The 72089-nt window shown below is 39.0% G+C and overlaps 1 protein-coding gene across 3 annotated transcripts; it reads left to right on the forward strand.

Moving 5' to 3' along the window:
- Positions 1–4171: 4171 nt before the first annotated feature.
- flrt2 (fibronectin leucine rich transmembrane protein 2) lies at positions 4172–44433 on the forward strand. Of its 3 annotated transcripts, none has more exons than XM_068343389.1 (2): positions 4172–4460; positions 39834–44433. In XM_068343389.1, the coding sequence occupies exon 2, from the start codon at positions 40298–40300 to the stop codon at positions 42278–42280; it is 1983 nt and encodes a 660-aa protein (XP_068199490.1). In that variant the 5' UTR covers positions 4172–4460; positions 39834–40297; the 3' UTR covers positions 42281–44433. The 3 variants fall into 3 exon arrangements, with proteins under 3 accessions (XP_068199490.1, XP_068199491.1, XP_068199489.1); XM_068343390.1 differs by lacking the exon at positions 4172–4460 and adding an exon at positions 36840–36864; XM_068343388.1 differs by lacking the exon at positions 4172–4460 and adding an exon at positions 36935–37449.
- Positions 44434–72089: the final 27656 nt, after the last annotated feature.

Raw genomic sequence — 72089 nt, forward strand, 5'->3', positions numbered from 1 at the left:
TTTTCCTGTTTTTGTAGTGTGTAATTCCCTCTGAAATACAAAAAGGTCAAAGCCAGCTTGTCTGACGGCCAAGTGTGTGGAGACGTGTGTAACATTAAGCCCAAGTCATTTGACTAAAACGGATCTCTTGAACCACATGGGAGTTGTGAACCCCCCAGAACAAGTTCAGCCTGTCAACTCGTGGCATGCGTGGAGTGAGTTCTGAAACATAAACTCCATTTGATCAACATTGCCCAGTGATACTGTAGGTGAAAGATGTTGAATTCCACTGAAACTTTGTACCCAAATAATTAATCGAGGCTTCACAAAAGACAGGAGAAAGTCAAAGGGAAAACATTTTTTCTCACATAAGACCTACCTGGCAGCATTTTTGCATATCAGACCTCCCAAGTGCCTGTCAGTAATCCAGCACTGGCAACATTGCCAGAAAACACAAAAACAAGCTGTTCGCTATCACTGCCGTTCCCATGGGAACATGCCGGCAGAGGGTGTGCCAGCTCCGAAATTCATCTGTACAAACAGAATCCAAGCGTACTCCCCAGCATTCTACAAAATCCTTAAGGGGTGGTTGGGGGTGGGGGGATTTGGGGGTAGTGGGAGAGCCCTGCACAGTTTCCACCAACACTTTCTCCAAGAAATGGGCCCTCTTACAGGACCCTGCTATCAGTGTAAGCGATTAGCAGGCCCCGCTTGTGAAAAGTGCCACAAAGGGCAAAAGGATCAAGATTCCTGAGATGCTGGGCCTGCGGTGTTCATTCGTACACTTCCTCTGCTTAATAAAGACCACACATCCCCTGTGGCTGGAGCAGAAGTGGACCGCCAGAGCTGCACTTCAAAGCTAACCGGAGATGCAGACGAGAGGGAGAGAAGTAAACAGCAGAACGTTGACTGGCCAAACAATAAACAAATAGATGCCAGACCACTTCAATTAGCTTCAATTACTGTTACGCTAAGGGAACGTCTGTTTGACCATCTTTAAAGGCATCATTATGTGTTTTTTGCTTTTTTTTTATTATTGGCTTGTGTTGTCAAGTTAGTGTTCAGTGGGAATGAGGGGCTCCTCCTCACCTCTCCTGCTCTGCTACAGGTGGCACAAACACAATATAATTAGTTCGGTGTGTGCCTCCAGTACTTTTTTGTCTAATGCTTTACCAGAGCTTATCCAGCCACACTGCAGAGCAGGTATCAGTGGGAGGCAACATTTATGTATTTGTATCAAGCTGCAGGTGTTAAAAGTTTGGTCAAAAGGTAATGCAAAGGATGTGTTGGCTTAAGAGCAGTTTTTACATCCCGCTTCAAAGCGGTGATGTATTATGATTGTCAGTGTTCATCCGTTTATCCGTCCATTAGTCCACCAACTATCTTCACAACTATTGCAGATAAAAAAATTAAACAAAAATTACATTACTCGGGCGGAAGAAGGGGAAGAAAATGAGAGGATGACCTTGACCTTGAGACAACTAGATCAAGGTCAAATTTCAACTTTTGTACACTCAGGAACCAGATAACATAGAAAGACAAGGGAGAAGGCCAGTGTGAGTAAAGCACTAGTTTTGATCTATGGTCTGACCTACTTTCATAGATCAGGGTAAAAATTTTGAATTTAGGGGTGTCATGGGATGTTGCAGTCTCTGACTGCCTTGGCTCTAGTTCGTTTTGTTTATACACAAATGCATAAAGAATGAAGACAGCAGCCTGGGAATATAACACCCACACCATGAAAAATATACTTTTTACAGCATCTACTTTTGAGGAAAGGTCTGTAAGTTTGCCATCACGCTCCTGTTAAGGTCTGAAGAATTAGATACCTTCAAATTTGGGTTTATACCTTTGCCTTTTTTGGTAATTATTATACAATATTATAACATGTTTGTTCATTGAGATACAGTGTGGTTGAAGTTAGGAGAAACTGGGAAGGTGTGATATATAGCTCTGTGTGTGTGTGTGTGTGTGTGTGTGTGTGTGTGTGTGTGTGTGTGTGTGTGTGTGTGTGTGTGTGTGTGTGTGTGTGTGTGTGTGTGTGTGTGTGTGTCAGTGTTGTAGGAAACACCACCCCAAACACGTCTTCTGCAAAGTTTGTTGTGACTACCTTCATGTCCTCTTTCACTACATCCATAAACCTCCTCTTTGGTCTTCCTCTAGGCCTCCTGTCTGGCAGTTCAAAACTCAGCAGCCTTCTACTAATATATTCACTATCTTTCCCTCTGTACATATTCAAACTATCTCATCTCAGTCTTGCCTCTCTGACTCAGTTGATAGACTCCTGTAATTCAAAAATTCTCACACTAGTTAAATCTGTATTGAAAGTTGTAGTCAAACAGGTGGCATCTCTGCCACTATTTGCATAGTGGCAGAGAGAGGTACGAAAGATGCCTTTAAGCAGCCCAGGAAATAGAAGAGCACTGAGAGTTTTGACCTCCAGGACTCTGCATTGTGCCATCAATCTGTTTGTCTGTCTGTCTGCCAGAAAACAATTCTGCTTCTGTTAGTGTATAGAAGTGGGTAAGCTATGGAATGCAAAATATGCACTTATACACTGTATGCTGACACTTAATGCCATGCGCATACTCGAGACATTGATCTGTCACGGTTCGGCGTGGCAGTGCTGGTGTGTGGCAGGGGGAGGCCAAGCTTGTGGGTGGAGCCACGGCTCCACACCTGTTGGTCCTCTCCACACCTGAGACTCAGCCACACACCCGTTCTGATCGTCACACCTGAGCTTGTTTTGGTGCTAATGACCATAAGGCTTTTTAAGCCTGGCTCCATGAGAGCTCGGTGCTGGTTTGTTGCTCATGTTTGGTTCCTGGTAATCTGTCTTGATTTTTAGTCTGTCTGTCTGGAGAATTTTTACGTTTGTTAATAAATCATGGAGGGAAGATTTGCTTTTTGTGTCCTGCACTTGGGTCCATATTCCGCCTCACGTGACATGATCAAATGGTAGGTTATACTGATGCAGCTGATAGACCCAAAAGACACCGATGGCAGAATCAGTATCTCATAAGATTTTGTGAAAAACATTTAAAAGTGTAGAATCGGTACTGTGAGGGTCTCTGAAACCTGACTACACCTTAAGAATGCCATAATGTTTCTAAAAAAGGTTTCAGTCAAAGGAGAGTAAAATTTATTTTTGTTTTGTTTTTTTAACAATTTACAAATTGGTCTAAAAATGGAGTGGACTGAGTTGTCCGGTTGGGATTTTTAGATCAAGGATTGCAAAACTTTGCATTGTGAAGGTAAAACCTGAAGTAAGACTGCTGTTCATGATTTCAGTGTTAGAATCGTATGTCTCTGCACAAAAAAATCCTATGATCAATAATAACCTTTAGAAAAGAAAGAGACACACATTATTAAACTGGTAAGAAAAAAAGTGAGTGGTACTGATAGATGGCTGAGATGTGTTCTCTATTATCCTATCAAAAGTGAAAAATCTCTTCCTATTCTGTGATCCTTTGGGGAGTTGTACTCTCATCCTTGCTCCAAGAACAAACCAATCTGTTTAAATTATTAATTCAGTTTCATTTGAATTGTAACACCAACGTGTTATCTGTGATTGAGGTAACTCTCATTAGTCATGTTTATGCCTGAACTATAAATTTCATGTCTCACCCAAGACTGCTCAAACATGGAAACAGCAACTCCTTAAAGAAAAAAGAAAAAAAAAAAACTCTCCCCAAGGAGAACACCCCGCTCTCTAAGTGAGCAATAAATCTAGCACTTTAGAAGAGGCTGACCGTGTAAATGTACTCAGTTTTCTCAAGTCCTTCTCCTCCAGAGCTGTCAAATGTTGCCTGGCCCCACAACTTCCGTAACCCGTGACCCCTTTAACTTCTGTTTTGTTCCCGGCACTCCAGGCCCCTCAGATATCTCCTCCACTGGAACTCCCCCAGATGACACTTCTATCCTCTATGTTCCTACACACTACCCCCGTAGCCTTTGACCTGGCCAGCACCTCAGCCTCTCTGAGCGACTGCCCTTGCATTCCAGTAAAGCTGATGAAACCTGAGAGCCCAGTGAGCTCATCGCCGGGCCATGGAATCAGGAGTTAAATGATACCAAAAAACAGGGGAGAGAAAACAGAGAGACGGGGGAGAGGCAGCCGTTGGTGGAGGACGGGTCTGTAACTGGTTCTGTGCGTCTGTGCTTACCGGCGCTCTTTGTGGGTTAAGTTACAGCAGGGAGAGCGAGAAAGGAAGAGGAAGAGAAACTGCTGGCATCTTTGAATCCTCTCTACTTTTGTCTTTCTGGTCTTTGCTTCTCGCTGTCTCTCAGCGGCCTGACTGGCTGGTGCCTGCACTTTCCTCTTGACACACTCCACGCTTTCAAGTTAATGAGCCCCGTTGGCCTCGTCTTCGTTTCTAGGAGCTGGGATATGACTGTAATGCTGTGAGGTCGCACTCTACACTCTGTATGCGCCTCTGTTCTTCTCTGACCCTGCGATGATCACCAAGAGCCCCAAGACGGTAAGACTCTTCAAATTGCCTTCCAATTTCCGCTGCATTCAGTGTTAGGCTTGTGTGGCTTTATCTGCGCATTACAAAATCAATAGAATAAGAAAAAAAAGTGTCTCAGAATCTCAGAATCATTGTGATGCATGTCTCATATTATGATGACTACCATTAATTATTTCAAACATGATTAAGCCAATCAATGTTTCTCTCAAGCTGTGTTATGAGCTGTAAAATGAGAAAAAGCAGTTTTTAGCCAATAGCATCTTTGACTGAAAGCAAAATATGATCTTTTACAAGTTTTAGAGTGATAAACCTTTCAGCCATGCATTATTCATGGCCACTATGTTCCTCTCCAGATCGCTGCCTGTTGGTCACTTTGTCTCCGTCTGACCTTGTGCACTTGTCTCGTCAACCTTTCAGCTGACGATTTCCTAAATGTTTTTTTAATGCGTAATCTGCCGGGAACTGTAAATAAAAAATTTATAACATATTTTTCAAACACAAAGTACCAGAGTAAGGAGTAGATTCACATCCTCAGAGGTTGTTTAAAAAATCTGAACATAACCTGAATTGGCCGCTTACTCTTTTCTATGCAGCAAAAAGCAATTTAAAATAATTGTGAGTGTTTCGAGCAATAAATATAGAAAAGTCTGAGGTGAAACAGCAACGATTACCTTCAGCATCTTCTGCTGTGGTCTCACTATTTAAATGGATGTAAAATTCTCCTCTGCTCCTCTCACAAACACACTGCCTCTGGGGAAATAATGACATCCCTGTGATCAAAAGAACTGATTTTTTTTTTTTTTTAGCCTTTTTTGCCAGGCAATGCTACCTTGAATGCACATAATTACCAAAGCCGCTTTGTTCACACACTTTATTTAACACGCTTTCTGCATGCCAAATCCAAGGCCATGACTGCCAATGGACATGATTAATGAGTAAACCTTACAACGTATAAAGAAAAACAACACACATCTCACCAGCATTTACATATAACCTCTAACATTTAGTGCTCTCAGAAAGCAAGCAATGTTGAAGGTGTTTTTTGTCTGTTTGTTTTTTTTAAATAGCTCCTTTGTTACATAGCTACTTCCAAAAATTATAATTACTGTGGGTGCAACTCCTCTAACTCTATTGGTACTAATAAACTGTTGTATCATTGCACACAGTGTATACAGTAACTCTTACTGTATAATGTTGTATAATGTTGCCATAATGATATTGCTCTAATCAGTAGTTTATGCAGAACACCAATAGTATTATTTACAATATATTCTGTTTTTTCACAAGCAGGTTTCACAGTTACATAAAACCCTTTCAAATTAATCCTAATCTGAATAATTTCAGGGTCTGATTGCCTGTAGTGCCATGTCCTTACCCCTCTGTGATGCTAGACTGACCTAATACATGTCGGTCCTTTGAAATATTTAGATTTACTTGCATGTGATGATGGAACAACATGAGTCTTCCATGCCAGGGTATTTTATTTATTTATTTGATCTGGCAAGTATTTCTAAGTTATTAGCAATATAATGAAAATGGTCTTGTGTTGAAGAAAATTAGAACCTGCACCTGTACCTCTATCATCCTCCAACTTGACTCAAATCTTTTAAACAATAAGACAGAGAGGGAGGCAAATATGGCTGATTGGATCACGTAATGATCAGTCCAATGGGACTTGAATGTGTGAACATCCAGTAGGAGTCAAGTCAAGTGCCAAATCTGTAGTTCATTGAAAGAATCAATGCTCCCGTGTCAGTGTCAGATTAGGCTTAGCCAATGCACAGCAACCTTCTCAAGTCTCAATTTTCCTGACGGAAGATGTTTCAATGATTCCTCCTTTATTTTTATATGATTTTTTCCAACTGCAGGCACAATTTTTGTTGCCAGATATACAGTATGTGGCCATTAATTTTATAAGCTATTTTGACAGTTGAAAGTAATACAGATAGAATATGGATGAAAATGTCAAGTGTAATTGGAAAGGTTGCTAGAGATAAGTATCATCATCTTTACAGATTCAGAGAATCAAAAATAAAACCTAAATTAAATTGTATTATAATATTAAAATGAAATTGAAATTGAGATATATATGTTCTTGGAAACAACAACAACATGTAATGATTTGTTCTGTGTGTGTGTGTGTGTGTGTGTGTGTGTGTGTGTGTGTGTGTGTGTGTGTGTGTGTGTGTGTGTGTGTGTGTGTGTGTGTGTGTGTTGTTGTTGTTTTTTCCAGGAACATTGAACATGAACATGTTTCCTTGACTCAACTTGCTTTTATTGGCAAAACCACAGACCTGAGTCTGGACTTGAACTGTGGTTTCTGCTGTCTTTGTATTCTATCAACCTGAACCACATTGTTTTGGGACATATGTGATTTTTAGATTCATTCAACTGGATTTTATATCAAACAAAAATTAACATCTACCTGCAGATTTTTTTTTCATGTATCCCAGAATTTCAAATGTCTAAAAGAGAAAAAATTATCAGCTCCATTTTTAAAATATCACCTTATATTTTGTATGTAGAAACACATCTATAAAGTATAGCTTAGCTTATGCTGCCAAACACATTCAGTAGGGTTTAAAACATGACCTTAAATGAGGAAACATTTCAAAATCCCTCAGAATAACTGAATATTTAACATGTCATCGCTTGTGCACCAGCCCCAAAGCTACAGTGTGTCACTAAGGGGTCAGTGTGGGCGACGGGTCAACATCCATCTTTTGTGAGCTAAAGGTTTGAAATGCTGAAAAAGAGATCCTTTGTCTGTGACTATGTTGGGTTAAAGGCAGGTAGTTGGAAATGGTTTTATACAGAAATACATGAATGAGCACATTTGAGCAGTAATTTATTTTTATATGACACAGGGGGGACAATGAGGTTCATTTTGTTTGAGACATTTTGTCACCACAGTTTAACAGTGAGTAATTCTGATTATATCAAATACATCATAAAGACAATAACGTAGGATACCATTAGATAACAACAATAATTTGAAGCCTTTAATTTTTTTATGCAGTTTCTCATTTGGGCACACCTACATAACACTTAATCAATCAGCTGCCCGGCAGGACAGTGAATGAATCCCTCAACAAGCTCCATCCTGTAGTACTATTGAGTCAGCTGACCACAGGAGTGATCTGCAGGCATGAATCAGACGTTGTCTGGAGCTTGACATCGCCTGAGGGCAGAGCTCAGATATGTGGCAAGGGAGCAGGAGAGGGCTAAAAAGGAGCATGAGGAGAGCATTGGGAAGGATTTGAGGGGGGAGCCGGAGAGGGAGAGTAGACCCATGACTGACGGATCCAGCACAAGGAGATGCTTGTTCTTACGGTGCCTCACCATTCTCTAGGCACATGAACCTCCCTCGGATGAAAGAAAAATAGACTCAAATACCAGAGGATAATGTGATTATAGGCAAATAGGAGAACGAAGGTTAATTGGAGTTAAGTGTCTATAAAAAATGACCGTGTATATACATCTGCAAGTCACCCTACATTCTGCCAACAGGGCTTCAATTCTTACGGACTCTTTAAAATAAACATATAATTCAATACTTCAGAAAGAATGTTACAAATGTATATCTTCTGAAGATAATACATGGACATTTAGCGTCTAGTCATTAGGTTATAGGAGAAGGCTTCAGCATATGAGTAGAATAACATGAGGACTAATGTAAAAAATATGATATAGGAATAGCTACAATGTCTGAAGGTCGAACAGAGCAGTTCAGCAACACCGTGTTAAATCCCAGCAGTAGCTTTTTCAACAAAACCTCATAATCTCCCACTTGCAACCGCTCAAACTGTGTTTATGTTTGACCTGTCTGTCAGAAAGACAGACGAAGGTAATATCCTCCACCAATATACCACCATCGTTGACCTCTAAAGATGACCAGAGCTAAACACAGGGGGAAAAAATTGAGTTATTTTTTCCATACATCACCTTCCAAGATGCTTTATTGTTTGTTTTTTACTCAGAACATTGACATTCACGGTAAATGCATTTGTTGTCCCTCATCTCATCCAGTGGCACCTTTGATTGGTCTTTGCAGAACAATATAAAAGGAAAATCACAGCTTTGATTGCAGCTCTAACAGTTTTGTGAAAATGCTCTGCAATTCAAACCACTTAAGGATAAAGAAAGCCCATAATCGTTAAACAACCATTTATACCTGACTTGTATTACCTGCGGTATGGTAAAAACCCAGCAACTGCCACATTAAATAACAAATTACCATCTTAGACTGGGACATAATTGAGCTGGCTTCAAATTTGTTATTTCAATGTGCGATGGAGAAGACTTGACAGCAGCAGCACCAGTGTCTTTATGATATTTAAATACAATCTTCCTCACGTCAAGGATCTTAGGACAGAGGTTATAAACAGCATTATATTAATACGTTAACTTTATCTCAGCAACAAATCTTTTTTTTTTGTTGCAGGTGTGAATGTGAATTCTAAAAATATTCAAAAATACAGGGATGATGTCAGTGACTTGCAAAGTTGTACATCTTGCAAAATAAGTGAACCAGGAAATTTGTCACTTTCCAAGCAGTTGACACTAGTTGACTTCTTCTTTTACGAGTCATATATGAATAATCAGTGCTGAGTTTCACTCGCTTCAGTTAGAAATGTTGAGTCTTGAGTTGTCCACCATCACCATATATGGTGTCATAGATGAATAGCTACAAACCCTCTTCTCAGTAATATTAGATCAGCATAGTGCTACATGCCCAGTTGCATGAAGCCTGACCAACAAGTTCACCCTTTCTAAAGATAGATGGTTCACCTCGCTTGCTACCTTCCATCTAAATGACTTAAAGTGATGTTATTCAACTATTTTATTTTGAAAAAACTGATTCAAAATAATCTTGATAGGACAGAGATTTGTAATTAAAAGAAAGGTTCATCTTTCAGTTCCACTCCCTACATAACATCAGGGAGTCAGCTAACAGGAGCAACAGCTGCATGGTTAAGTGAGCTACCGTATTTAGTGAAAAAATACACTATTACCTGACCTTAGCAAAGATTGAAGATATTAAAAACTCCTTAAATCCCTGAGAGCTGGGGCCGAACAGCAGGACAACAATAAAGAGAAATCCATAAAACGTGTTCTGTCTATTAAACACATAAACGAGATCAGGGTCCCATGGATCACCTGGTGGGATCGAGGATTGAGTATGAGTTCCTGTCAAGTTTTAAAAAAGTCTACATATTTGGTCAAACAGCTTCGACATAGTTGTCATTAAATTTGAATTGGAATAGATAAGTTAAAGTATGCCAAATAGTGAACACTATATGCTTAAAAAAGTACATTTTGCATGACTTTTAGGTTATAAAGATCTATGATGTGCTGCATTAAAAAAATGTGTTAAAAGATGTTCCTACTCATAGCATTATATTATTACTATATTACTAATTTTAAATATATTATTGAAATCTACCTAGTAATCATAATGCCCTTACATTAAAAGCAGGGTTTTGTTCTGCTTTGACATAATTCATGAAATTTCGAAAAGGTTAATTACTTTTGCCACTCAGAACAAAATGTTATTTTGAGAAGTACAGTGCTGAGTATACATGAGTGAGCAGGCTGACAAACAAGGTTTATGGTCTGAAAGGAGGGCCGTTCCTGTTTGCTTTGGGTCCCACTGAAAGCACCCAAAAAAACAATGGTGAATGCCAGACAGAGCAGCTGCCAGCAGGAGTACAGCACACAACACAGAACCCCGCTTTTATCCTCTAACCACACTGAACTTTCAGAAGGTCTCATGCTGTTGAAGCATCCAGGATCCTGCCAAACACACCTCAACCCCCCCCCCATCTTAAATTTTATGTTCGCACCCCCAACAACCTTTCTGTCCTTTACAGCGAAGATGCATTTTGTGATGACGCATTGTAAAGTTGTAAAGTTCATGTGTTATAACATGATTTACATGTCTGTTGAAAATAAGTATGCATTTTTTAACATATACAGACATCATAATTTTGTGTATATTATATTTTATGTATATTATATACAATGCGCCCTCGTGCATTCCCGCAATAACGCCCGCAACTTCGCCTCATCACTGATTTTTGGTAGTCAGTCACGTGATATTGTACGCGCATTCTATTGGCTGACGGCACCCGGAGTGTGCTATGTTCCATGAGTCTCGGACTTATGTGGGACACAAAAGTGCTTTAAACAGTTGATAAGAGTGTGGGAAAAGGTAATACAGATAGAAGGTGGTTTAATATCAGTATGGGAAGGGTTTGTAAACGTTTAACATTTATGACTACTTTCCTCCTCTGCATCATGTCAACCAACTCTCTACCTTTTCTTGTAATAGTTCAAACATTTTACATCCCTACTCTCAGTCCTATACTCTTGGCGTTCCTCTTCTCTCTCTTCCTACAAACACTTTCTTCCTCTCCTTCTTCGACCAACAGTAGTCCAATTTCCCCCGGCACCCTATAGGTGAACAGCACTGATGGCGGTCATTGTTAACCCAGGCCTCAACCAATCCGGTCTGGTAAAAGTTTCAGATGCCCTTCTTGACACAACCCTCTGTATTTATCCGGGCTTGGGACCCTCACAAGAAGACACTGGCTTGTGCCCTCTTGCAGCTTCATTCTGATATATCTTGCATATAAAAACATAAAAAGGATTTAAGTGCTTGTTTTGTTTTGGGGTTTTTTTAAACTTAAGGATCAAGGTTGTGTCGCTGTCTTGTCAAGATGTGAAGTCATCATCATATGTTCTGTGTTACAGTTTGCGAGTGACGTATGGGGCAATTTGAAATCTGATTTGAGTGGCTTGACTAAACCATTTAAAATTAGATTTGAGATGGATTTCAAACCACCTTCAGCATGACTTCTATGTGTTTTTTTGCTCCAAATCTCATTTTGGCTGCCAGTCTGAATGTAACCTTAGTGTGACTTGGACCATAATCTGCATGTCACTTCTCCTTTTTCTATGCCCTCTGTTTTCAACACATCCCTTCACTCCTTTCACTCACTCTCTCACTAGACACAGCCTGTTTTGTTCTTGCAATACCTAAACTCCAACCCCATACAGGTCGGATTAAAGGCCTAAGCAACACAACACACCAGCTACACAGCACAACATATCAGCATTATGCAACTCCCTGGATTTCCTGTTATTGCTCACCTTAAAGTTTTCCTTTATTAAACCTTCTCATATAAAATCTGCTACAAATAATATTACAAAATGAAATAATCCTTCCTTATGGGAGCAAATTTAATCTTTTTTGCTTATATGTACTGCATACCACCTTATCCATGATTTGTATTCAATAAAACAGTTCAGAACATCTCTGTCCAAGTTTGAGGCTTAGCTGTCTGTCTTGTTTTTTCAATCAGACAGGCTCTGTTGGATGCCTGACTTTCACTGCTCTCCTTGGGGAGTCTATATCTGAGCATGTTTAAACACCATATGTGGATGCATGTCTTTGTATTTCTATATGTTGATTTTATCTGCCTACATGCATTTGTTTTTCGCCTTCTACGCAGGGAATGAAGGGGTCTTCTCCTCCAGTACTTTCAACCATTGCTTCCCTACTTTGCATGCACTTGCTGACTGAGCACTCACTGTCAGCTGCCTGTTGAGTGATGCATCTCAAAAGCTTCACAGTAATTGCTGAGTAACTGTTTGTCCAGTAATTTAGCATTCAAACGCCAGATCTTATTATGTCTGTTAAGGTATATCAAAATGATACATCATCAAAAAAATGTAAAAAAAAAAAAGTAAAACCCCACTGATATCTCTGCCTTGTGTCACAAACCAAATTATTCAAATAACCTTGACTGCATGGAAACAGGGAGGAATAATCTCTCCTGGGTGATAAGCAGTCTTCACTGTGTTTAAAGAAAAATAATCTTATGACTATAACAGCCTCTGGCAAGCATCCAGCTCAGCCACATTCCACTTTCACATGACCTTCTCACAGACCTGGCCTGGAGCGAGAGCCACACCGTCCGTCCCTCACCACACCTCTATTTGACTGGCCTAAATATTTCAAGACCTTCTTATCTCTTCTCGTCCTGCATCCTCCCCAGTGTTTACAAGTTTGACTCGACTCCAGATATGCAATTGGATTGTAAATTTTATTTATGTGTACTTACAGATTTCTTTTACAAGGACAAATGCATTCCCTGTCAAAGGCAGAGATTTTGAAGTGCAATGCAGTGCTATGGCTACATCTGTGGTTTTTAGTCTGATATAATTTTGGATACATTTATATCTTATTTTTAATTATCAGATCAAACTACTTAATTTCAGTTAGTTTAAAGTAAGATTTTTATTTTAACATTCAACATATTATTTTAGAAATACTCTAAATTGCTTATCGATGTTTAGCTTTCAAAATCAGGTTCCAGAGTGTAAAACACTACCATTACCATCAACTGTGAATTACTGTTGTGTTTCAGTGTTTGTATGGAACAATATGTATCATCTTTTTATCTTCATGCTAAGCTACGTTAATCAGTTCTATATCTGCAAATTAATCATACAGACATAAGGGTAATAAAAAGTTTCTCAACTAACTCAGCGTGAAACAGACTGAAAAATATTTAAAACAAAAACGTGAAAATATCCACTCCTTCACTCATATCCACTTGTTTGTGGCTTTTCTGTTTTATGTCATTGCAACAAATTGCATAACTGATTGTTATGTACAGATTAATTTAGTACGGTTTAACCCCAACCCTGACGTCAATAGATTACTATATGAAAGCGCTCATTATTGGAAACAATCAGCTCTGACTGCACCAGCAAGCCTCCATTTGTTCGTGAGCTCCTGGACTATGAATGTATTTACTCTCAGAACAACAGGGGAAGGCTGTGAAACTAGCTTCTAAAGCAGGAAATGGAATTGTTTTTTGCAAATGATGGTTTTTTTGTTTGTATTAAGCAGTTGGTGAGACGGAGCCGTGCAGCACTTTAATATCTCCAATAACGTTGTAGAGACAGGGCATCTGTTTGAGAATCCCACATCAAAGAAGACGACGTGTCAGCAACGGGTTATGCATATATTTCCCTTGCTCTTCCCATCCAAAAGGAACAGACAGCCATACAGGGAGAGCAGATGACTGGAAGGAGACATGCTTTTGATCAAGGCAAGAAAACAAGGATGGAGGAAACTGATAGACAGGATACAAGTTACCGTGAGATTTAAAACAACAGCAACGGAAACTTGCAAATTAATTAGCTTATCAAGGTTCTCCGTCCTGTTCTTCTTCTGTTACCAATGTTTTGTTCCCTTGTGAAGGCATCTGGAGGAGATTAGGGTCCAACCTGACACTACAGCCCCGTGAAACATGACTCAGAAATGAATGGAAGTTTTAGACCAGTGACTGTATGCCCACACATTGTTCTGCTATTCTTTATTTGTCCATCACCCAATAAAACAGGCATAACGTTATCCGATACCATCTTGCTCACTAAGCAAACAAAGTTCTCTCACTGTTACGCTTTATCTCTTTTTAAAATAAACATATACCATTCACACGCACACACACACACACACACACACACACACACACACACACACACACACACACACACACACACACGTGGCATTTTACCATCAGTGTCTCCAGCTGGCTGGCAGCCATCACAGCATTTTGGATTGTTAAGGTCTAATGATGACACCAACCTATTTTGAAGCAGGATACAATTGCTTTAATGTCACAGAGTTAGATTTGTTTTTATTTCAAAGTTCCAATAGTGATATGTAATTGGAGAGAAGCTATGTTGTGTCAATTGAATAAATAAAACATTCAATCATGATAGTTCTAATTTAGTGTCCTGATAGGTTTTTACCTATTCCACCAATTTATTCTTGGATATTTTAATGATGATCCAAATTATATACAAATAATGTCCGAGCATTCAAAATAAATGCCTATGGTAGGTAGTAATTCTCAGATCTCTTTTGTGTTTTGAAATTTTAACGATCAATGTCAGAAAAAAATATACACACATTTCGGAAAAAGTCGGGCCTCTATTGGTACTTTTTTTTTTTTTTGATCAGGTTATGACATTGTGAATTTTGAAAGCAGTCAAAATGACTGCCTTGGGAATTTTAGTGTTAATCAACATTGTTTAACTCCCTGTGGGGAAAAAAAATGGCAAGAACATTAGGTGTTAAAATAATAAAAAACAAAACAAAACAGTTTGATCATAAAAAAAATTAAAAAGAAAAAGAAAAAAAATTAAAAGTTGTGATTAGTTTGACAATTCTTCATGCATAGTTTGTAGTTCATAATTTCCTATTGCATGCGTTGTATTCATTAATGCATGTATTCATTGACGTTCTAAAAATGCACATCATTAATACACATCATATTCTGAGTTAATAAAAAACTTTACTATTGTGAGTTTTCAGGCTGTTGCGTAAATAGTTTTCAAAATATACAATAAATATCGCAACTTCTGATCAATCCATACCAATTTCAGACTTGAAATAATGTAACATTCTAAGTCCCACCCATTAGCGGTCAAACCACACCCACTTCTGGTCGAAGCCCCACCCATTCCAAGTACAGATACGGATACAGATAATTTAGATGGTTGAACAGATACAGATAGGGGTGTACTCGCTCATCCTTTATACACACACACACACACACACACACACAAGGGCATGAAAGCATGCAGATATATAGTGAGAGGTAGAGTAGTGCATGTCGATGAGCATGGGGATGGTGCCTTGCTCAAGGGCTCTCCCTCCTCAGCAGTGCTCAGGAGGTGAATTTGCACCTCTCCACTGCCAGTTCACCCTTCAATTGTTTTGGTCCACATGGGCCTTAACCAGGCATTTTGATCCACAGATCAAGACAAAAGGACTGAGCTACTGCTGCACCTGTCCATAAAGTCTGTTTTTTCTCTTGTAAACGCCTTGATCGTATTGAACATATTTCGCTTGTCATGACTTAGGGTTGGAGCATTCATAAATTCAGCCTGGATTTCTACTCTCAGCTTAGACAAGGCACTCTGATGACCTTTACCTAGTTACGTGTGGGCTAGTTAGGATTGTCATCTTTGCTCCTCTGTTATGGGGGCAGAGCAATACTAATATGCATCATCGATGGCACCTGCAGTTAGAACAGTGCTGATCGCGACTCAGGTGGGCACCAAAGCAGCAGCAGAAGGAGGGAAGAAGAGCATTAACCTGTGTGACTGCAGTGACAAACCCAGGCCACGTAACCAAAGGATAGACTCTGTAAGCCTATATACAGTATTTCAAATACTGTCATGGCTTCATGTGGTTGTTTGAAGTCACAGCTCCATATCTCTCTTTGAGAGCTGTTTTGTTGCCTCTATAATTGAAGCTGCTGTTGCTGTTGTCAATTGTATTTTTCATTGTGAGATAATATGCAAGCTGAAGCAGTGACTTGACAAGTTAATGTAGTACCATATCTGTGGTCTAAAAACATTTTCTATGGTGTGTGTGTGTATGTGTGTGTGTGTGTGTGTGAGAGAGAGAGAGAGAGAGAGAGAGAGAGAGAGAGAGAGAGAGAGAGAGAGAGAGAGAGAGAGAGAGAGAGAGAGAGACTCAGGGATTGTGCTTTATTTCCATTTCTTCAAGTCAAAGGCGAGACTATGTGGTGTTATTCTGTTTGAGCGCATGCCACTGTCCCTGCATAGGTTTCAATTTCAACCCCCTCAGCACATCAGCATTGCAATTACTTCCTGCTGCAATTTATTACAGGCAAATTGAAAGACCCAAAGATGTGAGTCGGTTTGTGTTGGCTTCGAATGTGCTGGCTGGTTACTTACGCTCCTTCTCTCCATCTCTTTGCATGACCAGAGCCCCATCTGGGTCTGTCAAAGCTGTATTTATTTTAACCTAGTACTCAGGAAAGAGAGAGAGACAGTGAAAGAAAAAAAAAAGATTTGCTTCTTTTCCAAAGCTCGGAGGGAACATGGCAGTGGTCCCATTAGTTGACCCCCAGGCAAGCTCTCTGGAGGCAGATAGACTTACCAGTGTCAAAGCATAAGAATATGCACTAGGCTGCATCAAAGAGTAGCATCAGTGCAGCTGATAGCTTGTGGTGACATTGTGCTTTTCAACAGAGCACTCACCACCATCATTACCACGGATCTCTTGCATTGTCTATTTATAATCAATTTTCCATTTCCAAACATGCTGTGTCTCTGTGTCCCACATGGCGTTGGAGAAAGAAAGAGGACAGAGGAGCAAATGTTGATAGCGCAGGGGGGATATTATACAAGAGGGAATGCTAACATAAATGGACCCAGACATGTAAAAGTAGCAGCGGTTTATGAGGCTGTTTCTTTAAAACTCGGCCAAAAATGAATATCCTACCATTATTATTTTTTTAGTTATGCTTCAAAATGTATTTATTCATGTATTTTAATTCGGTATTGATAAACCTGTTTGATTATTTATAATAAAACCACCTCATTTACAGAATCAAACATCACCAGCTGGTGAGGGAGTGAGCATTGTTCTTCTGCTTCCTCCCTCCATTTATTATCATTGGACTTTTTTTTACACTCTGATTACTCTGAGTGTAGTTTTACACATTTCTTCTTGTGCATTGAGAATTCACTCATGGATGGAATTTGTTTTGCTTTGCTTAAATGTCAAAGGAGCCGCGCTGTCAAAGGAAGCAAGACGTGCACATCTTAGTACGCCCAGATGAAAAACAGAAATGTAGCTGTGTGGGAGTGTGTGTTTTCACTCCCTTCCTGAAAGGATGAGTTGCAGCAGTCTTAATGGAGGTTATGAACCTAGGTTACAATGTGAATCTGTGGAAGCATGCATGTCTGCGTGTCTCTGGAGTGATGTTTTGTCTTTGACACACTGATATGCAGGAGGAAGTGGAGTTCAGCTTTGGCCCATGACTGTGACGAGGAAATATGACCGAACACAAAGACAATATGGGTTAAGTGCTCTCCCTCCTCCACCCTAATGCCTACCACTTATTCAGGGACGCAGAGATGAGGTTCACAGCCTTGCAGTGCCACTCTACACCCACTTCCCCTGTAGCAATGGTAATAGGACTGCAAATGTAACCAGTTTCAGAACTGATGCAGGTTAAATGAAATAAATGGTGGAACTGACCTTTTTGCTAATTTCCCTCATTTTTCTGTTGCTTCAGGTTCACAGACACCATCAAATACATAGACCAAAGTAGTGTCAATGTACCTCCTGAGGCTTGTAGCATTGAATGAATGCGGAAGTAATAATCTGCAACGTTTGCTGTTGATTTTGCTAGTCTGTTCTGAGAAGCATAAGAGCATTTGCTGCATTCAGTGATGGTAACGCTGTATGACAGAAGGATCTAGCTGTGGATAGATGGCTGATGCATGCATCCATTCAGCCATTACACATCCACTTAGAGAAGTCCAATGTGGAAGTGTAATGGCTGAATAATAATAATAACAATAATAATAATAATAATAATAATAATGATAATAATAATAATAAATCCTTTATTGATCCCTGTTGGTAAATTACTTTTTTTCCACTCTGATATCACACTTGTCTATGTGTCTACAAGCCTGTACACCACACACACACACACACACACACACACACACACACACACACACACACACACACACACACACACACACACACACACACACACACACACACACACACACACAAACAGACACACTTGTACAGGGACTGTGCCTTGCACAAAAAAGGCAGTGCTCAGGAGATAAATGTGTGCCTCTCCACTGCCAGTTTGCACTCCAAACATTTTGTACTATACAGGTTTTGAACTGGCCTCCTTTGGGTCCACAGCCCAAGACCTAGAGGACTCAGATGAGAAGTCAAAATTTCATGAGAAAAATATATAGTTTCAAGGAGTTCAAGAAGTTCATAAAGCACCTGATGCTTGTTTTTAGGTTTAGGACAAATACTGGCAATTTGAGTATATTACTTGTGTGAATGACATTTTTTATTTTTAGATTAAAATTCACAAAACAACTTTGTGAATACTGAAATATGACTTCAGTCCTTGTTAACAGTTGTGAAAATTGTTAACTTCAGCACATAACGTACAGTATGTGTATTTGCTGTTCAAACATTTACATTTAAAATATTTGAATTGCTAAAGAAGTTGAAGTCACATGCAAAATGCAGTCACGCAGAGGTTGAAATGACAGAGGTTAAACATCTCATTGTTTTCGACACTTTTACAAAAAGAAGCTCCTCCAAAAATGTAACAATCAAATGAAGAAAAAGTTATGTGAAGATTAAAGTGTTGGATAATGTTAAACATAAGTATTCTAAGGTGGGGTCACCCAAATAGTCACTCCAACCCCCAAAATAGCATTGCCAGATACCTGCGACCTCCATTACACCCAGCAACAATAAAGCGTACAACCATTAAATTTACTACTTTTGTAACTATTATGATAAATACAGACCGGTTCTAATGTTTTAATCTTTTCTCTTAACCCGATCATTAGTGTCTCTGGATGCCCAGCAGGGACTTAGAGAACCCTGGCTCTGAGCCATAGATGGTTCTGAACATCCTGGTAGGGACGTCAGTTTGAAAGTATAACCTGAAGGATTTTGTCTGTAATATTAGATGATGTACTAGCTGTATTAATTTAGTTCTATAAGTTTTGTTTTTATATATTATTTATCTTTGTGTATTAGTTGTTTTAGCTTTCAAGTTATGTGACTTGGGCAAACTTCATATGGTGGAGGGGTTCGAAATGTTTGAATTTTCTTCAATGTATATTCTCCCTGTTTATGTTTGTTCTGTGTGTCTGAATGCTGCTGCAACATGTGAATTTCCCAGTTTGGGATCAATAAGGTATATCTTATGTATAATGTGTGAACATTAAAAGAAAATGAATGCAGCAATAATAACAATAAAAAACAAAACTAATAATAATAGCAAATATTACAATATCTGCTGCTATTGAAGTATCGGTCAATATTTTTGTTTATGTTACGTTCGAATACATTTATGTTTATTTTAATCAAGACTTTGTTTCTGAGGATCATATTCAATAACAGATGAGTAATATAATACACACATTATTCTTCACCAAAGTACTAATTTTCAACATTGTACAGTGAAATTGTTACGTAGCAGTAAGATAAATCCAAGACATTGAAGTGAGCGCATGGAGCAGATTACCTGACCTTACATGCTAGTGTCAGTTATAATAACATCTATTACCTATTGATTAGTGATCATTGACATATTCCAGCATCTAGGATATATATAAAAGAAAAAAGAACAAAACAAAACCTTGTTATTTGGTGAAATTAAATGAAAATGCTTCACACAAAAATCAACATAGCTTTGAAAGGTATACTTCTGGGTAGTTTGGAGAACAAATTTTATCCCAAGGACACTTAAATAATATATGTAAGATGAATCAGTGAAATCAAGTGATAGAATAGATTATTTTGCACCAATAAAACAACAATTTTACATACAGGTGAACATTGTTCACTCAAAAAGAGATTTTGGTTGATTTACTTAAATTGTTTTGTATGTTATCATGACCTCAAAATTTGTGATAACATCTGGATAAAATAATCACATCTGCTAAAAACTGATAATTAAATGATATTTCTAAAGTTTATGATTGGACCTGATAACCTTCAGTTTTACATCGTTTTAAGCCACTTTAATTTTACAGACTGAAAAACAATTAGAAAACCTTGAGTATAGTGAGTACCACACCACTTCTTCAATGCAAATTATGCTCTTAGAGAGGATCATTAATATTTTGACAAGGCACTCATAATTCATAGCATATACTTGCATTAATAATGTTTTTCAAATCTTTTTTTCCCCTCTAAATATTTCCCTCAGGACATCAGATCTTAGTTTTAAATGTGAAATGAAGTACAAGTTTGCTGATAAACTTTCTGATACACAAATGTTTAATAAAGTAAAAATGAGATCTGAGAGGAAAAGGAAATAAATAAGGCATCAGATTATCAGCTGCTGGCACTGTTAAATCTGGGCTTCCTGGACTAGAAGGCCCCCTGCGTGCTGCCTGTGCTCTAGAATTATGAGACTGGTTGATGAGTAGTTGTGTCGAGTTTGAAGGTCCTTGGCGAGAGGCCTTGGGCACCACTGGAAGACTATCAGAGTGCAGAGTCATTAGAAATCCCTCATTCTCACTCCGCTGTGTAAACAGCCTAGCGGCCTCCGGCTGAACGGGCCCGAGGAAGGATCACCTCCGTCTGGCAGAAATTGGATAATGCACAGGATAGGGGGAGCTGTGGGAGCTCAGAGAGGAGGGAATGCTATGTGTTCCTATTTATCGACTCTGCTGCAGAGATTGCTAATCTATTTCAAGGAAAAATAAAAATTAGGGGACTCTTCCCCATGAGTAGTGCGGCCATAAAGGGAGGGATTTCTTTGATGAAAGTTTAGACAGACAATGAAGAAGAAAATTCAATAAATGAAAATTCAATAAATTACGATTAATCAATGACTTTGAATGTGCTCCAAATAATGAAAAATAAGAGCACAAAATTAAATTTTCCTCAAATCATCAAGTTAAAATGTCCATACTAAAATTAAATTTCTATTTTATGTAATTTTATCACTCAATGAATTCACACTTGTCTTAACCCTTTAAATAAATTATATATGCTGACCAGTGATGTGGAAGTTACTTTATAAATCTTAAATAAATCTTACTGGATAATACTATTCTTACTTACTACATTTATTACATTAAAGCATATCAGCATCTCCTAGTACTCAGTACCATTAATGTCAGAACAGAACAGGGGAGGAGGCATTCACTGACTATTTAACATCAAGGAGGCCTGAAGAAGCTCACCAGTGTTTTGTGTTAGCTTCAATGCTAGTAGCAAGCAAACACCATAGAGGGCGATACTCATCCCAGTGTGCTTTGCAGATCGACCAGCGTCCATTTGTATGATACTGTTGATGTTGCAATAAGTGTTAAAAATGTTAAAAGTGTTAAAAGTTGTTTTCAGGGAACCAAGCACACTTTTGGATGCCGTCAGCCAATAAAATGTGCGTACAGTATATCACGTGACTGCCTACCAAAAATCCGTAACAAGGTGAAGTAGCGAGTGTTGATGCGCAAATGCGCGAGGGTGCACTGTACCATCGTCTTCGTACATTAGGCATAAATTCAGTGGTAAAGTCGTAAAACAAAATCACACCACTATATTTCCGCAGTAAAAAAAAAAAAAAACTGTTGGTTTTATTAGCTCCCAGAAACCAGGCCCCCACTCAAAAACTGACATTGTAAAGACGTCTGACTGGATCAATCACTTACAGTATTGCACCCACATCAACCCCGCAACAATAAAACTTGAACTGGAATATGCAGCAACTGCTTGTAATTGCCTCCCACTTATTGTGTCATGTAGCTTGAACACGTTAAGTACTGAAAGGCTGTGTATCATAAAAGTGCTCAGAAATAGCAGAAGTGAAAATAGTCCTCATTAAACACAATAATGAGCTGCGTAATTAGGTCAAATGACAGGAAAGTACAATACCAGAGTTGTTTTCAAGAACGATGGAGTGCATTGGTACATGTAGCCGTATTCTTTAATGGATTTCTCATAACAGAATTCTGTGATTTCTGGGGGGAAAGGATAAAAGCAGGAGAGACAGTTAAAACAGGCTGACTGTGACTGTGACTTTTTCAGCAAGAATGGCAAATTTGGGCTGGTTCATAATATCGCAAACCTGTAGTCCTTGTTAAGGTATTTGAGACGGACAAAAGCAGCACTTGTCCTTGGTAGCAGAGGGTGGAGGCTTTATTTTAATTTTGTACTTAAAGGTATTTGTCCACTGGACATTTCAAACATCATCACAGCATCATGGTAAAACTACAACTCCCTCATATCTTTTAGTGTGGCTACTAAATGAACCCAGAAAATGGCATTTTTAAATTTTACTCTTAAATTAAACTAAATCAAAACCCAAATCTACTTTTCAGATAAAAATAAAACAATTATTAAGCCTAAGAAAACATTTGTGGTAACTTGAATTTGTTTGCTCTGCGATATTCAACTGATTAAATTAGTTTTATTAAATTAACTCACTGTAACAAAACAAATGTGTGTTTCCGTAAGCGATCTATTGCTCAGTCTTGTCTACAAGTGTCCGTTGCATATGTGTGCAAGAAGCTGGAGAACATGCAGCTTTATGAACATTTTTGTTAGCAGGAAAGTATGCATGAGAAGAAAAACGATTATGAATTCCTGGATTAATTCTGTTCATTTTGACTTCAATACTGAGGAGTTACTGGAAACATTTGGATCACACATAAGCCTTCAGCTTCAACGCTCTGGCATTTTCCATAAGCTGAGTCTGTGACACGGCGCTTCTAGAATTGAGTTTGTAGCAACTAAATACGTTCACTAAAACCTTCACCAAATATTTCATTTTGTGTTTTTATGCGTGATTTTTATTCACTTTGGAAAATCCCATAATCTAGAAAGCATTAATAGAATCTTAAATTGGCTGGTTGAACCAACACAGATGAATTATTGCAAACTTTATTACCAAGAGTAGTTTCATTATGCATTGATACTGTTTTCCTGTTGTTAGAGAGACCCTGTGCAATTCCAGGAATACAACGATAACACCAAAGCATAACGTCTTCTGAGGCTGAAAAATTTGGAGAGATAATAAAAACTATCTGTCAAAGGTTAAGGTGTTCTTTAATAAATTCCTTGATCCAGAGTCTATTTCAGATCTCGAAAATTAAACCACCTCTAGAATATTCTAAGGTCCATCTTTGGTCAACATTTAATTTCCATTCGGTTTTTTTTCCTTCTGGCAGAGAGACAGAGTAATTTCTCTTTGATTTTCTCTTTGTGATTTTGTCTTTTACTGATTAGCGTTGTCCATACAGAGGTGAGCTTCACCATCAGTTATTATGATTCAGTGACGCTTAGCACTGACAGGACAGAACAGGACAATTCTTGTGATATACACAAGCGATGGTAGGAAAACCTGAAGGTGTTTACGATGACATCTGTCAAAAATGTCTGTCATATTGGGAGATTAGCAGGACCAGGGAAAAACTGGCACTGTGCTATTTTTGCTCTGGAATAGCCATCAGTTGGCAGGAGCAGCACCCGTGGAGGCGAGAGTGCTTTCCGCTCTTCCTCATCACTCTTATCAACCACTGTGATCAGTGATCTCAGGGTTTCTATTGAATTTTCTCCTTTCTCCTGCATTTGTTTCTCTCATTCACATTACACCCAGTTTGACACTGTATACACATCTGCTGCTCACACATGCTGTTAATCATCCTCTGACTCCAGCTTTGCAGAGTGTTTTACCATCTTCCTGCTCATTGCCTTGGTTTTACAGCCTGTTTTGACCTTCGCGCTAGTATCCATGCACTGCCTCTCCTCAGCGTTATTTCTAGCAACAGCAAAAAGCTCTTTAAACCCCACAATACACTGCCTGCTACTGCTGAATGACAAGCAGATAAGATTAGTAATAATACTAGAGAACAGAGTGAAGTATTTAGCAGCTAGGTACACATCCTTCCATTGTTTCATATTATGTGTTTTTAAATGAATGGGTAAATTCAAAAGCTATGTCTGCACAACCACAAGCCCAGTGTAATATTTTATTAAAGTAGTCTTAGCTCTCAACAACACAAAGAAACCCAAGCATCTCCAGGAGACCATTAGAGATTCAGAAGTCTTCAAACAATTCAGCTGAGTTTTAAGTTGCCCTCACAAGCAAGCCACAATGTTTTCTGTGTATAGTCTGGCCGTATCAATACCTTCAGTATCAATACTGCTGAGATGTTGTTTCAGCGGTGGTAATACTGCTGGGATCAACAGCAATACATGGATTTGTGGGGATTGTTGTGTTGATACAGGCAGTGATTGCCATGAAAAGACAAATAAAAGTGTTAGTTGACTACTAGTCATACATCTTCTGTGTTGCTGAAGTAATTAACAAATGACACAATTGTTGAAATGCTCATTGTTAGGGAAGTATGTGTGAGTTCCACACACAGCTAACAAGACACCATTATTGCACAGCACTCCCATACCTACATAAAGATCGCCAGCATCTCTCCCTCTCCCCCCACCTCCTTGTCTGTTTCACATAATACCTTGTGGTCGAAAGATTCCATTTCCTCTTACTAGAAATAATAAGCATTGTTGGGTGTGTGTGTGTTTGTGTGTGTGAGGTGATCGAATGAGGATCTGGAGAGCATTCCTGATGTCACCACTGCTTTTGTACTTCATGGGCTGTACTTGTTTGTGTGTTTCTACCTAGTCGTGCATCCTTTTATTGGTCTGTGAAAGCGCTTTATGTGTTTGTCTGAGTATCTATTGATCAATGTGTGTCTTCATGTTTGTATTTATGGACATTTGTCTGTGGGTCTATTGGAATTTTCATGCTTGAATTTGTGTCTGTCCCTTGTCTGAGTCTGTTGATGTTTCTGTTGACGTGTGTGTGTGTGTGTGTGTGTGTGTGTGTGTGTGTGTGTGTGTGTGTGTGTGTGTGTGTGTGTGTGTGTGTGTGTGTGTGTGTACAGGGGGAATAAAGCACCCCATTGATAAGAACAAGTTCTTCTTGTTAACATATCAGCAGAGCTGGACCTGAGCCAGTGTTGAAGTCCCAGGGGCGTATTTCTACACAACCCCCGCTCCAGCAGGTACTATTCTGCAACCCCAGACAAACACACACAAAATACACACACACACACACACACACACACACACACACACACACACACACACACACACACACACACACACACAGGTCTGGATAGCCCTGGAACTGAACATGTGTTAACACTCTCCTTCCAGAAGATACATTGAAGGGGACATTGAGCAATGTTTCGTCTTACATCTCTCTAGCGGCCATTGCTCTGCAGTCGTCTAAAATGCTTCCATGTGCAGATTCTGCATTCCAACTACCTTTCTGAGGCATTTGGAGACTTTCCCCTAAGATACCTGACACTCAGGGGAAAGCAGATAGTCATGAGAAATATCTGCTAGCTCTTAGCAGTTTTAAGTAACAGGACGGGGAATTTCTGCCATTCTCTTGCTCTAATTTATTTTTTACACATGTGCCTGCTATTGTTTTCTGCTCTTATACAACAAGAAGATGGAGCCCCGGCTTGTTTATGGCAATCACAATTATCACCCCTGGCAGCTACAAAGGGACATCACGTCAAATCGGTCTTTGTTGGGTGCAGCTCCCTGTCAAATTAAAGTGTCTACAAGAAGGTCGGCAAGAGAACAATGGGGTTCAGTGTGAGGAATAACTACAAACCCAACTGTTCCAACATGTGCAATCCTTTGCCCCTCACCTGTTTGTTTAACCAGAGGAGATGATGGCGAAATCTGAAGAGCCAGACCACCAAACTCCTTCCTTGACAGCAAGGATTATCATTGCAAATCCAGCCAGAACCACATGATTAATCACAACAGTGGGTCGAACAAGTGGATCGGGAAGACAAATTTGTGTGGGTAGTGCGCGCTGGGAGCCGAAACACAGCATTTAGTGTGAGTGTTGCATACATCAATATTGCATTAAATAAAAACAGGTCAGTGCATTCAAAAGTAAGGCTCAGGACGATGCTGCTAACATCTGGCTTTGCATATAGATGCGGAAATGTGAGGGCGTTTGGGGATGAACACAACCACAATGATAGACAAGGGTTTAGTTTACTGCATCTAAATTTAATGTTGTGATCCTCAAGCCATTTGAAGTGCAATCACATAGAACATTTGCATGAGGTGATTCACTGACTCATTCCCTCAACACAGGATGTAACGTGGAAATTCAAGAATGGGGATTTAGGAGCTCCAATGTACTTTTAAAGACAAACTGGTACTTTTATTTTCCAGATGGATTCAATACAGATCATCAGGGTGTCACCACCAAAGCATGCTTTCCATTATTACCATAGTTTAAAAGCTTTACCTCTTTAAGTAAACGTAAAGTGACAATCCAAAAGGGTTCCGACAAAAAAGGGGGAAGACTTTACAAATGTAATTGTCCCCATGGGAAAACCACATAATATCCATATCAAACTTGATACATCTACCACTTCAGTTTCTAACCATGCAATCAGCAGTTCTGCCAAGTTAGTGAATACACCCTGATCAATTTGATGATAAGAGGGGACCAATGGGGCATTGTGGCTTTGTGAAAGGCCATGTTCTCGTTAGCTATCAGACATCTTGAGTTTGTTCAGATATTAACTTAGGCTGCCGCCTTTGTTGCACTGATCCAAAATCTAATTCGACAGGAACAAAGTAATCCCAGAAGTGGTAGAATGTCCCCTCTTCTTTTAATGGTGTTCTCAGCTGTTGGGGCGAGCAAACTTTGAGAACTGATATCTTCATGAAAAGGTGGCTTATGTCCAGGGAGTTATACTGGCAGAAAATTTGTTCCTATTGTGCAGTTTGTACACATATCCTTTTTTGGTGCAGTATGACAAGGCCAGGTTGTTGGCTGGTCCACCACTCCAGTCTGACATGAAATTTGTCAGACAGGTTCATATTCCCCTCAAATTTGCTGGTAAATTTCCCCTGTGCTGTATTCCCTCAAAACTATTCCCATCACCATCAGCTGCACTTTGTCAGCATACTAAGCAAAGATCCATCCGTCAGTTATCTATTAATGCTCATCTTTTGCAAGTTTGGCACATCAGTTATATATGCATGAATTTTTTTTTTAACCACAATGAGTGGTTAAAAATCTTTACATGGAGAGAACTCTTGTTAAGTCAGGACTCCGTCATTATTGTTACGTTTCTCAACATTTATCACCATTTTATATAAATTCCTTCTGAGAGCTAAAACGCCACTGGTGACTGCTCACTGTGTCCTTTTCTTTTAGTGCTCTTATTCTGGGCAGTGGGTCTTATAAATAACTAATAAAGCGCAAAGCTATGATGCATTCATCTTAATAGTAGGTGGCATCAGGGACAGGTGCGCTGCCTTATTCCTACCTTTTGTATGACAGCACAATTAATCTGCTTTTTACTACGTTAAGAGCAAGGGTGGACCGTAGAAAGAGACAAATGAAAAACCAAAAGGGAAAGTCATGAATTTTACAGTGAACTCAAAGCGATAAGCGCCTGACCTTGGCTACCTTTAAACTTTATTCTTCATTCTTTTTTTTTATTCCGTCGAGCTCTACTTTCTCATGAATAAGATGAAATTTGTGAAGTTGTCGTTTCCTGGAATAGAACGAAAAAGAGGGGAGGTGGCATGAGCGCGCCCCAGAGCAGGGGAATGCAGAGGGATATTAGCCATATGTGATTAATTTACAACAGCATGCTTCAATTAATCTGGGCAGGGTGGCAGGCGCCAGGGTTGGGCCCCATGCCACCTGAACGAGAGTGATCTGCTGCTCTGTGAGGGATGAGCGCCATGGAAGAAGATCCTGCAGAATCAATGCGCCTTATATTATTGCTCACACCAAACTCATTCCCTCCACTTTTCTTCTTTCTTGCTCTTTTGCTGACTCTTTTCCTCTGAGTCTCTTTGTTCTTCGTCTTCACGGGACACAGAGACATGGCCAATAAAGGCTGTACAAGGCAAGAGGAGCAGCAATTCTAATGTAGGCGTCCACCAAGAGACACCCTCAGGATGTTTAGTGAAACTGTTCTCAAACTCAGATGGCATGCTGCGGCAGTAAGTGAAAGCAACGGGGAGAACAAACTGGCAAGGGGCAAAAACCACAATGACCAGATGGAACCGCAGATTGTTTTAAAGGGGCTACTGCCTCAGCAAAGCCATATGGAGCAAAAACGCTATTTAGCCAAATCTCATTTATGTTTTTCACGACATGGTGAGCGGCACTGGAGGATCTTGTAAACAAAAGATAAAGTACTAATGCTGTCAGCACGTGATGAAAATGTAGACTAGAAAAACATATCCAGCAGCTTGATGTGCATCTGTATATCTGTGGGGCATTCTGTGGTCAGGAGTCTTATTTCAAGTTGTGAGCAATATTCCAAAATAAGAGCAAATGAACACTTGCCAGCTTTTAAAACCATAAAGCACTGAATTACAGGAAAGCTTTCCAAAGCTAACGTTGTGATTGTTACCAAGGTAGATACCTTGAAAAAAATAATTTGATGATGATGACTTATCTCAAGGAATGAAATGTATATTTGTATCAGATAAGAATATGCAGATGCAATAGAATGGCAAAGGATTAAACTCTGTTGCTTAGTAATGCCTGTCAGTGTAATTATATTTTTAGCTGTTTGCTTTGGAGCTGTTTCACCTGGCTTCTGATGTGATCAGGGTTTTTTCCAAACTCCTGCCTCATGCATCATGGGGATTCTCCAAACTAAAAGACAAGGGGGTGGTTGAAATAGATAATACATCCCTTTAAAACATCCATTTGGATGTATGCTGTCGGACACACTGGGAGCTAAAATGTCTCTCTCGGCTTCCCAGGCAATTAAAACCCTCCATGAGGAATAAAGATTGGCATTGCATTTAATCTAAAAATGAAGACTGGAGTATAGCAGTAAGGAGAACATGAATAACTTCTGTTGCTGTCCCCAGAGTGTCCATGTGTCTGTGCTGGATAACTTCTTTTTTTTAAAACAAAGAAAAGATGATAATAAATATAAGAATGATGGTGATGATGATGATGATGATGATAATGATCTCTTTGTTTAATTGAACAATATTAGAAATGGAGTCTGTCAATACGAAAGTGAATTACGGTAAATTGTGATTAGCACTGGTGAAAATAATAATAAAAATTAAAAAGTGTCTCAGGTCATGTGAGCTTAAATTGTTTTGAGACATTCTCCACTCAGCACTAATTTAAAATCATGCAATAATAAATCAGCTGCAGGGAAAAGCTGTCAGACAGACAAAAAAAAAAAAAGGCTTGGGGGACTGAGGCGTTTTGGATTTTCAAGGCTAAGTTAATTACTTAATAGGAAGTTGAGGATGAACACAGATTTATCATTTACAGGTTGAGCCTTGAAACAGATGTCCACAGATGGAAGGTCCGTATGAAATACAGGTGGCCAGGCCCCACAGAGTTATCACATATTGATCATCTTTTATTACTTTATTTTCCATTTCTTATTTTCATTGTTATGATACTCATTTATCTGTCCCATTAACTCCTCTTTTTCTTCTTCGTGGGACGAGACCTAGTTCATTTTAAATACTCAACCGTGACTAATGAATGAATGGCACAAAACAAACTCTGAAACTTTAATTATATTTAAATATTCTTCAAAACAGTAGGCAAAAATAAATAAATAAATAAAATCGTATTGTTTAAATGTATTAGCATCGAGTGACATTTTAAGGTGTTATTAATTTGAATAAAATGAGAAAACCTACTATTCAATGGTACGCTTAATAAGTTAATTTAGCTATAAAATTTATTTAATAGCAAAAGCAACTTTTCAGAGCACTGAGTTTTCTATTGATTTCAAAAAGATTTTAAACAGCAACCATTTTGTTAACCCCGTTTTTTTGTTTGTATGACTGTGTAACAGTCTAAAGCAGCAACTAGGGAACTACTAGTTTGGCTATAGTGCTGTTCTATCTTTTAATAAGAACAATTTTTATTTTATAAATCTGTTTAGTTCAAGTCATAATAGTTTAGGCATTTTGTATTTGTTTTTGCATTAATGTGTTGTTGGGGTTTTTTCCCAGATAAAATTTCTGAAATTGTGTTTATCATGGTTCCGTGGTTCCTACAGATACAGACACAAATGATGATAACGTCTGCTAGCATTGGTGCATATGATGCGCTATAAACATTTTAGTCTTTCATTGGCAGATATAATTATGATGATGATAGTAATTAAAACCCATTGCGTTGTGGAGCTGATATGGATGAAGGGACGTGGAATGTTTTTATACTTTTTTGAACATTGTGAAACAGGGACAAGTTTTGGACAGTTTTGGCAGTTACACATACACTAGTTGATGAATCACCATGACACTGTGTGGAAGGATGCCATGTGCCAGAGAAGAAATCATCAAATTTTGAAGCTGGATTAGTGAAATGTTGTTTTTGTAGAACAACTATGAAACTTGTAACCATGACTTCTATGGGCAAGTTTTTGATGATTGAGGTCTCATATTATGATAGTTAGACTATCCTTGGACTACTGCAATCATACACAGTGACCTAATGTGGAAACTGAGCTGTTTGCATCCCTGAAAAATTTGCATTACTCAATTTTTCACCAGAAAAACAGGATATATTACAGTAAAGTACAAAATAAATTGAGCTTTGTGTTTTTCTTCTACATTCTTTTCCCAGTCAGAAGAATAATGAGGAGTTTAAACAGCTTGGCTTCTGCACAGTGTTATCATAACCCTTAGTCTGAGGTTAGGTGTAACCATTGTATTTTGAGAATGATAGTGTTAAGTGACCCACACATCATCACCACATATGATGATTTAGACAGGGATGATTAAACTTACCTATTTATCTCTGTCACATGTGTCTCTGAATGACTGATGCTGATAAGACGTCTGTGTCATTCCAGCAGGAATCACAAGTCGACCACGATAAGCACTGAATCAAGCTCTATGTATATTTGTTCACTTACCAGTTTGGTGACTCACGGATCTTCGGTATTTGCACTCCTTAGCCTGGGAGGCAGGAGGTTCCCTCCAATCCCCTCCCACCTACCCACAAGACTTCCTTTTTGCTCAACTCAGGAAGGGAAATTTAGCCCAGATGTGACTTCAAACAAAAGAAAAGATGCTGAGATTGAAGGTGGGATCAGGCCCATCTTTTGCATGACCCTAAGACCCGATCCTTCCTGGCATCTGTCTGTTTTTCTTCCCTTCGGTTCTCTCTCTGACGATCTCTTGTAAGTTGCTGTCCCATGGGTCCTTTTACTTTTACTGCTAAACAGCTGTTTGTGGCAAATCAACGCTCTTCTGTGTAGCTACCCAGCATCGTAAATAAAATAAGGGAAACCTGTGCAACACATTTTTGCCAAATAAGATGAAACTCTAGGGGTTTATGAAGTTTTCAGGGAACAGACACTTAACCATGTTGCTGAGGCTGAAAACAACCACAAACTGCTTCACAGTTTTCAGTTTTGTGTTATGTTCTTTTTTTTTTCTTTTTTTTCATAAATAAGAAACCAAATGCAGACAGGACCATGTTACACCGCTGTTTCCAGGAAACACTTCAGAGTGGATTAAGTGGAAAAATATTTAGCTCTAAATTATCAGTGGGAATTAGCTCTCTTTCAACACTCTTACTTTTTCCTCTAACTCTTGCAGGCTCATAGCACAAAGATCTGGTTCAGACAAACAATCCAAAGGCAGCCTGGGAAAGGGAGCAAACAACACAAAGAAAGTGGAAGTACAGATGTGGAGTAAAAGTATAAATGACAATCTTTTAGCAAGAACCCAGTTTGTGCCTCTGCAGACTCACTGTCAGCATCAAATAAATATAGATCTGACCATCTTTGAAAAGGCCTAGTGTGTAATAAAGTATGTTAATAGCTAACATAATAATGTTTGACTATTATACTTTAATCAGAATGTGTCATATTTTTTCCATTTTAGTATGGAAAGTCCGAGTTTAAAAAAAAAAAGATAAATTGAAATGATAAATTGAAATGTTGGAACAACATTTCAATTTATACATTTTTTATTGATTATTATAATATGTCCTTTGTGAAATATGAATGTTGGCAAAAAATGTATCAAATCAACATCTAGATACTAAATTGGAATATATGTGCCCTCTGACCTTTTGGTGTTGTTACACCAAAGGCCGGCTTTTCAAACTAAGTAGGGTTCACCCTCTGGACACCACTCATTTCATAAATATGTTGTAGCAATGGCAGAAAGATCAGACGCTTCATGGATGAAGAATGTTTTCAAGCAGAAATATAAAAAAAAGTTGTTTTTTTTACATTCATAAGAGCTTTTAATGACTGCAAGAAATTCTGCTAATCTGAAAACAGCATTATCCGTGGGGCTGGGATGGAATTTTATATAACAGTATAACACATAAACGTCATTAATCACCCCTTTGAGCTTTACAGACAGCTGCTGATGACTACGCAACATGGCCCCCGCTTACCTCAATAATTAGAAGTTGCTAAGTAGTTATCTGAGATATTAAATCATAGGAGGACAAGGATGACACAGTCACATCACAAATACCACTAATCCACAATCCCCTCTTCCGGTTCTCCTTTTTTTCAGTTCTATATCTCCCCACCCCCTTCTCTTCTTCTCGCCCCCTTGCCACTCATCATACTCTGCTCCTCTCTCCCTCCCTCAGCAGAACTACAGGGACTTGCTTGTTGTCAAGTCAGTGTTTTTACAGCCTGGCATTAGCACAGGGCAGCATTCAGTCAGAAGACTGCACTCACTTTGCCTCCCCTATAATTCACAGGCTCACGTGAGATCATGCTGTCTTAGCCACTACTCACAAAACGACCGTGATTGAACATCGCTGGCCTTTTGACTGCAGCAGACAATTTGTGGTTATCTGGATAAAGCTATTTCAAACATAAGATATAAATCTTTAAAAAAGTTAAATGGCATATAAAAGGCTCAGATGGGCTGGTGCCATATTGAGATATGTGCTCTGCTGTTATTGTTATTCCATTACAGTCAGGGGTCAATTGTTTCTTTTAACATTGATGGAAGGCAAATATTGTTTCATCTGATGCATAATTGTATTTTAAATTTCATCATTTGGGCCAAACTTAGAACAAAGCATTTTATTTTGTATTAATGTGTGTGTGAACGAGTGCCTGTGTGTGTGTGTGTGTGTGTATGTGTGTGTGTGTGTGTGTGTGTGTGTGTGTGTGTGTGTGTGTGTGTGTGTGTGTGTGTGTGTGTGTGTGTGTGAGCGAGCATTGCATATTGTATTTTATTAGTCTGTCAATCATGATGTGTTTGCACAGAGAGAGAGCAATATAAAAAATTCAAAAGTGGGAAGAAAATATGAATTTTGGTCTACTGGGGCTGAGGAGTCGGTGCAATCCTGCAACTTCCTCACCTCCTCTCTGCTCTTTGAGTATAAAATACAGTGTATTGTTGGCTGACTGGTTTGCTCAGCTGTAATAACAAATGCACTGTCCTCTTCTGGAACCCCTGCTGTGACACGAGATGCACTTAGATTGATAATCAACGGTGTTAAGATTAACCACATTGCCTCAGAAATTAATGAATGCATTGATTGTCGACTCTAAACATTAACCATGCATTTTCCTTTAAGTTACTGTAATATTAAGGGAAGGGCCGGCTTATATCAGCATTTGTCAATATTACTCTGACTTCCCACAGTTTGCTCTTTCAAAGATTTGCCATTACTTGTGGGGAGATTTTCAAACACTCATGTTGTTGGCATCTTTGAAGTGTCCAGATGTAAATTCATGCAGGGAGGAACGTGATAAGCTAATGATGTCTCTGGAGGCTATAGTGAAAATAACCAAGGGATAAACATATCTGCATAAGTGAGTGGACCCCCCCCCCCAACACACACACACACACACACACACACACACATACATACTCACCCTCCACCTCACCACCCTTAAACACTGTTTGGTTTGTGAACAGGAGCATATGGACAGGGCAAGCTTTCATGTACTCTGGGGTCATGTGTATCTGTAGTTTTATCAAGGTACACAAGCTTGCAAAGTAAATATGCCACACCAAACTCTGGGAAGGCCTCTGCTCAAGGCAGAGAAGGGGAATTTCCACTTTTCAAGAGGGTGTAGGCTGAAATAGTTGTCTGGATTGGTGCAAAATAAAGTAGGTGCTTGCCAAACTGAAGAAGGCACAATTTGCTTGGAATGTTTTAATGTTTTAATTTTGCATGTACTGGAGCTTAGAAATAGTCCCATTTACACCCAATTTACTCATTTATAGTCATTTCTGATGTAATATGCAATATATTCAGCCTATTTTACATGTTAGACTTGTTCAGTTATTTTGCTTGACAACTGTGAACAAAGTCAAATTTACATACCGCATAATAGCTCGAGCATATTTGCCTCTTTTCTCTCATTGAAGAATCTGTCATTTCATACCAATTGGCAGGGCTGAAAAGAGACTGCAATAACACTGCACCGACCAGGAACAGAGCGTGTAACTGCAAAACATGTCCATCAAGAGAGAAATAAAAATAGGCTGTTTCCCTCAAATTCACTCAATCAATAATTCATGACATGCACCGAGACTTGATTTATGAAGGAATTAAATGCTGTGGACCGGACCTCATAACAGCCGTCCATCCCAGGGACGTGGCAGATGAAATTAAACATGAATGGCCAACACCAAGAACAACCAAATCATCTCACGAAGACTATAAGAATATTTCAATGGCACACACTGGTTTGAAAGGGATGCACACCATTGGTTCATAATATTTTCATGTGTTCTATACTTTATATCCCCGCATATGTGACTTATACATGTAGTAGTAGGTCACTAGAGGCCAGAGAGTGACACTAATACTATTTGGCAACCAAAGGAAGAGATGAAAAGCAAAAGTGTACCTGCTGACCTGCAGGGATCTTGTGACTCCTGTTTGCCTTTCTGACCCTGACTCTTGCAATAAACTAACATGGAAAATGCAGCAACATGACAGCTTTATTGTGGTTTCAGTCAAACTAAAACCTGACTTTTCTTCTTTGAAAAATAACTTACATTTCCTTTTGTCACTAAAGTATAAATTGCATTGGGGCTTGGTTATTTTCAAAATGTTCCTAAAATACACGGGACGTGTTTGTGCAGGCTAAACAGTTTAAAGCTTTCCTCCTCTGGGTGGGCATTGAAGAAGAAAATAGCACCTCCTCACAGCCAAGGAAACGAGTCAGCCAATAAAATACCGTACATATTACTCAAAGAGTTGAAAGAAGGGACGGATTCAGAGGATTGCACCAATTTTAAGCCCTTGCATAGGATTTTTTATTTTTTTTTAACTTTTGAATTTCTTTCCTATCTGGTGGGGTATGTTACATGTATGGACAGATGTGTAGCATTTGAAAAAGAGATACCATCACTATCGCAATAACACACCTTTAATCCATTCCATTCTTCATTCACAATCAAACTCATTTAAATCAGAATTAATTAATTATTCCCTGTGATATTAAAGAACATATTAAAACAAGTTAAAAAAAAAAAAAGTCCAGATTCCTACCAAAATTTCATTGAAATCCAGCAGTTTGTGTGTAGCTGACAACCCTACTGACAAGCAACCTGACAGAAGTGACATTCTAGTTCCTTGGCAGAGGTCATAAATTAATTAAAAATGTACAGTATTTCCTGTGATTTTGACCAAGTCTGTATACCAACATGGTGGGTTTTTTTTTTTAAAAAAAAAAAGAAAAGTTCTACCTATCACTGAATAGAAACTGCGGTCTGCGTCTAACTTACAGAACGATGGCACGTAGTAAAACCTGGTCAGACAGTGACACAAATCACACAAAGTCAGCAACAAATATGTTGGGCCTACGTTACACAGCTATACGCCTATTTTAAGTTTGTTAACAACACCCACTGTAACCTGATGGTCACTCCAGCCACTGAAGGAATAATAATACCTCAAAATGTAACAAACTATTTAAGGGTGTGTGTCTGCAGTTCACTCCTTTCATTTGTTACATTCAGGTTTTCATTTCTTTTCCCAAACGTTCAATTATAGTCTCTTTAATTTTACTTTAGAAGTTAATTTAGGTTGTGCATGTGTTTCAATGTTGTAATGTGTTTTCCTCTTCCTCCATGTGTGTGTGTGTGTGTGTGTGTGGGAGTGTATACATGGGGTGAGTTTTAACTGTATAAAAGAATGAATACATCGAGATAGTTGAGGCAACTTAGCGCTGAGCAGAATTGCTGTGCTGAATCGGTATTAGCGCTAAGAGGCAATGCAGTGAGTTGGAATGACTATAGCTGTGTCTAAACGCTGGAATCACTATTAGAGACTAGAGGAAGTAAAGATGAAGCTTCAGCTAATTATCCAGCTGCAGGACGCTTAAAAAAAATGATCACGGAAATAACAGAGTTGTGGTGCTCATAAAATCCTACTGAACGCCTACAAATGTTCCGGAACTCCTGTTAAAAGGGCCCATCAGGCTCACCTTGTGACCCCGTGGATAAGTCTCACGTTATCGTCATTAATCCTTGTGTGGTGATTTTTCACCTAGGATGTTACGGCAAATGTCCGGATTTGTGCGATTTAGATGCAAATTAAAGCTCAGACATCGTCCAGGGGTAAGGCAGGGCAGCAAATTGCTTGTAGGAATGAGAGAGACCCAAGTATTTTCTGCAGTGTGAGGGCAGCGCGGGGAGGATCTGTGGCTTAATGCCATCTCGGAGCTGCTGGAGGAGATGCATTCTTTATTGGAGGGGAGGGGAGGAGGGACAGGGGAGAGAGAAAGAGAGGGAGAGGGAGGGTGAGAGAGAGAGGAAGAGGTGAGCAGAGCACACACGTCGCACTATCAACTGAATCCATCTAAGAAAACAACTCGCAGTCCGGGTTTGAGCTGCGTACGCACTGACGGGCAAGTTTTGAGCTCCACGCGAAAGCGCACCGGACGGACGCAGCTGGCCGTCATGGCCCGTAGCGGTTCAGGCGGCGGACACTTCGTTCAACGCGTCCTCATTGTACGGGCAGACTGTGGAATAGAAGTGGGCTCCGATGCCACCCTGCCGCCGGTTGATTCGGCCCCAGCGCGCTGCACACGGTGTTAAGTGAGTTAAAGCGGGATCAGCTGTTTTTAAGGCGCTGGACAACAACAACAACAAAAAAAAGAAAAAAGTGGTGGACAGCAGTGCAGACGGACGCGCAACCACAACTGGGAATCCATGCAGGGAAATATGCTGTGCCGTAGACTCACCGTGTTCACGCTGTCGATCGGAACACACTCACAAAAGCTGTACATAGCAGACCTTTACGCACGGGCTTAACAGTAGGACCGCATGAAGGACGGAGGCGCAGAGAAAGAGGAAAAGTTGAACGCCGTAGCGGGGTTTGTAATGGATGAAGGCTCACTAAAGGTACAGTGGATGCAGTTTCTTAATGTGTAGTTTATTTTGAATGGAAATCTGCTACTTTTAAATCTGCTAAATTTATTTTAGAATGAAATTGACCAAAAAAAGGAAAGAAGAAAAAAAAAAAAACCTCTACAACTGACCGAGCCAGAAATGTCACTTTTTTTTCCTAGAATATCGCAATCAGTGATGATGATTCGAAACTGACGCCAGTTCACCGATTGTTGATGACTTTCTAGGATAAATTAAAAATCGTTCGCCAATTCATCCGCAGGTTAATGAGATTCATCATCGGGATGAAGATTACTGAGCAGCAAACCGCTCAGCTCCACATTTTTTACCCCAGAGAAAACCTGATTTTTTTTCCTACTAAGCGTGCGTGTGTGTGTGTGTGTGTGTGTGTGTGTGTGTGTGTGTGTGTGTGTGTGTGTGTGTGTGTGTGTGTGTGTGTGTGTGTGCAGCGACACTCAATGCGCTGCACGGTTTTCAATTCCCCGTTTGAAATAATTCATTCAAATGAACACCGCTCGCTGGGCAGGCTTTAGAGTATACCTCATCCGCCTCTTATCGCCTCTTAAATACCCTATCCATTCTAAACTTTTAATTGCGTTTCTGTTGCTAAATCCAGTTCTAATAGGATTGTCCAGGCCACATATCACAGCGTTGATCTGGCGCTGAGAAACTCTGCTCCGTCGGCTGGAAATTAAATGAAAGAAAAAGAAAAAAACGGGGAAAAGTGTTCCATTACTTTCCCTCCTTGATCTATTCATGCCCACCGTGTGTCAGATTTAGAGTTAAGCAAAGACCAATGTGACGTCATGGTCCTTTTTAAGGTTATTATTTGGATTCCAGGTGACATTTTATTTATGCAGCTGTAATATTCTTGATGCTGCTGCCAACTGCTGTTGATTCTGCTGCTGTGGCAACACATTTTATCACCTCATGTGGTTGCTTATACCCCCCCCCCCCCACCAAGCTTATTTGATTAAATTTAGCCCTTTCAATTTGGAGAAGTATATCACAGATGTGTGTCAAAGTATTGTTTCTCCATCTCTGGGACGAAGAGCCCATGCAGGCTTAATCTCAATCAACAAACACGACACAGAGTTTAAAGCCTCTATCCTATAAAGGCAGATTGATTGATTGATTGATTTCACTTACTTTAAATTTTGATATGTTTGCTTTTCTTAACATAGTTCTCAGTCCTGCTGTCAATTTAACAAATTGTATTAAAATAAATACACAAAAACAGTAATTCAGATTGTTTCCCGAATTATATAACGACTGTTTTTTTCCTTGACAAACCCAGCAGTATAACTTAATCCTCGCTCATGGCTGTTCGTGTGCTTAACGCTCAACCCATCATTACAATTACTGTGCGTCTTCCAATGCTGTCAGGGTGGTGCCTCAGTTGAGCTGAAATGTACCGATGACAACCAGTATCTTGAAATCTTGTGAGTGAACTGGGAAAAAAAAAATATTTGATGGGTCATAAAACTTGGAATAATGGATCTGGGGGGGTCTATTGTATGGCCTTGTGTTTTACTACGAGCTTGTGTATGGTGAAAAATAGCTTGTATTGATCATTTATAGCAGGTGGAGCGACTAAATTATTTTCCAATCCAATTTCATTTGACAGCTTGTGTATGTCACTCCAGTGAGAGGAGATATGTGAGCTGATATGTAGGGTGTCTATTCTTCAAGTTCTTCTTCGTTGTTTTGTATTACCCTGCCTTAAATCTTAAGTTTGGTGGTGTGTTCTGGCCTGTACTTCATAACGAGTTACTCCGATGGCTAGCTGCTATACCGGTGATTCCGTTTACTGAAATCACCTGCGTGTTTACTCGTGTACCTCTGATCACAGTGTTTGCTCAAGCAGACACGGGAAAAAAAGCCGTGACTTTTTTTGTGTTCAGAATTGTTTTCTGGGAAGCATTCTATTTATCCACATCAGCATACAGTGAGGTGATGTCTCTATTAGCATCATTTAAATTTTACCTTGTTTTTCCATTTAGCAACGTTGATGCCGTTCAGAATCATGAGTGTGTGTCCTGGCAGTGCTCTATCCCCTCCTTTGATAGAGCGAAAGGAATAAAAGCCTTCTTTATGTCTGTGAAACCGGATGTGCAAGAGCTGTTCTGAATATTTATCAGATGGTTTGACTGTTTTTTTTTAAATAGCCAGTACATAATTTGAAATCAACAGTGAATAATATGTTTTGTTACTCTGTCTGTGTGGGAAAGGAGTCTAAGAAAAGGAAAGGCAATTGGTATGTCCGTGTGCACTTTTGTACTGTATGTCAAAGAGACAGGGAAAAGGGAGGCAGAATTTTTTTTCCAAGAATGAGCACCCGTAAACGTACTAATCCAGCATTTCTTTGTTTCCCATAGGTTTTTCAATCCAAATGTCACCCCCTTTGGACTCTGCCCTGGTCGGGGTCCAGCAGTGTGTGACAGACATGCGAATGGAGCCTGTGGTGATTCTCTACCGCATGGCAGCAAATTTGCCCTGTATGAGCTCTGCATGGAGTTACGAATGAAGAGTCCTGCTATGGTCTGGTGTCTCAGCATGGATGGAGTCAGTCAACGGACCGGCCACCACTAATGAGGCCATCGCTCTTCAGCTGACGACTAGAATTTACAGGATTACTCCCACAGTGTCTTGCTAATTTGCCAGCTAACTGCGTCCTTACTAAACTCTCAAAGGAGGACCTTCCTTGGGTCTGTTTTTTTTTTTTTTTTTCTTCTTTGTGGATATATATATGTCCTTGCCTTTCTGATTTTTAGATTTGTTCTATTCCCCCATAGTTCTTTTTCATTGTTAGTTTCTTTTTTGTGTTTTGTTTTTTTCCACTATGGAGTTTCTTGCTGGACCCTGGAATAAAGATTGGGCTTCATTCTTGCAATTTTGCTTGACCGTCATTCTAAGCCTCCAAATGCAATTCAGCCCGGGCGCCTCTTGTCCGGAGGAGTGTCGTTGTGACAACACATATGTGTACTGCAATGAACGCAGCCTGACATCAGTGCCTCTGGGGATGGAGGAGGGCTACAAGGTCCTCTTCCTTCATAACAACCAGATAAACAATGCTGGCTTCCCCTTGGAACTACACAACCTGGCTTCCGTGGAAACTGTCTATCTTTATGGTAACCAGCTGGATGAGTTCCCTGTCAATCTACCCAAAAACACCAGGGTCCTGCATCTCCAGGAGAACAATATCCAAACAATCTCCAAGGCAGCCCTGGCCCAGTTGACTCGACTAGAGGAGCTGCATCTTGATGATAACTCCATCTCCACTGTTGGGGTGGAAGAGGGGGCCTTTAGGGAGGCAATAAGCCTCAAACTCCTCTTCCTTACCAAGAACCACTTGAGCAGTGTTCCCATTGGCCTTCCCGAGGACCTGAAAGAGCTGCGGTTGGATGAAAACCGTATTGCTATCATTGCTGAAGAGGCTTTTCAGAATGTGACACGCCTACAGCGCCTCCTCTTGGATGGGAATTTGCTGACGGATGAGGGCATTGCACCAGGGACCTTCCAGGACCTAGTCAACCTCCGTGAGCTGGCCCTGGCTCGTAATTCCCTAACTTTCCCACCTCCCCTTCTGCCCAGCCAGGCACTGGTCAAACTCAATCTTCAGGAAAACCAGATTGACCAGATCCCTGTGGCAGCCTTTGGTTCACTAAATAGGCTTGAAAAACTGGATATCTCAAGCAACCAGCTCCAGAGTCTTACGCAGGGTGTGTTCGATGGCTTGTCTAGCCTCAGGCATCTCATGGTGAGAAATAATCCGTGGCGCTGTGATTGTGCTGTCAAATGGGTTGTGGTGTGGCTCAAGTCTCTTCCTTCTTCCATCAACGCCCGAGGGTTTGTGTGCCTGAGTCCCGAAAAGGTACGTGGAATGGCAATCAGAGAGCTCACTCTAGATATAATAGAGTGTCCGATTGATGATGACCTGCCGCCTTGGCCTACGCTCCGCTCAACACCCCCTCCCCCACCCACAACCATCCCTATCACCACCATGATCTCCACTCTCATCACTACATCTATCCCTAACTACTTTGACTCACCCTCCCCTCCCTTACCCCCAATTCATAACTACCCTCCTGGGCCACTGCCACCTTATGCGGACCCCCTTCAGATCTACTTCCATGTGGTCAACTCTACCAATATTGATGTGAGCTGGGCTTCCTACTTCACTGTCAATGCCTACAAGGTAACTTGGGTCAAAAGGGGCCAAAGCCAAATAAACGAAGGAATGCGGGAAAGAACAGTGAGCGGGGACCAGAGGCATATTATCCTCACCAACCTGGAGCCCCGGTCTACGTATCGTATCTGTGTGCACGTGCTGGACACTCTTAACTCCTACAGACCCGGAGAGGATACTATATGTTCTGAAGCCAGGACCAAGCCTGCTGTGTCTACAAAGTCTCCTGGTAGAGAGCAAGGTCCTCAGGAGAGCATCAACTCTACACTGTTAATGGCTGGGATCATAGGTGGGGCAATCCTTATCATCCTGGTAACGCTGCTCAGCTTATTCTGCTGGCACATGCACAGGAAGAGCCGGTCATCTTCGACCAAGTGGAAATACAACCGGGGCAGGAGAAAAGACGACTACTGCGAGGCTGGAACTAAGAAGGATAATTCCATTCTGGAGATGACTGAGACCAGTTTCCAGATAGTGGCTCTGAACAATGAGCAGCTGCTCAAGGGCGATTTCCGTATTCAGCCCATCTACACGCCCAATGGGGGCATTGGATTTAGAGACTGTCACCTAAGTAACAACAGCATAGCCTACTGCAAGAGCAGCAATGTGCCCAGTACAGAATTCTGCCACACGTGATGCAACAAAAAACAGTAGACATGAACACATGCACACACACTAGAAACACTTAACGCCACATGCATAATTACACACATAAACACCATTTGTGTAGACAACAAAAATATAAAAGTTCTAGTCAAATATAATTGTACTATATATATTTCCAAGTTCTGTCTACAATGTAATTTATACTGTGGATAAAAATGTGGAATTCTCTGCTATCTTTTTTATTCTTAGGAAAAGAGATACAAGTGTTTCCTTTTTTTTTTTTTTTTTTGATAACCAGCAGGGTTTTGAGCGTCATTTTAACGGTCAGTACTGTACATACACATGGATTTGTACAATCACAGCACCCTGGGTGTAGCTTCTGATGAACCCTGTCAGTCCTGGATATGTAAGGGCGCTTAGAGGGCTGGGATCCTTTGCTAACCACAGAAGCAAAATATGGCCTTTACGTGCTTTGAAATACTGCAAACTCTCCCCGCTACAACAGAGCGGTAGTAAAGACACACTACAGAGGAAATCCAAACACTGCTGATTAGAGCGCTGTGGACATATAGCACTGGGTAGCTGGTGGTATGTTGTAAATATGAATTGAAGTGCACTTTCCTATTAAGGGATCATGGCAGGAAATGAGCAGAGGTGGCGATCACATTGTGTACAGTTATGTTGGCAAAATGTCATCTGAGATTTCCCAAAAGTGCCTTAATACTAAAATCTTTGTGTTCTGTTGGAGATGGAACAAAGGTGGGCTTAGTTAAGAGACACTTTTTGGAAAACTCTGGAAAGGAATGAGAGATTTCCAGCACAGTTTTTTTGGTGAGGAGGTGGAAATAACAGGAGTTTAAAAAGCAACAAAGGATTATTGTCACTAATGAGGTGTATGGGTGTGTTGAGGCTTTACAGATTATTTTCAAAGAATTCTTAATTCTGATCTGCTTGTTTTTCCCAGTTGTCCTTGTTTTGACAAGTAAGACCACAAGGGGGCAGTTTTCCTCAGCGTCCTAAACAGGACAGAGGAACAAAGGGCAAGACAGACGGAAAGAAAAAAAAGTCCCTGCAAAGATCACTTTTTAGCTCCACAATTCCCCTGGACTCCATTAACCAGACAATATTACTCATGCTCAAACAGCATTGTTTAAAGTAATATTGTTCATCGAGCTACTTAATGATGTGGAATCATTTAAAACTAACAGTGTTTTCTGTGTTTCGTGGCTAAATGATATGGATTTTCACTACCGTGGTCTATAATGGGGTTGAAGTCCTCTGTGTATGTGTGTGTCTGTGTGTGCATGAATGATGAATTTTTAGGAAGCACATACATAATGCTAATTATACAACCACTTAGCTCAACCTCATCCCAGTATTCATTAGGCTTTTTGATAAATTAGAAAATTTCAACAATAAGATCACATGCCACCCATGATCCTCACAAAGCACATTTCTGCCTGAGCAGCTCATCCAGCATCTCATTGTTTATTCTTTTGTGGACACTTATGAGACTGTCAACTTCATTTATGGGTCACTCACTCGAACAATGCACCTTTTTGATACCCAACATTAGTTTCTGTGATGATGATTCTCACCCATCCTCCCCTCTTTTTACTGTCTTACCATCTCCTTGTTTGTCTCTGCACCTCTGATCTCTGCATGAGCTCAATTAAAATGGTTTTCATACCATTCAGCTCCTGGACTGTGGTGGCAGTCCTTTGCACGTGAGGTAACAGTGAGAGGTCTCCATTATGCCTAAGAAGACTTTATTTGATCTGACAAGATTTCATTTTGTCGGGCCAAGCTTAAAGAATTCCCACAACTGATCCTTCTGGTCTCCCCCTCCTTCACCCCTTTCCCTCATAATCCTCAACCAAAAAAGGGGGAGAAAGTATGCAGAATTTATTTTAACTTTTGCTGAGGTGCACAGATTGGTACTTAACAGAACACAATGAAGAACCACTGCAAGCAAGACAGATAATTATCAAGGGCTTTTACTTGAGTTTATCCTGGAATTTCAGAATTAGCTTTGACTGCTAGCTTTTGGACAGCTGCTTTAAAGAAAAGTTATGAGAGTCGTGATAATGATGATGCAATGTCTATTGGAATCCATCTCAATATTATACAGTGTGTGTGTGTTGTGTGTGTGTGTGTGTGTGTTTGTGTGTGATTGTGTGTGTGTGTGTATATATAATATATATATATATATATATATATATATATATATATATATATATAATGTATATATGTCGCCTGTCTAGGAAACCTGTTTTTAATAGGATGTTTTCCCTGATTTCATACTTTTTTCATTATTATGGGACATCTGGAAAACACAAAAAATGCTGTATCTATGAAATGGCAACATTTGAATTCATATATCTAAACTGTGGTAACACCTCCACAAAACCTTTCACCCCAGTAGCAAGAAAACAAACATGTACAGTCTATAGCCACTGTTGCCATTATCAACTGTTTATTCACCTGTCTAGATATTTCATTGCAACTTAAGGATCATATTTTATCGATTTATTTCCAAAGAGTTGTGGTGGTGATAATAATTGTTGCATTTGCTATTCATTGACCATTAGTCCTTAATGGTAACCTGGAGCAGTACTTTCAACATGATTAACATATGGATACAATGCTCTCCTTCGTCTCATGTAGGACTGCATACAGATAGGATGATCTAGTGACTCCAGTGTTATTAGAAAGCTGTATGACCTGGAGCTAGCTGGTCAAATTTAGAGATATTTTTTCAACATAATGCATTGTCTTTCATTGCATCTGCATTTGCATTTTCACATTTCACACTGCTCATTTTTAATTAATTTTGGAATATTTTAAACAAAAAGCTTTTTACGCTTTGATGCTTTAATTCAATAAGCAGAAATTGTGGGAGCCAAGTTAATTCCACTGCCATGTATTAAAGTATATATGGAACCACAGGTATAATTTAATGCAGGATTAAAAAGACCATAATTTGTGGCAATTAAAGGTGTAGGCATTAGATTTGTTGCCTTTAAATAGAACCAGGCTTTCTTCAAGTCTTCACGCTAAGCTAACTGGCTGCTGACAGTAGCTTCATATTTACTGTACAGATATAAACAGACGTGATTCTGAAGTCTTTGCCACAAATGAATAACAAAATGTTAAACTGTAAGTGATTTGATTTGCATTACAACAAACTGAATGATTGTAATAATCTCACTCTCCTGGCAGATGAGGTGCATTTATTTTCAACCAAAAAATATTTTAAGTCTTTGAGATTATTAGATGGATATTTTGTCATGTTGGTTTCATCAATATAGATATCTTCTGTGGTTATCAAAGTATCTCCACTTATTATTTGAATCTTCTTCGACTAACAGACCACTTGAACACTTACATCACTTCTTTATTCTTTATTCCATTGACCAACGCCCTGTTTTAAGTCAGGTACCGATTAAACAAAGGGGTCAAACTATTGCAACATGCAGTATTTCCTGTCTGTGAATGTGTAACAGAGACAGGTATTTGCCTTACCTTTTATGCAGGACTGAATGATTAGCCAGACTGAGAGAGAAGTGGGAGGAAGAAGAACAGATGAAAAGATTAAACACAGCAAAATGCAAGAGAAGACAGCTGAGTAGGAAGCACATTTCTCCCAACAGACCGCAGCCACGGCGACAACGTGCTAACAGGAACAAGAATGCTAAACGTGAAATTGCTCATCCCCAGTGCCAGAGCTTAAGTGATGCATGGCTAATGACTCGACCAGAGTAGGAAGCGACTTTGGTGGATGTAGTGCACATTACTCTTAATTTTCTTCTTGCTTGATGAAAGAACGCGGCTGCATTGCCGTAAGCAATCAAATTACACAAAACATGTTACAAAAAGCTAGCATTGGATTATTTTTGTTTCAGGGTGCAGAGAGGTAATTTCCCTTAAAGCTCATTGAATTTCACTGGGATAATTCATCTCTAAACAGGTTCATTCAAAGTGGTTGAAAGAGAATATTTTAAGTGTTTGGTTTTTTTTTTTACTGTAAGCAAAATAGTTGGTGCAAATAAATATCTATTAGCCAAGAACACCCATTGAAGATTTTTGCATGTACTGTATTTAGCTTCACAACCCTTCATTTTGTCAGACCAGGTTCTGGAATTTTAAATATTTTTCCATGCAGTCACCCAGCAGTGGTTGAGATACAGTCTGAGCAACCATTCAGACAGTGATCCACATGTTTTAGAGTAAGACGGTTGGAGGTTTACAGTGCATGTAAAATGGCTATGTTGGGATATCTTGCCATCCTGCCTCACACAGACGCTGCAGTGTTATGTTGGCCACCCACACAACGTTTTCATAGGAACCAAAGTTAAATTTCTGTTCTCATGATGAAATATTGATGTTGTTCCATGTATGTGCCTTGAGGTTGAACTTACAATGTAAAGTCCTTGAAACCTTTAAATGTTTTTGCACAAACTGTAAATACTTAAGTGAAGCTTTTTGAAAATAAAAGAGCCATTGGATTTGAGTGATCACTCCTTTTTATTGCAGCAAGCTATAACCTCAAATGAATCTCATATCTTACTGTGTTTCATTGACTGATCTTATATTTTGTCTTTTATGCTTTAGTTCAGTATGTTGGTATGAAGTGTCAAACTTTGCGAGAAGAGAAGCTGTGTGGACTTAGAAAGCCTCGCTAAATCTATTTCAGGTTAGTCACTAGTAATTCTGGGCAAAAGATTTGTGCTGCACACACCATACCAAATGATCTTCTTTTTTCTTTACGAGAAGATGAAGACATAGCATAGCCACCACAGCTTAGCATTCAGCTGGGGAAAATCCAGGATTCTGTCATTCTACTTGTATAGCACAGCTAAATCCCAGAGAGAATCATTGTGTTCTTCCAAAGTCCAATTTTTTTTCCTTCCCCATGACCGCAGTCCGGTATTGGTTTTTGCAACCTCTAGCCCACGAAAGAACCCACATTAGCCCAGTCTTGATTCACTATAACAATGAACCACATGAGTTTACTTCAAACACAAAAAAGTGTGACATTTAGGAATTCTAACAGAAAACTTGTTATTTTTGTCAAAATCCCTAAATGTCAAAATGTAACACAGAATGTTCGCCCTTTGAGTAGATGAAAACAGAATTGTTCATTGTCTACAGAGTAACTTGAAAGGTTCAGATTGTGTCATCACTTCTCTGCACATTAGTACTTTACTAGGTTTTTGCATTTATTCAGAAGGGGTTTTTTAGTAATGTATAACTACTTACAAAAATAATTAATAATTATAATGAAGCAATTATGCCTTGCACATGTTCCATTGAAAGTATTCAATAAACAGGAAAACATAATAAAATTTGGAGCATAGCTTCCAAAAACAAGGAGACCAAATTTACCTTTCTAAACCTGGAAATATGACTTTTTTGTTTTTTAATCAATGTGTGGCTTCAAGAAAAAAGTCTCTACATTTCACAGTAAACTAAAAATTCAGAGTTTGAAATTTATAATCATGACAATGTAGCCTCAGTATAATTTAGTTTGTGTGTGTGTGTGTGTGTGTGTGTGTGTGTGTGTGTGTGTGTGTGTGTGTGTGTGTATACACTGAATCATAACAATTATGTTTCAGTAATAATACTAAAACCTCTGTCACATGTGTAAGTGTGTGTCCCCTGTGTAGGTAAAGCACTCACATCTGACTTTTAGTACTTTTACTTTGTATCAATATCATACCAGTCACACATCTCTATTTATTTAAGATTCATTCTTCAGTGTGAGAACAAATCTCTGCCTATTTGTTGTGAACAGATTATGTGCAGGCTAGCTTTGAATTTGATGGCCTCAAGTCAATTCTGACTAAATTGTCTTGAATGCTGAAAAATAAAATCATAAAAGTGCTTTCCAACCAATATGTGGCAGAACATTTGTTCATGTTGTGATTAATTTAAAGAAAAATGGTTCTTTTTGTCATATTCCATATGGTTGGAAATACTAAAATGTGGGTTTTGGCTTTGAATTGTTCACTGAACAGGTGTTAGCTCAAAAGCTGTTTTTAATTTTTGCCCAGCAAAAGAACATTCAATTTTCCCTTAGCACTCCCTCCCTAACAGCTTCATTTTGTGATCCTCATTTAAGCTCCGTCTAATCAGGCTCGGTATAGAGAAGTCATTAAGGCTTGCAATTTAAAGCAGTCTTATTCCAGGTATTATAAACATCGAAGTCTGGCAGATTTAACATTACATTGTCTGATTTAAAGCTTTGCAGCAAATTTAGGACCCATTGTCTTTTACTCTCTGTAACCTTTAATTAAAGGCTGGATGCAGGTGTGGCCTCGTCCTCTTCCACAGTATTTGAGGTTGTGTCAGAATGGTTCAGTGGATTTTTGCTCATTTGCTGCCAACAGTGAATACCATGAGCATTAAGTAAAGACTAAATAAGTTAAGGATAACCTTGATGTATATAAAAATTTCATTAGCTGCATGGTTTTCATTTATTACGGCGGAGAATGAGAAACAGCCTCACAAGTTGTGGTTTATCTTTAGCCGTTTTGTGGAGGTGCTCACTCTGTTTGATGTTAGTCATTAAAATTTGATGTCATGAGTTGAAAGAGACCAAAACAAAAAGGAAAAAGCAGCACAGCTCTACAGGAATTCCTCTGACAGCATTTAAACATTGAACACAGGGGAAACTTAAAGCAATCATCAATCACAGGACTGTTCTGAGATGCAAATTAAATTTCTCCTCCCAATTTCAGACTACTGAGCTGCAGATTACCATGTGGGGGTGAAATGCACATATAATTCTTGTCTGTTTCCGTTAGCGGTGTAAAAGGAAAGTGCTTTGTGCCACTGAGATAAGGAAGGCATTCCACATGCCTAAATGAACAAAATGAACGTTGACAGACAAAGTCACTGGTTTCTGCAGGAGATGTCGTCACGCTTTCATTTAAAAAAAATTACAAAATATAAAGATTTCTGTTCTCTTAAACAACTCATGAAAAGTGACTGCTCAAGTTCTGATTGCTGACAAAATGATTTTCACTCCGAAAACTGCTGTTTAACTACATCCCTTCCAGGCCTAGAAGGCTTTTATGGGCGTCGACACAACAAAATCAACTCCTGTTTGCAGCATGATGCAACCTGCCAACGTAGTCCTGAAATAAAACTACCATCATGAAGGCCTGTCAGTTCATGTTTACTCTATGTCTTACAGGCACTGATTCAGTTATTTGATCATTTAGAAGATTTTGTGTTTTGCTATACATTTTTTGTATTTATTTAATTCCACTTAAACCTAAAATAAGCTTGGAAATAATTCAATCTAGTACATAATTATACATAAAAATAATTCAATCTAGTACATCACTAATAATGACCATGCAGTTTAACATCACTCTCCTGCTATCATACCTATGTTAAATTAGTAATATATTGCAATTTATCATTTATATCTACATTCATTTTTCTGCATTTTACCATGTTTGTGTAGGTTCTCAGTTATCCAGGTCATGGTTGTCCAAAGCTGATAGGGAAGATAGATGGTTTGAGAGAGGAGTGAAAGAAGTCATCCATGTCAAAGTGGAGAAGCTATCTCTGAACAGGGGGGGTAGTTGGCGACATCACCTTTCGCCAATTATCAATCAGGTCCTTTCAAAACTCCCAAAATGAATGTCTCAGCAGGTTAACCCAGATGTGTCTCATGCTAGTGACCCTCATTAGTATACTACGGCTTGGTGAAACTCGCATTTCAACGACCCCCTTTGATACCCCCTGGCACCCCCATCAACCATCACTGAGGAGCCAGATGGGTTTCAACTGCGGTCGTTGAAATGTGAAAAGCACTGAACACACCACACAGGGTTAATAAGCAGGAACAAGACCAGCCACCTTCAGAACTGAAGAAGCCTCTAAAATGAGAGGCGAAACGTTTCCAAGAAACTTTCTCAAAGTCCAGTGGATTGATTTAAACAGCTTTGGATGCATTTTAACTTCCTTCACATGATTGGCAGGCTACATTGTGCCGATGATTTCAGGAGACTGTGAAGGTCCATAGATGTTTTTCGCTGCCTTATATTCTTAGAATTTGTGTTTTAAGAAGTGAACATGTGATTGAAATACACTTTGTGTCACCATCTTGCTACACTCCCTGCAGGGTACGACAGTCTCAGAAAGAGTCTGTGTGGAGGTGAGATAAGTGTAACAGTAGTGGAAAGGCAGAATAAAAAATGCTCAGCTTTAAAACATTTATTAAATGAAAAGGAGATTTGTTATCCTTTAAATATTATTTAAAGCAGTCCGCCATAGGCACTGCTTATGCGAAGAAATAGGCCTTAGTGTTACTTCATTATCCTGCATTAATGTGTTAGAAATACCATTTTTAACTGGGTTAGGTGATTTGGATTTGCTTCATGCAACCATAAGGACCAAAGCGTGAGTGTAAAATCCACTGACACACAGATCTAGGTAGTTAATTACAATGGTAGCTACATATTCAACAATAATAAAAAAAAAATCTGTAACATTGTCACGCACCTCAAATAACATTAAAATGTTCTTGATTGTCCTTTAAATATTTTTAATTGGTCATGATCATAGAGACATTTCACATTACTGAATCTTCTCTAAGAAATCCTAATATCCAATTTAGGGACTTAACCAATTTCCACCTATTTTGAAATTTTAATTGATAAAGAAAAAAAACAAAACATTATTTCAATAAAAAGCCTACGACTTTGTTATTTTAGATAAATCTAATGAATGTAATTAAATCCAATTTCTACAAACATTTTAATCTTTAAAAACGATTCCATTCTTTCAGTTACAACATTATAGTAAATTATCTCTAAAAATATATCATATTAATATTAATATATTGATATTAGAACAGCACGGCCTCCTCCTCCATCCAAAAACATTCGCTTCAGGTTACTTGGCCATTCTAAATTTACCATAGATGTGAGTGTGTGCACGCATGTTTGTCTGTATATATGTGTGGCGCACTGGCGTCGCACCCAGAACGTCCCCTGCCTCACGCCCCTGGTCGACTGGGATAGGCTCCAGCACCCGTGACCCGTGACAGCAGATGAAGCAGGTTTAGAAAGCAGATGGATGGACGGATGGATAATATATTAATGTTTTCTTCATATCATTGAAACATTTACAAACTCAAAATTGAGGTTTGCGAGTCACTTGTTTAAGGCTACAACTCTTTTTATTTCGGTTCTATGTCAGCATTCTTTATAAAACCTTAATCTGCCTTCAGTGGAATAGAAGTTTATACAAGTATATACGTAAATGGAAATCATTAACATATAACATTGGGCTGATGTTGGGCAGCCTCCTGTTATGCCCACGTTCACCATATGAGAACCTTCAAAGAACCAGCTGAGCTTTAAAAACAAATGAAAACACCAAAGCCCTGTTGAAAGACAGCATTTTGTTTGTTGACTCTGGTCAACTACAAAAACATGGCAGACTATAGATGTGTCTCAATTTAAGAAATGACTTAAAACTACCTGGTCTACATAGTCCAGTTTGTCAAGTAGTGAAAGACGACCTTAACGAATGCTGTCTTACGAGACAGCCTTGGATCGATGGAGAATCTCACCTCCTCTTTCTGTTCTTGTGCTTAGCTGAGGCGCTGTTCATGTTCCCCAGTGATGATACCAGCTGGAGTTGTTTCACACTCGTCGTAGAAGGTGGAGTCATTCACTTAAATAACCTGGCATATTATTTTATCAAGAAGTTGAGGGAATCGTATATTTGGTATGCTCCTGCATACCAAATGGGATGTTCATGGATTCCTGTGCACTCACTCCTTGGTCTTTAGGGTGACAAAATGTAATCTTGGAAAAAGGTGTCAATGGTGGCTGCATTTGAAAGAATCTCCTCGTATGGCCACTGCGACATATTCAGTCTAGAAATACAGTCTCCAGGATGATTCATTGGAGCATAGCATCTTCTGCAGACATTTAAAACTATCTGAAATACAGTAGTTTCTGTAAAAGCTATTGCCCAAATCCAAATACATGTATTCACTTTTAAAAATGCCTTATATATCAATATGGGTGAGATGCAGCTGTGACCCAGTGACAAATGCCACAGTTATGGCTGCTTTATAATAGACTGATTTTGTTCAGTTTCTTCCATCTAAACCACTGCCTAAAAAGGTTTTCACTATCTGCATCCACAGCTGAGGGGTACAGCAGACTCACTTCATTAGTGGCATGACATAAAGTTGACCTCCTTCACTTAAAGCTAACAATTTGTGCTGTGTGGGGAAAGATTGCGAAATATTTGTCTCTGGTACAAAGTTCAAATGAAGTTCTTTATACATTTAGACTATATATTACTGTTAAGACTATGTGAATGCTAATTGGTGATTTTTAATAGCAGCACAATAGGGGCTGTGCATTTTCCCCAGGGAGGTTATTATTGCGAGAAACGTGAGCGATCTAACCAGTACAGGGAAACAATCACAACTTATTTTGTGTCTGGATTTACTGATAGAAAGTATGTGTGTTAGGGTTAAAGTTACTTAAATGTTTAACAATGTGAATGAGATGCTAGGAAGGATGGAGTAAATGTTTTGCATGACTTCATATTTGCTTTAGATGTATGGCTCTGGCTGCAAGTTGTTGTTCTTCATGAGGAATGCATTCATGGCTAAACTAAATATGAACCATGCATTTTCAATAATTAAAACACCACCTGACAGGGAAACTTGGGCATATTCCCAAGTAGCCAGCCAGATTAAAGTTTAACTTTCTCCCCTGGACCACTTTGAGTGTGGTAGCGCCTCCATATGTTGCGGGTCAGAGCAGTCACTATTCCAGGTGGGACGGAGCAGCTGTGACCTAGAGCGAGACTAGCCGTCTGTAGACCCATAATGAATGAAGATGGTGATGAATAGTGAAGGCAAAAGGCTCAAGGCTTTCTGGAGGTGACCAGGAGGAAACTTAGAAAAGGCTTTCTCTTTTTTATTTTCATGTCCAATACAAGTTGGGCCTTAGCAAGGCCTCGGCCCCGGGAGGTTTAACGACATTGCTGAGGCCCAGAGACTCATAATGTGGAACGGGGTGAGGCTAATCAGGTTCGTTCTCTGTAAAAGGTAAATCACGTTTTTTTTAAACTCTTTCATTTTTACAGCAGTCACATAAAATTCGTTGACAGTGAGAGACTGGAGAAGATAGAAGTTATGGACTAACAGATGGGAATAATGTTTGAGAATGAAACTTTGACCCGTAATGTGTCAGTTGAGATACAAACCACTTGAGGTGGTGCTTCAAATGAATTCATCCTACAACAAGGCCTTATGGGCTGCGTTTATGTCACTGACAATGACTCGTTCATCCATGGTCATGTATGCCAAGCATGAAGTATGACAAGCCTTGATAAGACACAAAGATGTCTAGACCCTGAGTGAGGGCCAACATTTTTTCCCCAGTATTAAAACTGACAGAGGATGACAGGTCAAACAAGGTTTATTTTAGACAAGGAATGCTTTAAAAATAAGTTTTAATTCTGACCTTATCCTCAATTTCTCCAAGATCTATCTAATGTGTCAAGTATCTAATTCAAAATAAGATTTTATTCTCTATTATATTTAGGAAAATAGTCACCATATGAAGCACGGTCTGTTCTCATGTCTCAGATTCTCAGAAATGGCATTTTCACTGATGCTCATTAAATGCTGCAACCTAACAACACTCCCATCCTCTTAAACCACCTTTGTTCTCCTTGCTGTATTAATAAAAGTTATAGAAAGAATAATTATACCTAAGTGATGATATCAAGTTTCTTAATTACAAGGACATTTTCAACTTCTCATTAAATATAAAAGGTCACATTTACAGATTCTTTATTCTATCATGAGTTAATGTGACTGATTAACATGATGGATTACTGGAGACATTTAAATGTATTATTTTTATTACGTACATCCTTCAAGAAACACATGATGTTTGTGGACTTGTCCCCCCTTTTAAAGTAACTGAATAAACACATTAATTTAATTTAATTTCAGTGACTCTTCGTATTATAAAAACCCTGTGTTAATTGAATCCTTCACATAAAATGTATATTAAAAAAAAATCTGTCACTTTTATATCTGGTTCAAATAAAAATGTTACATTAGTAGTTTTAAAATCTATTTTCATTTATAAGCTGTTGTTACTGTTGGTTTCAGTGTCAGACAGCAACACTGTAAAGCAGCAATCAGCCGTGACATCATATCAGTGATGAATGAGTTTCAGCATCATCAGTGCATTCAGGTGATGAAGGCTCAGGTATGTTGGCTCAAGTTTCATCATTGTTCATTGTTTCAGACCATCTTCTGTCTTGTGTTCATACAATGGCATGAGAAACCCTGAAAACTGAGAGCAGGCTGTCATGACTCATATCGTCTCCATGAATCATGTGCTCTTTGTTCACAGTTGCATTCTTCTGGGTAAAAGTCTTCAGTGCTTTCCCTAGAGACAGTAAAGCCTGTGGTTGTAGAGACGTGTTAATGTAAAACATCTTCCCTTTTCTAATTTAAAGACATCTAAGTGTTTGTTTGTAGCCTGGTAAACACCTGCAGCTGATGCATCACCACAAAGCACCCTTTTATGTGTGTTCATTTATAAGTAGAATGAGATTTCTCTTAGTAATAGTTCCAAATTTGAGAAAGAGGAAGTCATTAAATGTATTTCCTGCTGTGACAGTGGCCCCAACAATCTAACGGCTGTGAATTTTAGGTTCCGACTGACAGCAGACTCTTTTAATTTGATTGGTGCAATATATGTGTCGAGGGGCGCTAAAAATATTTTATTTTATCACTTTAATTCCAACTGCGACACAGGCCATTACCCAGCTTCAGGCCAGATGTTGTCGGCCATTGCCCTGTCAGATCTCTGATATAAGCCACTCAAGTGACTAAAAACACAAAGTGATATACGAATAGACGTGGTTATAGGTTTTTAACTTGTTGGTGTGAGCTTTGCCACAATTGGATCCATGAAAGTGACACAGATAACATAAAAAATATGGAGTCAGGGTCATTCTAACAACTGCAGTAGTCTACACTCCACTTTCCAATGGAAGATAGTTGGCTTCAAGTAATATGTTGTATCGATCAGGAGGGACTTCATTCTGAGTGAATAAATCATATTTTTATGGCCATGTTCATGATGAAGAAGACACATAAATCTCTGGTGATTAGACCCCGTGGTGACATCATTTTGTTTTAAAGCAAGAATTGAAGTCTTGAATGGTAAATGAAACCTTAAATGGAGCATAGACTGGTGATGGTGGGAAATAGAAATGGTTGTGATGGTGACTGCAGTGAGGAGATCACCCTGGCCAGTTGATACAGTATGGCAGTGAGTTGATACAGAGTTGGGAGTGAGTGCAGACAAAAAGGTTGGAAGGAGTTTCAGATTGAAATGACAGCTGATAGACACACAGAGGAGAACATGTTTAAAATCTGACACAGCCACTGTGATTGACAGGTTTAACTGGGAGTAGATATTATTAGGAAGGAGATAATGGAATGAATGAGCAAGCCTCAAATGATGCTGAGCTCAAATTAGACACGTAATAATACTCTGTTTGATCTTCAGTGCTGTGAATAACTCATTAACTTATTTTAATGGATGTGTCTTGTTTAATAATAAAAGATAAAATATAAAACTAATTCAATGAATGAATAAAAAATTATTTAACCAAATGCAGATTATATATCTGGATGGAATATTTGCGCACACAAAAAAAGTTAACTTGAATTTGATTAAAATAGAATCAAATGTGCAAAAAAGAAATGAGTAAGTCTGCTGACACTTAGAAAGCAGTTAATGCTGCACGTGGCTTATTTATTTCTCCTCAAACATTAATTGTGCTGCAAAGGTAGTATGAATGCTTGTTAAATAAACATCACCTTGTTCATTTATTGTTGTGATTTGTTTCCTGGCTCTCGGAGTCTGCCATAGTTTCCATAAAGCTTTTCTCTCCACATGAATCAATACAAGCGAGTGTGTGTGTGTGTGTGTGTGTGTGTGTGTGTGTGTGTGTGTGTGTGTGTGTGTGTGTGTGTGTGTGTGTGTGGCAAAAAAAAAAAGAAATAAGATATTTTGTTCCGTATTTAGCTGCAACAAATAAACAGGAAATGTGCTGCTGTTTTCACTCCTCGCCAACTACCAACAACAAAAAACTCTTGTGTTTTACAGCATTTTTTCCCCTTGTGCTTGTCCCATTTTCTGGAATTCTGTGTCTTTTTGCTGAACCTATGACACTTCCTTTTCAAATCCCAAACAAATTGGTCCAGTCTAAATTTGGAGCTCGTTATAGTCTCACATATCAAATGAGAACACGGAGAAGCGGAACATTATGAATTGATTTCCCTGTAAAAGTAGTCTGCATTAACATTGGAGGAGCTGAGTGTTGCATCAGAGATCAGCAGTGGGGTTAAGAGCGGTGTTGAATTAAACAGACATGTTAAACAAGCTGTTAACAGCTCTCCCACTGCCTTCCTCTCCCTCTTTTTTACTCTCCCGTCTTGCTCTGAACAGCAGAGACAAAGACCAGCCTGAACGGGAGCCTGAAGATCTCATGAGACGACGGCGGCAAAAGGGCCGTTGTTGGGAGGTGGTGACAGTTCCTACAGCGAGACGAGAGAGGAGTCCGTAGTAGACAGCAAGCAGAACTCTGTGTCTCACAGCTGGGGAAAACGTGGCCCAAAGCTGTTTAAATGTTATGGTGGGTAGGAGTAGTTCTTACGAGCCTCAGGTCCGGAGTGCACATTACATGCTAATGACTTGGAACACAGACAGCAGTGCAGAGGCTCAAACTGCCAATTAAGCATATGATGCAGACGCCACTGGTGTTCAGAAACAAGCATCTGATAGCACTCAAGCTTGGCCTGCAGTTCTGAATCTCTCCATGGGACACGCAGCCCTCTCCAATGGTGAGTCATTAACCGCAGACTTCCCTGAAAACCACAGAGGAATATCAGCAGCTGCTGATTTGAAATCAGTCATTCAGCTCCACCCTCTGTCGGTTATTGTGTTGTTGGGATCACTTCTGTCTCTTTGTTTATCACTCATCTGCTTAGTCTAACTCCTGGTGATGAAGTTGGTCTGTAAGTGAGTTAACAAGTTGTACTGCAGTGATTTAGGATCCAAATCTTTCTGCCGAGAAGCTGAAGCTTGCTATTTCAGTGACATTAAACTGGAGTAGTGGGAAATCCAAGTTATTAAAATTCCTTACTTTTTATAAGCGCTGTAGTCAACTGTATAAAAGGTGTCTTGAGTTCTCATATTTACAGGGGGAGGGCAGACAATTTTAAAATGAAAGCAATGAAATGGGTTTTCATTAATAAATAATAAAAACACACATGATCAATAATTACACTGTTAGGTGAGGGTATTAAATGTATGTTGAATCAATATCTTCAAATAGAATAGTGTTAAGAAATAACTGCTGTTTCTTTTTCAAATATTCTACAGCCATGAACAAATGATGAGACTGTAAAGCCCTACATATGTATGTTAGAAATACCTCCCACCACCCACATAGGAGACACCCAGAGCAAATTAGTGGAGCGATTCATCTCTTTGTGGTTGCTTTATTGGTTTTATAGGGTAGATGGGCTCCTCGAAGTCTCAGCTTACAGGCAAAATACTACGACACCAGTGGTCACCTATCTGGATCTAAACCTGTTCCAAATATTGACGCATAATTGGTATAATTAAAAAACAAACAAAAAAACAAACATGTTTCAATCAGAATAATTTAAATTGAAATGTTGAAACAAAGCACAAAATAATCGACTGGGTAATTCCTCTACTTCTAGTTGCTATTTATTGGAGGCACATTTTGGCGGCAGTGGCGGTTGAATCTGTGGACATCTCATCTCTGGACACGGCAGGTTTTTCCCCAATGTCTCTGCCAAACCACTCAAACTGTGTCAAGTTGCATGAGCAGCATGTCTGATATCCAGCCACAGGTTCTGAATGTAGTTGAGGGCTGGCGCTGCTACTTCAGGACAACAACTTCTGTTGTTGTGTGGCCAGTACTGGTTAGCTTCGTCTTTAATCTTCTCTAAAGGTCTCTTGCACATGCAGCCATAATTTCTGTGTAATTTTGCTTTGATATTTTCTTTAAAAAGCGCTTCAGGCCACAGAGAAGCATCCAAACAGTAACTCTGCTTTTTTAAAGTTGCTTTTGCTGACATGAAAAAGAGCATGGGACAAAATAATGTTCCTGGTGTAGGGAAGAACATTGGTCCAGTTCAGCTGTGTGATTTTTATTCATGTAGAGTATTCAGGTCAGACATAAAAAAATATTATTATTTTGAGCACAAACATTTTACTGCTATTTGCTTAGTTAATCAATGATATGAAAGCTGCACTGCATGCATCATTAAGTAAATCCCTTTCATGCAGGCAGTTCATTTGAATCTATCGTGGGAGTGATGGACCTGGCTGCTTAATTAATGATTAAATATACCATATAAAAAAAGTAAGAACCTTGAAAGACTGCTCCGGAATAATGTCTGTAAATAATCAAAGTAAGCCTTAAATAAAGATTAAAACTTTTTTCACTTATCAGCAATTCTAAGCCATTTGTTTTTGCTTAGATATTTAACTTCAGTATACAAATGTCTAAATAGTTTCTGGAGCTGTTTAATATCCTTCCTCCTATGGATGTTCCCGCCATTGGTATTTTGATCCGGCTACTGGAGAGGGCTGTCTGCACATCACTCTCACACAGGAGTTAATTGGACTGAGCTCCGTTGACAGTGACGACCATAGCATACCATACTCATTAAACCATTCCGCGACTTCCCAGTGGCCAGTTTGGAAGCGTCTGCATTCATTAAATATAGAAAGTGACTGGACTTGATATCTAGCTGAAATGGTATTCAAAAGAGTTTCTGCTCATCTGAAAAATCTGAATCCCAGCAATGAAGACTAGCAGGCAGGAAGCCCATTCTGTCAGGTTGCCTGGGATCTTTGTTGTACAAGACGCAGGAGCAGGACCTCATATTGTGCTATTGTTGAAAGTTCATTTTCTCCCTGACGTGCAAGCAGCAAAATCAACAGTGACAATTCAATTTTCCACGTTCTACGACTGCTCCGCCACTCTTGAGCTTAAACCACACACATCTGCTGATAAGCGTCTCCATACACCAAGGAAAGTTGGTGCCAGAAACAGTTTGCACAGCATCTCTTTGACCTTGGCATGATTGCCTGTGAGGCTCTTTAATTTAATCAGCTTCCCCATGCTTGAAGCTGTGCTCATTGTTAAGGAGAGCAAGACAGTCATCCACACACATGTACACACACACACCCACACACACACACACGTGCAAGCACATGAAGGAGCTTTCCTCTTCGCGCCGAGGCAAGGTTAGCGACACACCAAAGCTCCGGGGACCCAGGCCTCACATCCACACAAAGGCCACCAGACAGAGAAGTTTGCAAGGCATCTCCATCAAACAGGCCCGTCTCTAATTATGTCATCAATCAGGGATGGGATGACGGGCAGGTACTCAATTAATGGCCATTGGAATTCAGCTTGGGGCACTGTGCCATCTCTGTCATCTTAGGCAGGCAACAGGACATACACATCAATACACTTGGAAAATGTATGAGGCTGGGGCCGGGGCAAACACTTGCAGCCTTTGTAGAAGACCCACAGAATGTCAAGGCTCCACTCCTGCTACACTGTTGCTGAATTAATCGTCTTTTTCTGAGCGAATTTGGAAATGCATGTTGTGAAGATTATTGTGCCATATTGGCTATTTAGCGCTATGATGCCCTTTTTTGTTGTCATGGTTGCCATGAAAATCATTTTTATTGATGCAGTTATGTCTGCTGGTCCATCTGTTACTTAAACTTGGAAGGATTGCAATTCACGTAGTGTACCAATTAGATGGATGTGGGTGTAAATTACACCAAATTATATTTTCTGAAGGTGCTCTGTGTATTTCAAGTGTTTTGATTCTTTGTGTTTGGTACAGGAATACATCATTGATGGAGGACAAACTGTTTTCCAAGAAGATGCACCATTCAGTCCAAACTATGTTACTTATATGCTGAAACAGTTTTTCATATATTATCAGAAATACTATATTCATTTAGACTATACTTGTTCTCTGATGAAGACATATTTGAAGTCAATGAGAAAAATAGTAATATTAATATTAAGAATTTAAAAATTCTACTCACTAATGATACATTTAAAAGAGTTCATCATTTTATAGCAGTTCCTTTTTGTTATGGCAAAAGGGTTAATGTAGTTACTGTGATCTGCTATTCAAACCACGAAAGTCGATGATGGGAGTGTATGTGCAAGCATGAAGTCAAAGACGGATTGTCATGAAATGCACTCATTTTTATGTATCACTATATTTAAAAAAACATGCCTTCATTTATGTATAGTTAAAGAAAAATAAAAACTGTGTTCTTTGGCTTATCTTAAAATAAGACATTAAAAAGTAGTAAGATTTTCTTCTTTATTCTTTTTCTATTTTGCCCTTTTATTTCCTCTGTTCCCTGTTTTCGGGTGTGGTTTAGCTAGTTTTGCTGTTGGGAGTCCCCTCCTGAGTGACGTTTATTGCATTTTGTGTTATCTAACTATCTTTTCCAGGTGCGTGTAGTTTGTGTTTTCCTACTGTGTGTGTGTGTGCGTATGTGTGTGCGTGTGCGTGTGCATGTGCGTGTGTGTGTCTTGTTCTTCGTGATTCCCAGCATCCTTCAGACTTTTCTTCCTGTTGTTTATTGAACTTTGCCTCTCGGTGATTTGGAGGTGGAGGTGATGTAACTGAACCTGATCTGTGTGTGAAAGAACTTTGATTTTTGTCAGTGACTCACAAACAAATCACTGAACTGCACCTTTCTTGTTATCTGTGCCTCATCTGTGAGCTAAATCTTTCCGCTATAAAAACACCAAACTGTAAAGTGTATATTATTATTATTATTACTATTATTATTATCATCGTCATCATGGTCATTTCCATCATCATCACCACTAGATTTTTCTTATTATTGTAGTAAATTAAACACTTAACAGGGGATTACCAGTCATTTAGCATTACCTTTGGCCATTAGAAGTTTAGAAGCACAGAATGCAGTGAATGGCAATAATCAGGGAACATTGGGGTTGCTATATTTTAATATTCCGGTGTGTGTGTTGAAAGAAGTGACGTTATTTCTGATTAAAATGAATTGTGACATTCACAAATTGAAGATTCCATTGAACTTCACATACTGTATAATCACAACATTAAATCAGGAAAGCAGCCACATATAGAATCCAGATAATTTGTTTTTGAGGAGGGGCCAATCATCAAGGCATCTACCTTTGTCCATCAACGCATTCCTGCAGGCTCAAATGGACTTTGATCTGTGATTTGGTTTCAAAATGAATTGCACTAGAATTAATGTTGTTCGATTACTCGGCCAACATTCCTTCTGAGATGCTAACTGCACTCATTAGCTCCTGAACTGGGCAGGCGTGAAATGTGCGCACACAGTGCATCAATGCTAGCCTTTGCCATCTTGTGCACTGCACAGCATTATCAGCCTCTGTTTAGACTGAGCCGGCTGATAAATAGGAGGGCAGAAATGCACTTCATCTGATTCATTTGATTACTATTGGAAGTGTTTTTTTTTCCACAGCAGAGTCATCTTGTGCCTCGTTGTGTGTGTGTGTGTGTGTGTGTGTGTGTGTGTGTGTCTGTGTGTGTGTGTGTGTGTGTGTGTGTGTGTGTGTGTGTGTGTGTGTGTGTGTGTGTGTGTGTGTGTGTGTGTGTGTGTGTGTGTGTGTGTGTGTGTGTGTGTTGGTTGACAGATGTACTTTCAGTCAAACCATGAAAATACCTCCCCAACAAGTGAATTAAGGTGAAGTCAATACTTATACCCACACCAACAGATTCTTTATATCAGCCAGATCAATATTTTTCTGCAGATGAGATTTCCTGTGAACAGCAGGAGTACAATCCATCATGCCTCTACGGCTTCTACTGTATAGCATCTGGTATTTCAAATTAAACAAATGGTCTTAAAGAATGAGGCAACACGGATGCATTGAGTTGCTATTAAGAGAGGAAATAGAGTTTTCATCAGGCATGGTGCCAGGATTTCAGATTGGAATCAGCCAGTTTAATTTAGGCTGAGGTTTTAATTACAGTAGTTAAGCCTTCCTTTGACTATTTCAACCAGTCTCACTGAAACAGAGGATACTGATATGACCGATGCATTGCGTATTTTTGTGTCTGTTTGCTTATGATATTTTTTGACCGTTACAAATATCTCAAAAGATATCTTATCTTCGCTACTGTATGTATCACACAATGAATTTTGAATCATATTAAAATTAAACATTTCTGTGACATCTGTCATTTTTTTCTGTTTATTTTGTCTAATTTCATTTATTCACACAGAACACAGAAATTTTGATTTTATGTAAACATAGTTTGGGTGACTGATTGGTAGCATCTTATTTAGTTGTTTTCATGGAGGCATATCATTTAATATGGGAATTTGGTTGACTTTAACAAGAGTGAATGACCAGCATTTGTTTATATGTTTGTCTCAGCAAAATTTCATTTTCTGCATGATGAGGTCTACACAATGAGATCTGCATGATGACATATGATGACATCTACATGTTAAAGGAAATGAGATCTTCAAATGAGGCACGCATTTCCAGTTCTACTTTCAAACTTAATTTTCTAATTCTCTGAAGAGGGAACTCATTACCAGCTATGAAGCAGAGTTTATTTTACCTCAAGAAAGCAGTGCATCCCTGGGATGCGCTTCGAGAAAAAATTGTGCATCCCAACATGACGTTTATGAATCCCAAAAGTAAGAACAGAATATACGATAGAAGGATACGCAAGATTTGAGTTTTGCCAGCAGTACAATGTAAAAACTAAACAAACTTAATTTAAATGATTTATTTAATAACAAAGTCATAACTGTTTAAGTAATCAGAAAAAAGGAGTAAAATTATATATTGGTTTTATCAACATCAAGCCTGATAGTCATTTAAAAAAATGTTTTAGAAATAAAGAAAGATGTAATACCGTTTTATTTTTTTTCCACTTTTTTCTTTTCACTCAATAGTTATATTTGGCTTTAACTCATATACTGCATTCTTCTGTGGACACTGCACCAAGCTGACAGAGCCGTCTCCATCAGTAATATCTGTCTCTCATGATCAGAAAACGTGCGTCAAAGATGCAAGGATGCACACAAACAAGAACACGGATCAAGTATAGTCTTTTTATTGAATACCTCTCCTTTTAAATCTCAGGAGGTATATTAAACCCTAATGCCTGTGCTGACACAACAATAAATGAATTTATATGCAGTTAGATTCTATATGTTTCTAAGAGAAAGGGGCACAACGACCTGGGTGTAATTTTAACATCGGCTCTTAAGTAACTCTTGCATCACAGAAGTATAGGCTTTATTCCTGCTCCAATGGTCACTCCTGTACACATGAGTAACATAGGGATGTATATAAATCCTCAACGTTTTGCATACATATAGAACTTATCAGACTTACAAATTTATGGGTTCCTGTTTTTGTTTTTCAGCTTGATAGTCGCAAACACAAAATCACTGCTGTTTTCCCTTCTGGTTTGGTTCCCCAATCACACAAAATGAAACCATATAGAATTATTAAATTACCAGGTTACTTAGGCTACAGCAAATATCGACATGTCTGGCGTGAGAGACAAATTCAAATACATTTTATCAGGACCAAATAATTAAAGACTGGAAATGAAGGGCAGCTGGGAGCAACAACACACATTTGTTGCCAGGAAATTACCTTGAATCCCTTTTATCTCCTGCCCTCTTGAAATGCTGTTGACAGATAATAACATACTTCAGTTTCAAGCATTTAATGCTGACAAAGCCTCATGCTTTCTGTGACTGCTCTCCTGTTATGTCCATGGCAAGGAAATATGTAAAGATAAAGAAACATGCAAGTGGATATTCAAGACACACATAGAAGTGGTTTCCACATACAAAAAAGAATAATAATAACACACTTTTTATCCATCCTTTCATAAATGCTGCTGCAAAAAATCCCAATGATTGATCTTCTTCATTTTTCATTCCACTTGTCACTCAAATTCTAATGACCCCCTTAGACCTCTTTCACTGCAAAAGATGGTATGCAGAAGGTTTAGTTAGCCTTTAATAACAGCTGGATAGTACAAAGTGTTGAAAGGGAGCTATTTGTGTTCTTAACATTTTATGCACTAACAGATATAGGTGTATTCAAGATATGCACTAACAGGCATTATCGGAGAATGAAAGGAACATGACCTGACTATTTCTATACACAGTCTGACCTTTATCCCCAACCACTGACTTTTAGAAACACAAAATGTTAATGAACTTGTGCTCATTCGCTGATTTTCACCTGACAATATCATGGTGCAGGCAGAGCTGACTCCTGCTGCTTGACTTTGGTTGAGGGTTGAATTTAGGGTTCAGAGGTCCTATCCTATCAGTATGATTGATCATGTCCTCTGTGCTGAACAAGCACAGACTATTGATGCATTGAATTGACCGGTATCGATGCAATCACCTCCCTTCAGGCACTTTACGCAGGAGTCGTTATTGATTTGATTACATTTATCATGTTGTTAAAGCTTGTTGAAAGATTATCTTAGTGCATAATTTTAAAATACAATCAATAATTATAATGTGAATAATTTAGAGACTGTTTGATTTAAACTAATATTTCATTTATATCTTTTTTTTTAATTTAACTGAAGTTATTGAGATTGTTCTGTCTAAATCAAAATTGTATCCCCAACACTATTATTAGCATACTTACCACAGTAGAGGTATTTCTTTGTAGTTTTATCTTGTGATAATTTTGAAATATCCTAAAATCCATTATTTGCAAAGATTTGGATCATGATTTCAGAACACTCGAACAGTGCTGCATGAAATGATAACTGAAAAGGTCAGGACTAGTGCGACCCTCTAACCAAAGATGAAAATGATATAAAGAAAAACTGTGCCTATGGCAAATACATTATATTTAATGGATTAGGGGAAGGTCACTGTTAAGAAACACTGAACATTAATTGCAGGTCTGTGATTAGATGCTAACTACCGCATCCTGCATGGAAGTCACACACTAGTCTCCCATCCATCACTCCTACCTCCTCACCCCAATTTTCAGCTATACTACATTGAGGGCATGCTAATCAAGACAAGGGGGTTTGTTTGTATCTGTTTAATCGGCTAAATTATCTGTACTTGCACTAAGACTAGCTGGGAGTTCATTTAAGCTTTAAATTTATATGGGTTTTTCATAGATTACAAATATTTATTATTTAAAAATCTAGAAAAAACAAATTGGTGTGAAAATTGAAGTACTTCCTTCTTAGCACACACACACACGCACACACACACACACACACACACACACACACACACACACACACACACACACACACACACACACACACACCTTTACGTAAATGTATAGTGCATGCAAACATTTTTCCATTCCCCACATATCAGCTGCTGTGTGACATTCAGAAATGATAGCTTCAGGAGCGCGACTATAACACACGATAATTTATCAGTTACTCCAAACAGCTGTCAGTGTAATACTTTCTATCAGGGTCCCATAAGTCAATGAGTCAGACACTAATTCCTTTGTATAATGCATATTTATTTGTGGAAATTAACAACACTGTTAAAATGTAGACAGCATTGTTATGAGTCTACAGCTGGTGAAAATGCTCAACTCCATCGACCCAACAATGGTGAGGAACGACTGCCTATCAGCAGAAACCTCAAGGAGACCCAGGACTCCAGGTGGGCAGCCCTTGACCAATTGTGGTGAAGGAGAGAGAGAGAGATTCTAAATAGCCCAACATGTTGCAGATCAGTACATGTTTTTTTGCCATGCCTGTGGTAAAATTAAGTGTTGTGCTTGTTATGGGTAGTTGAGTAGCATTCATTGGCTAGTATTATTTATTATTTAATAGATTACCATTAAATGCAAATTATTCAAAATCTTTGAAGGAATTTGGCGTGGCTCATTGTGTTACTGCTTCGAGTCACTCGAGGATTGTGGACCTCAAGCAAAAGGAATGTTACGGCAGAGGCTAATGAAGTCTGACTGGGTGAAAGAGCAGAATGGCGCCAGGGAGCTCGCCTGGCCTCAGCCCCTCTAGGGAGTCACAAAAGACCTGCAAGAAGAGGAGATCAAGCCCCTGCCAATCCCTGATACCCTTTGAAAAGGACAGGCATTGTCTGGCTGATGTTCTGATGCCTGAAAATAAGCATTCCTCTGGGCAATTTGAGCTGGTGTGGGTCCCAGGGAGGCAAAAACTGAACTGGTGATGCTAAGTTACCTTTGGCAAAATGAGAAAACTCTTTCACAGCTGCCTCCATTTCCTTCTTCATTTTGTTGCCATTTCACGATCTGGGTTTAAAACATTTAACTTCATGTCTACAATTGTCTTATTACACTTACTGTTCATTTATTTTTTTAGTTGACTTTTTGTACTACTGCAATATAATTTCTTTAGTCCTCTATTCAGTGATTTTCTTTTTGTTACTGATTTTAACTGAATTGCTTACATCGTGAGTTGTTTCAAATTATGTGAAGTGCACATAATTTCATCAGCATGAACAAATAAATACATTTGTCTGGCATTGGCTTTGCATATACAGTATATGTTCATTATAAATTCATGTATTCATTCATCAAAGGTTTAGGTACAATTATATCACCCAAAACCAATGTACTCATTAACCCCCATCCCCAACTGCATGCTAATGTGCACCAAGATTTCAACTTAAGGTGAACATACTAACGTCAGACAACCAACAAACTGTAAATTGATGTTCCACAAGCTTCTTTAGAGAGATTGTTGTAACGGAATCCCTGAATTTCAGACTTATCACAGAATGACCACACTATCCAAAGAGATGCCAAAGAAATTCACAGACAGCTAGAACACATAGTCTTTTAATGAACACCACTTCATAAAATCGGAAAGCACTGAATGGTAATTTGGACGAAAATAGTGCATATATAAAAATGTTTTTTTAAAAATCAATGCAGATTCCTTCTATTTGGCATTGAATTCAGAGTTAATTTATCAATCCTTGGAGAGTATAGTTTAATAATGGGTGAATTCTAGTGACAGCCAACACTGGTATTTACTCAATCAGACAGCTGGATGGACATTTATGTTGTTTTCTGGTGTAATGGCTGGGCTTAGATTATAATTAATACTCAAAAACTAAGGGCTTAAAAAGAAGAGATCTAAAAAAAAAATCCTTGATGTATTCAGTGTACTGTACATTGACATATAGCATAAAAAGGCGAAATGATTCCAGTGTCAAATAATTAGTGTTTAGTGTTAGAGCTCACAGTTATCACAGCTTTGCTTCTCAGCACTTTCATGTAATTTCACTGAAGTGTGGAATATGACCAAATGGGCCAGCTGGAGGAAGTAGAATTGGATAGTAAGAGGGGTTCAATAATTGCCATAATAATAGAGGATGCATTTCAGTCAGTGAGAATAGCTTCCTCAGAAACTTGACCAAAAAAGTTAGCAGTTCTCAACAGCTGGCTTGTCTCTGAAAGCAGCAGCTGAAAGGATTTTCATAGAGAAGATGAAAACACTGAACGCACCACCTTAGAATCAATCATTCCTTTGAGTGCTGCGACATGAGCTGTGGATGAGCCGACATGTCAGAGAAAATAGTCCAAGCCAAAGGAAAATGAAAACCCTCGTCATGGGCATGAGAAAATTGTGAAATAATTTCATCAAGGATGTCAGGAATACATCTAACTCAGTTGTTGCTTTTTGTCTTTTTTGCCTGTTCTGTAACAGGATGTTGAACACCATCAATCACAATAAAGATATAGGTTTATGAGTTTACCGCTCCTCCTTGCTCCCCTTCCCTCTTTTAGACATATTGGGCCATAGATCTGTAAAGCTTGACACTTCGATGAGCCCTTTTCAAGACAGTGATATTGCACCATAGATTTAACAATGTGACAGAAACACCAATACAGTGCTGAACAAAGAGGCATTAAGGCAAAGATAAACCTCTGTGAAAAGCACATAAATCTGCTGGGGCCTGGTTTAAGATGGAGCCCAGAGGGGCGATGGCCACCCTCAATCAATAAGAGCCTCATCAGCAAAGGTTCCCCTTGCACCAATGAATGACCAGGCCTGGAGGAGGGACTAGCTAAAAGAAGTCACTTAGAATTTATTTTCAAATTACTTGTGCTTGAAAAAATGGACAGTCTTTGGATCCTGAGCCCAAAATGATATTTTGAATTTTGTTTGTTTAATGTGATAGACGTTTGCCCAATACTGACAAATAACATATGCATCTAACTGCGAAACCAGAACTCTAATGATTGTCATTTCACTCGATAGAAAAGTTCAGCAAATCACTTGAACACAAAGGGTCAACTTAAACAACATAATCCCCAGACTCCATTAGTGAAATCGACGGTTGCTCATCAATGAGCTGGAAGTTCGCTGAAATCAGCTAACATGACCTGCTGCTTCTCTCCTCTGTGCTCAATAGAAATGTCTCAGTGTGCCTGACACCATCTGAACCAGTCTGACTTGTGCTGTTGACATTTTCCCGGATGTTCAAAAGTCTTAGTCATTTTTAAATCTAAAGTCAAGGCAGAAGAACTTTTTTATCAAATTGTATTCTGTTTACGAGCCACAAGTGAGCTGAATATGATCTGTTTCAATGTTAAAAGTTCAACTTTTCAAGAATTCTGAGCTCATCTCCGGAGCATTTCAAATTTTCCATCTGATTTAGACTAAAGCTGCAGACACGAAATGTCCTCTGGACCAAGATCACGTAGCCTGACTGATCCAGCAAATGAAGTGATGGCAGCCCTTTCACATTCTGATCATCCAGAGTCTGAAAGGGCCTATTTTTGAATAGTAGTTACTAAGTCTACTGCCAGCAATAAACAATAAAAAAAATTAATAGAAGGATAAAGAAGACTTAAAAAAAAGTAGTTGTAGCGGCAAATGAGGAGGGGGAGAGGTGAAGTACTAAATAACTGCAAAAAACCTGAGCCTGAGTTCACATCTGGAAGTGTGGCTCATTGCAGTTGGATCAAGAACTCCTTTATATCACAAAGTCTGAGCCAAAATCCAAAGTTTTGTTTTCAGTTTTTGTCATTTCTACATTTTCTCAGGCTAATTTTTTGTCAAACGTTGTAATTTCCCAAGTTCACTAACCAAGTAACTAATGAAGAGCTAATGTGTCATTATTTCTGATAATCAATTCTAATAGATAACTATAATGTCCACATCCTTATAATGAAATGATAATGTCCATTTCATTGTAAAAATTAAAGTTGACCTTTTAATTCCAAGTCACAATAGACCCATTCTTTTGTCAGACCAAAATTTAGCTGTTTCACACCTGTAATATTGGTCCTAACTGCAATATTTGTTTCCTTAATAAGTCTGATAAATGTGCATATGTACTCTTTGTGCATTCTTGTTTAATATTTTTTCCAATTTTTCATTGATCAGTTTTGTGCTCCATTTAATATCTTTATTATTCTGTAACATCCCTTTAAATAGGATTTGGGGAACCTGAAGTGGACCTGAATGAGTGTGGAGGTGTGTGGATACATTCACCTAACTGAGTCAATGAAGGATTTGAGAGCAGGTGTGCAATTGTGTATGGAGATCTCATGGTGATTTAGTTAAAGCAGTTGAAACAAAGATGGAGAAACTTGTAAGAATGGAAATAAGAGAGTGATGGGAGACAGGAGTGAGGAGCTGAGGAGTAGATTGTGACTGGATGTGATCATGGCTGGAGATGTGAATCTCACAGCTGCATCTCTGTTAGAGAGAAGACCTGCTCTGTGAGGTTAAGACAACAGCCACAGTGTAACAGGCCTTGTGACATCCTCATGTCCTTGACATTTACTGTCACACTGCTGAAATAATTACATAGCTGCAGAGATCAAGCTGATGCCATGCTAAGAGAAAAAATTGACCTGAGACCAACTGCAGCAATAATAATGTTTCAAAGAATGTCTGGGAGTCTACCATGTTTAAAAAGGAATAGTTTATTCTGATCTTGTTTTTTGAGCTTGCCAAAGTAAATGTAGGGCTGCAATGAAGAAAGAAAGAAGAGCATATGAGGAGGGGGTTCATATTACTACTGATCTCTGTAGGAAAGTATGCCTTCTTTTGGTTCTGTTCACGGGGGGTTGACAGCAAAACAGCTCTCCCTTGGAGTCTTTTAGGCCTTTATGGCCTGTGGTCAGTAGCCATGTTCTATTAAACACATGAAAGGCTCATGTGATGGAGCTCTTTAAAAGTAGATTCATCCAGAATGGCAATTACATCCTCGGTTAAAGATTTAAAGGTACGTAAAAATTCATTCAAATTAGAGTTAAGATAAAATAAATAAAGTAAATGAACAAATTACATTAAAAAAAATGGTTGCCAATACATTGGATTTGGATTTCTTTTCTTCCGCTCCATATGAATTTAATTTTTTAATAATGAAGTAAAACTCAGTTTTTAGCCAAAAACGGTGTCATGTAAAAATGTGTTTTACTATGGACAATTAAACCCCACATATCTAGCTTGAAACCAGTGGTAGAGCAGATCAACCGTTTTCCTGACCATAGTGCATTACATTCAAGTGGAATGACAATCAGTGCATTCCTTTTCCCAGCTTGCCACACCCATTCGTGGAGAAAAATTAAAGAAATTGAGTTTATTCAGATCTGCATAATTTTCTTTTCTCTTTTCAGTCTTTTCACCCAGTTCTGTGGAAATCTTTCCTGTTTTCAGGAGTTTTTTTTACATAATCCTGCCAAAACAATTCAAACAATTAAGAAATGAACACAAGTGAAACAGTTCTTACTTACTACCAGTGTTCCCTCTAAGCTGTGCGCGTGTGCCATTGCGCACTGCTCGCACGTTCTCAGCACACAAGAAAATTTATGCTGCGCACAAAATAAAATTTGAAATGAACATATGAAGTAATATCAAACATTAGACCTAATCTAATTAATTATACCAATACTATTGTTTTCTGTACCATTTTGCATTGTAACTCAGTGTCAGGTGTCCAGCCAATGATATGATCAGTTTCACTGACGCTATGCAGCCAATCATAGCATTAGCATAGACGGTCCTGCACAGCATAGACGGTCCTGCATGCTCGCCCTGCTGTACACGCCTTGCAGGTTAACGTTTTAACGACTGGAAATGAACAGGCAGCGACATATCCACCCATCAAGCCAAAGTAAAACATAAAAGTGGTTCTTTTAAGATGGAATAAGTACTGTATATGCAAATAGAAGAACAAGCAGTGAAACTGGGTGATAGTTTTTTCTTTTTGAGAAAGTTCAAAGCGCGAACCAGACGAAGCCATTAACCTGGACAAAGTGATGAATACGTTAAAATTTAAGTCAGATTTGTACATATTGCAATGACATTTATTAAGAGTTTTTTTATGGATATTAATCATTAAATGCTGTTATTACTAGATAATTTATGGGTAGTAGAAATGCTAATAAAAAAGAGTAATTAGACATTTACAGACAAAGATGTACAGGCATTTACACTGTATCACAAGCAACAGCACAGGTCATTGTGCAAAACGGGAATGTTTTAATGTGAACAAAATGTGATGTCTGAAAGATGTATGTGTGTCATCTCTTCCACAACAGAACCCTTTAATAGGACATGTAACTTGCTATGATCCAAGGTTTTGAACAAGTGTGATACATTTGTGTGGCCACAGTGTGCACATCTGATGTTGCTCACAGTGGTCCGCAGTGCGCACAGGAAGCT

The sequence above is a fragment of the Antennarius striatus genome, chromosome 19, assembly GCF_040054535.1.
Source record: "Antennarius striatus isolate MH-2024 chromosome 19, ASM4005453v1, whole genome shotgun sequence".
NCBI lineage: Eukaryota > Metazoa > Chordata > Actinopteri > Lophiiformes > Antennariidae > Antennarius > Antennarius striatus.

Coding starts and splice junctions, on each gene's coding strand:
- flrt2 (XM_068343389.1), top strand. CDS start 40,298: ATGGAGTTTCTTGCTGGACCCTGGAATAAAGATTGGGCTTCATTCTTG.